The 71793-nt window shown below is 38.7% G+C and overlaps 3 protein-coding genes and 3 long non-coding RNA genes across 7 annotated transcripts; 2 read left to right on the forward strand and 4 right to left on the reverse strand.

Annotated features, from left to right (window-relative positions):
• Positions 1-13865: 13865 nt before the first annotated feature.
• LOC103515103 lies at positions 13866-17834 on the reverse strand. The gene is made up of 3 exons (XR_541678.3): positions 17662-17834; positions 16112-16183; positions 13866-15560 (listed from the first exon to the last, which is right to left on the reverse strand). It is a non-coding gene; the product is annotated as an uncharacterized LOC103515103 (long non-coding RNA).
• Positions 17835-17843: 9 nt separating this feature from the next.
• On the forward strand, positions 17844-20062 carry LOC103515104 (40S ribosomal protein S12, mitochondrial-like). 2 transcript variants are annotated; one of them, XM_008480021.2, is made up of 4 exons: positions 17844-18097; positions 18568-18602; positions 18751-18907; positions 19244-20062. In XM_008480021.2, the coding sequence occupies exons 1-4, from the start codon at positions 17959-17961 to the stop codon at positions 19417-19419; spliced, it is 507 nt and encodes a 168-aa protein (XP_008478243.1). In that variant the 5' UTR covers positions 17844-17958; the 3' UTR covers positions 19420-20062. The 2 variants fall into 2 exon arrangements, with proteins under 2 accessions (XP_008478243.1, XP_008478244.1); XM_008480022.2 differs by lacking the exon at positions 18568-18602 and having other exon boundaries at positions 17847-18097; positions 18716-18907.
• Positions 20063-20614: 552 nt separating this feature from the next.
• On the reverse strand, positions 20615-21554 carry LOC113469895. The gene is made up of 2 exons (XR_003393171.1): positions 21025-21554; positions 20615-20814 (listed from the first exon to the last, which is right to left on the reverse strand). It is a non-coding gene; the product is annotated as an uncharacterized LOC113469895 (long non-coding RNA).
• Positions 21555-28017: 6463 nt separating this feature from the next.
• On the reverse strand, positions 28018-29358 carry LOC113469896. The gene is made up of 3 exons (XR_003393172.1): positions 29280-29358; positions 28689-28942; positions 28018-28489 (listed from the first exon to the last, which is right to left on the reverse strand). It is a non-coding gene; the product is annotated as an uncharacterized LOC113469896 (long non-coding RNA).
• A 491-nt stretch (positions 29359-29849) lies between these two features.
• On the reverse strand, positions 29850-33448 carry LOC103515105 (syntenin-1-like). The gene is made up of 6 exons (XM_008480023.3): positions 33314-33448; positions 32686-32823; positions 31919-32016; positions 31090-31157; positions 30730-30925; positions 29850-29951 (listed from the first exon to the last, which is right to left on the reverse strand). Exons 1-6 carry the CDS (start codon positions 33404-33406, stop codon positions 29906-29908), a joined length of 639 nt encoding a protein of 212 aa, XP_008478245.1. The 5' UTR covers positions 33407-33448; the 3' UTR covers positions 29850-29905.
• A 4553-nt stretch (positions 33449-38001) lies between these two features.
• LOC103515106 (bifunctional purine biosynthesis protein PURH) lies at positions 38002-60300 on the forward strand. Its single transcript, XM_017446511.2, has 12 exons — positions 38002-38035; positions 39995-40057; positions 41057-41260; positions 41746-41901; positions 42202-42334; positions 43218-43393; positions 44661-44821; positions 45313-45496; positions 56117-56310; positions 56840-57006; positions 57628-57895; positions 59412-60300. The coding sequence occupies exons 1-12, from the start codon at positions 38017-38019 to the stop codon at positions 59529-59531; spliced, it is 1845 nt and encodes a 614-aa protein (XP_017302000.2). The 5' UTR covers positions 38002-38016; the 3' UTR covers positions 59532-60300.
• Positions 60301-71793: the final 11493 nt, after the last annotated feature.

Here is a 71793-nt window from a genome sequence, read left to right on the forward strand (position 1 = left end):
GGGGCTTCGCCCCCCTCCACCCCCCGGGGGCTTCGCGTGTTCGCTACGCGGGGTTGCGTATACGACTTTAAAATAAACTCTCCACAATGACTCATACATCTGAATTTGATGAAACTTATCAAAAATGTTCAACACATACCTATAGGAAATACGCCAGCCTAGTTAGCTTGGAAAGTATAGCGTCTGCCTTGTAATCACTGGGTAGTGGGTTCAATTCATGCCCGGGGCGGATTTGATCCTGAACGGATAAGGTTCGGAACGGCTTTCTCAGTTTCTAATAATCTAATAGTTTCTAATACCTGTCTTCCTTCTAATACCTCAGTTTCTAATATCCTGTCTTCCTTCTCTATTCGATTTCGGGACGATAAGACTTAGCAGTTACAGTTCCTTCTTTCAAACCTCTTTAAAATCTCTCTCTTCTCTCTCTCTCTCTCTCTCTCTCTCTCTCTCTCTCTCTCAACGTATACGACTATAATTATGCCATGTAGAAATTTGTAAAACATGCAGATATTTACATTTTCCGGCTAACATAAGCATAACTACATGAGGAATACAGAGTTACAGAGGTGGGTTAAGGTGTTTCGAGGTACGCAATACGAATTCTGCCTGAAAGATTAAGTGAAGGCTTCCATTTCAAGAAGGACCATTTTTTTCGCGGATAATTGATAGAGGGAACTGTAACTGTTTGGTCAAAGGCGTTTTCCGAAGGACCAGGCAAATAAACAAGGAAGGAAATAAGCTGGCGTCTTACCTTTAGAATTCAGAGGGTGGTTTTTCAGCGTGCACGCGATTTCGGAACTTAACTTTCTCGGCAATCTCGGCATGGTTGGCGAACGAACTGATAACTCATAACTGATGCTTTTGTACTCGACACAGCGGCAATATGATGTCGACACAGAGACAATACGTAGACGTCTCAGAGGCAATATAAATCGACGCCAGGAGGTAAAGGAAGGCAGGACAGAGGTACCTTATTTTAAAGTTAAAAAACGCGTCCCGAACTTTTTCCGGGACAAAAACGGAAATTCGGGACAAAACGCCCCAAAATGAAAAACTGAACGGGACGCCGGGACACCCCCTGAAATTCGGGACTGTCCCGGCCCATTCGGGACGTTTGGCAAGCCTAGTTATACCCCTTTTTATACCTACTCCAAATCTTTCTATTGAAAAAAAAAGTGATGGTTCTGGGGAGATATAAGATTCCTAGCTTATGGATATGGATCTCCTATAAGCCGCCAATTTGGGGGGCTATTAGCCAGTTTATAGCCATAATTCCGCCACTGCTCAGAGAGACCGTCCTATAGCCACCAATTTTCACATCCTCCTGTAATATTACCTACAATACCTACGCGCGTCGTTACGATAGACTGACCTCTGTTCAGGTAGGTACTAAGGCCAGCCACTCACTATGAGGTAAGACCTGACAGGTACACTTAATCAGGTCTACCTGATAGTATGTGTGGTCATCAGGTGTCAGGTAGACCTGACAGACGGATCTTTTCAAGCCCTACCTGTCAGGTCTAAATGACAGTGTGTGTGCTCATCAGGTGTCAGGTACAGGTACCTGCTCAGGTGTACCTGTTAGGTCTACCCGATAGTGAACGGCTGGCCTCTAAGATACCTACTAAGTACCTACCATAATAATTACCTATTATTTATTATGAATTATTCACATGGTACCAAACATACAATCTTTCCAAATTGTACAATCATGTCCAGTGTTTTTCTACTAGACCTGGAGTACGCTTGGAAGTATTTATACCTAGGTAGGTACATACCTATTAGGTCTAGGTAGGTTCATGTCGGTAACGCAAAGCCCCAAAATGTAACAAAAGCGTCGCTATTCCCACCCGGGGCGGATTTTATCCTAATGGGATTTCATCCTGGCTTTCTCCTATCCTGGCCAGCCTAGTTAGCTTAGTTTGTAATGCGTCTGCCTTGAAGGCGCTGGGCCGCGGGTTCGATTCCCGCCCGGGGCGGATTTTATCCTGATGGGATAATGTTCGTTCTCGGAACGGCTGGCTTTCTCCTGGCTTCCTTCTCTCTTCGATTTCGGGACGATAAGACCATAGCAGTTACAGTTCCCTCTGTCAAACCTCTTTAAAATGGTTCGATTCCCGCCCGGGGCGGATTTTATCCTGATGGGATAATGTTCGTTCTCGGAACGGCTGGCTTTCTCCTATCCCTCTCTTCCTTCTCTCTTCGATTTCGGGACGATAAGACCATAGCAGTTACAGTTCCCTCTGTTAAACCTCTTTAAAAAATCTTCCTTCTTGGGTTCGATTCCCGCCCGGGGCGGATTTTATCCTGATGGGATAATGTTCGTTCTCGGAACGGCTGGCTTTCTCCTATCTGGTTCGATTCCCGCCCGGGGCGGATTTTATCCTGATGGGATAATGTTCGTTCTCGGAACGGCTGGCTTTCTCCTATCCCTCTCTTCCTTCTCTCTTCGATTTCGGGACGATAAGACCATAGCAGTTACAGTTCCCTCTGTTAAACCTCTTTAAAAAAGCTTCCTTCTCTCTTCGATTTCGGGACGATAAGACCATAGCAGTTACAGTTCCCTCTGTCAAACCTCTTTAACCTGGCTTCCTTCTCTCTTCGATTTCGGGACGATAAGACCATAGCAGTTACAGTTCCCTCTGTCAAACCTCTTTAAAATGGTTCGATTCCCGCCCGGGGCGGATTTTATCCTGATGGGATAATGTTCGTTCTCGGAACGGCTGGCTTTCTCCTATCCCTCTCTTCCTTCTCTCTTCGATTTTCGGGACGATAAGACCATAGCAGTTACAGTTCTCTCTGTCAAACCTCTTTTTAAAAAAAATCTCCTATCCTGTCTTCCTTCTCTCTTAGATTTCGGGACGATACTACCTATATCGTAAGTATAGGTATATCTTATAAGATCTTAGCAGTTACAGTTCTCTCTGTCGAACCTCTTAAAAAAAAGTTATTAAAAACAGAGTGGAGTGGAAAGGAAGTCGTTTCCATCCATCATTGCTTCCGTCTACCTGCTCGATACTCTATGCTCTCCGTTCTACTCTGTTTTTAGCCTAAAGACGTTGCCAAGCTACCCGCATGTCAGGTGAACGTCCTAATAACTACGCCACCTAAGTCCGAAGTACATTATACCCATGGAAACATGATAATGTATCTAAAATATATACAGCCCCTTGTGTAACTGACTCACTCACTGACTGACTGACTGACTGACTCACTCACTCATACTAATTCTAACTCTCTGTCAAACCTCTTAAAAAAAAGTTATTAAAAACAGAGTGGAGTGGAAAGGAAGTCGTTTCGTCGTTTTCATCTATCATTGCTTCCGTCTACATGCTCGATGCTCTATGCTCTCCGTTCTACTCTGTTTTTAGCCTAAAGACGTTGCCAAGCTACCCGCATGTCAGGTGAACGTCCTAATAACTACGCCACCTAAGTCCGAAGTACATTTATACCCATGGAAACATGATAATGTATTGTTTATATGTCACCGCACAATATGAGACATACAGAGGAACAAAAGAACAAATTGTGTTCTGAATGCAAGATGACTTCAGACAGTGTGCAGCTAAAATACCTACCTAATGAATTTATTGTTATTATTATTTTAAAACGTGTCCAGTCCGTAGCATGTCCGTTATCAGATGAGCGATAAGAGACACATTCCGAATGCTGGATCCATTGACGAGCACATCAGAAATTAATCCGTTATTTGCAATTGAAAAACACATCGAAAATTTGGAGCATCCACCCTTCAACTCCCTGACCTTCTGGACTCTGGGGCCCCCCTAGACAAAATCTTGGATACGGCCCTGCTACAAGTGAAGTCGAATAACTTCAACCCCGCCGGGAATTGAACCCGGAATTCCCGCTTGGTAGATCGGTGTGCTAACCACAGGTTGTCTTACATGCCGGTTAAGGAACTTCGTAAAATATAAACATCAATCTTTTAACTCCTAACCTGGTTAGCTTGGAAGGTAGTATACTCCCAAGTACTCCCAACCTAGTTGGCTCCCTTGTAAGCGTTAGGTCCTGGTTTCGATCCCCGCCCGGGGCGAACGTTATTCTAAACGTTTAATTTTACTGTAGTTTTAAGTTAGGGACTTGCTGTACTAATGGGTAGCCCCCGTGAATTGAAATAAAATTTAAAAAAAAATAATAATAAAATAAAAAATAAACAGATAGGGTTTGTTCTCTGAACGGCTATGGCTTTCTCCTATCCTGGTGGGGGGATCTTTTAGCTACACCCTGTACTAGTAATGACTAGAACAAATTCGTACACAAATTAGCACTTGACGAATACAAAAGGAACAATGAACTTATTGAAATATCTTAGGCATGTCATCCTAGATATTCAGAGTGTATGTAGATACAGTTTTCCATAGTGTACCTACTAACTATTACTATAACTTTAATTAGTTTATGGCCGGGTTCAAAATCGGAGTTTAAACTCGGTTTAACTGGATTAAGAAATCTGGTTGGATTTTTTTTCTTTCAATTTTTGATATCAAATATTACATTGGTTAATCCGAACTTATTAGTAACAAGGTACCTATTCCCAAAATAAATACCCTAATACCTATATAGACTCTAGCCATTGATGGAATACCATGGAACCTAAATGGTAATTTTCTAATTACCTACTCGTAGGGAAATTTTTTAATGTTTGCACAAACACACTAGTATTTTCGATGTGGGTAGGTACCTAACACAGAATTCCTAAAGGATGAGGAAAGTAAAAATCGGCTTTACTCCTTAAAACATCCGATTACATTACTTTCCTTCCTAATTCCTAAAGGATGTAAAAGTCGATTTGAGTTAAGGAGTTTGACAGGGATACGTTTTAGGGTTTCAAGGATCGAAGGAGAGAAGAGACACTTGTCTTGCCGATAACAGAATGATATTGCCTGATACGAATGGGCGGCTTAAGTACAAACCTACAAACCCACCACATATGTGTAGGTTAGTACCTATAGTTACCTAGGTACACTCGTACCTCATAATACCTTTTATGTCAATAGGGGAAAATGAAAAACAGATCGCTTTTTTTGTTTTACAAAATTATAATTAGGTATACGAAAAAAACAGATCGCTTTTTTTGTTTTACAAAATTATAATTAGGTATACGAAAAAAACAGATCGCTTTTTTTGTTTTACAAAATTATAATTAGGTATACGAAAAAAACAGATCGCTTTTTTTGTTTTACAAAATTATAATTAGGTATACGAAAAAAACAGATCGCTTTTTTTGTTTTACAAAATTATAATTAGGTATACGAAAAAAACAGATCGCTTTTTTTGTTTTACAAAATTATAATTAGGTATACGAAAAAAACAGATCGCTTTTTTTGTTTTACAAAATTATAATTAGGTATACGAAAAAAACAGATCGCTTTTTTTGTTTTACAAAATTATAATTAGGTATACGAAAAAAACAGATCGCTTTTTTTGTTTTACAAAATTATAATTAGGTATACGAAAAAAACAGATCGCTTTTTTTGTTTTACAAAATTATAATTAGGTATACGAAAAAAACAGATCGCTTTTTTTGTTTTACAAAATTATAATTAGGTATACGAAAAAAACAGATCGCTTTTTTTGTTTTACAAAATTATAATTAGGTATACGAAAAAAACAGATCGCTTTTTTTGTTTTACAAAATTATAATTAGGTATACGAAAAAAACAGATCGCTTTTTTTGTTTTACAAAATTATAATTAGGTATACGAAAAAAACAAAAAAAAAACAATATTCAAGAGGTTTTGTCGTTCGCGGAAAAAAATATCGTGTCGTGTGTAGTGGGAACACTCTCTTTAACTCACATTGCCTACGGGACATTCGGAAAAAAATCGGATGAAACTCCCTTAAGGGCCGAAGGTCGCGGTTGGAAAAAAGTCGCCTGCAAAAACAAACGTATCAAAATGAAATTGGCCAGCCTAGTTAGCTTAGTTGGTAGTGCGTCTGCCTTGTAAGCGCTAGGCCGCGGGTTCGATTCCCGCCCGGGGCGGGTTTTATCCTGATGGGATAATGTTCGTTCTCGGAACGGCTGGCTTTCTCCTATCCTGTCTTCCTTCTCTCTTCGATTTCTCTAGCAGTCACAGTTCCCTCTGTCAAACCTCTTTAAAAAAAAACTTGATATTTGCATTCGCTTAAAAAAGTACAGTTACGGAGGCTGGCTTTCTCCTATCCTGTCTTCCTTCTCTCTTCGATTTCGGGACGATAAGACCATAGCAGTTACAGTTCCCATCGTAGGCTTTCTCCTATCCTGTCTTCCTTCTCTCTTCGATTTCGGGACGATAACTAGCAGTTACAGTTCCCTCTGCTTTCTTCCACCTGGCTTCCTTCTCTCTTCGATTTCGGGACGATAAGACCATAGCAGTTACAGTTCCCTCTGTCAAACCCCTTACACCTGGCTTCCTTCTCTCTTCGATTTCGGGACGATAAGACCATAGCAGTTACAGTTCCCTCTGTCAAACCTCTTTAAAATGGTTCGATTCCCGCCCGGGGCGGATTTTATCCTGATGGGATAATGTTCGTTCTCGGAACGGCTGGCTTTCTCCTATCCCTCTCTTCCTTCTCTGATTTTGGGACGATAAGACCATAGCAGTTACAGTTCCCTCTGTCAAACCTCTTAACAAAAAAATACATGTGTTTTTTTTTTTTATCCTGATGGGATAATGTTCGTTCTCGGAACGGCTGGCTTTCTCCTATCCTGTCTTCCTTCTCTCTTCGATTTCAACCCTCCTATAGCACTTACAGTTCCCTCTGTCAAACCTCTTAAAAAAAAATAATAATAATAAAGTCCAAAGAGGGACACTTGGTCTCTTATTATTTTCTTGGTTTGGTTTTGCAGTCGACTACGCGCAACTCAAAATAGCGGGCGTCCACGCTTCCAATCTGACACAAGCCTAAGCTATGTCCACACGACGGCTGTCGCGTCGATTGACTCGATCGATGTCGACTGAAACTGTACACACTGCCTCGACAACATACATCCACCTCGTCGATTGACCAACGATCGAGTCTCGATGTCGACTGAAACCGTCTACATTCCCTCGACAACATACATCCACCTCGTCGATTGACCAACGATCGAGTCTCGATGTCGACTGAAACCGTCCACAATGCCTCGACAGCATAGATTCACCTCGTCGATCGACGGTCGTCAACTAGGTGTGGACACAGCTTTGCTCCCTAAAACAACCGATTACATTACTTTCCTTCCTAATTCCTACAGGATGAGGAAAGTAAAAATCGGCTTTACTCCTTAAAACATCCGATTACATTACTTTCCTTCCTAATTCCTAAAGGATGAGGAAAGTAAAAATCGGCTTTACTCCTTAAAACACCCGATTACATTACTTTCCTTCCTAATTCCTAAAGGATGAGGAAGATAAAAATGGGCTTTACTCCTTAAAACACCCGATTACATTACTTTCCTTCCTATAGGATAAGGAAAGTAAAAGTCGATTTGAGTTAAGGAGTTTGATAGGGAGACGTTTTAGGGTTTCAAGGATCGAAGGAGAGAAGAGACACTTGTCTTGCCGATAACAGAATGATATTGCCTGATACGAATGGGCGGCTTAAGTAAAAACCCACCACATATGTGTAGGTTAGGTACCTCTAGTTACCTAGGTACACTCGTACCTCATAGTACCTTTTATGTAGGTACCTACACTCTAAAGAGTCTACAGTTAGTACGTATTTCGTAGTTATGGGTATAAGATCAGTTTAACTCCAAACACAAAAATCTGGTGTGAACATCACACGACTTTCCTTATCCTATTGAATGATATGCTTATTTTGGGTGTTCTTGTTCTTATAGCCAAACTTTTACATTATCTCTAACCGTTTAGTTGGTATAGCTGAAAACCGCCAAAAAGCGGTCAAAATACTGCCAACCGCAGCCCATCTCAACCAAACGTTTTGTGTAGCATCCTTATCACATTTGTGAACTACATACCACATTTCAAGTCTCTAGCTTATACCGTTCCAAAGATATTGTTAAATTACACCGAAAACCGCCAAAAAGCGGTAAAATGCCGCCAACCGTTGCACCGGTCTTAACCAAAAGTTTCGTGTCGCATCCTTGTCACATTTGACAGCTACATACCAAATTTCAAGTCTCTAGCTCTTACCGTTCTCGAGATATTTTGTTTACAGACAGACAGACACACGGACCAATGGCTGAAACTTTGGACTTAGGGTCTAGGGACCTTAAAACGTGTTTTGGCACTAAAAACTGACCATCGAAAATTTGACCCGATTACATTACTTTCCTTCCTATAGCATAAGGAAAGTAATAATCGAGCCACCAAAATAACCCCTCGTCTACCCTTTATCCTGTTGACAAGTATCTAGAGTGATTGAGGTGACAAAGTGTAGGTATATTATCTCCTGATAAGCTAAGCAAACAGCCCAAAATACCTATACACCGAACTAAAAAAGATAAAATAAATATCGTCAAGGGAGTATCTCAATAGATTTTTAGATTTTTTTTTTTTACAATGTATTAGGATTTAGGTTAGGCACCATTGGTGGGGGATCTCAAATCCTCCATCTCTCTCCCTCTTATGTCGGATCTTAACACAGAGAGTTTTCCGTTACAAATGAGTGACTTCAAATAAAACCCTTGACACTGTGTTTTTTTTTTTTTTTTTTTTTTTTAGGTTTGTACGAGGGGGCTTTATTTTCTTTTGATTATTATTATTTTTTTTTAAGGTTTGACAGAGGGAGCTGTAATTGCTATGGTCTTATCGTCCCGAAATCGAAGAGAGAAGGAAGACAGGATAGGAGAAAGCCAGCCGTTCCGAGAACCAACATTATCCAGCAGGATAAAATCCGCCCCGGGCGGGAATCGAACCCGCGGCCTAGCGCTTACAAGGCAGCTGGCAGACGCACTACCAACTAAGCTAACTAGGCTGGCTAATGGTTACTTGTCAACTGGTGCATTCAACGTATTTTCGCCGCTCGCCGACTAAATTTACGATTTTTCTCCAAAAGGTTTAATATAGGGAACTAGGTATTACCTACTGTTAAGGTCTTATCGTGCCGAAAGCGAAGAGAGAATGAAGACAAAATAGGTGAAAGCCAGCCACCTGCGAACGAACCTTCTTCTGTGTTTAGGATAACATCCGCCACGGGCGGAAATCGAACCCGCGCCCTAGCGCTTACAAGGCAGATGCGCTACCTTCCAAGTTAACTAGGATGAGGTGGGGGGGTAAAAGTTCTCTTTCCAAAAGAAAGAAAAAAAAATTCACTCTTGGAACTTATTTTTTTACTAACTTTTTTTTTTCGATAACTGACGAAACTGTTTTCCGGTTTAAATTCGGTTTAATGCGGCAACTGATGAAGATCGCTACAAGTATGACAGTCACAAGATGAATGTCGCGTTAGACGGTTCTGAACAGACAACAATATTCAAGAGGTTTCGCAAAACCTTAGCTTTGGTTCTCACTGCCTCTTCTGTTCCTTGGAGCTGCTTCCCATTCCTACTTGTCGTTCGCGGAAAAAAATATCGTGTCGTGTGTAGTGGGAACACTCTGTTTAACTTACATTGCCTACGGGACATTCGGAAAAAAATCGGAAGAAACTCCCTTAAGGGCCGAATCGTGTCGTGTGTAGTGGGAACACTCTCTTTAACTTACATTGCCTACGGGACATTCGGAAAAAAATCGGACGAAACTCCCTTAAGGGCCGAATCGTGTCGTGTGTAGTGGGAACCCTCTCTTTAACTTACATTGCCTACGGGACATTCGGAAAAAAATCGGAAGAAACTCCCTTAAGGGCCGAATCGTGTCGTGTGTAGTGGGAACACTCTCTTTAACATACATTGCCTACAGGACATTCGGAAAAAAATCGGACGAAACTCCCTGGCCGAAGGTCGCGGTTGGAAAAAAGTCGCCTGCAAAAAACAAACGTATCAAAATGATATACAGTCTAAAGAGGGACTCTTGGTCTCTTAGTTTCTTAGGTTTGATTTTACGCGCTACTCAAAATAGCGGGCGTCCACGCTTCCAATCTGAGATAAGCCTAAGCTATGTCCACACGACGGCTGTCGCGTCGATCGACTCGATTGATGTCGACTGAAACTGTACACACTGCCTCGACAACATACATCCACCTCGTCGATTGACCAACGATCGAGTCTCGATGTCGACTGAAACAAGTGTTTTTTTCCCTTGGAGTGGTTGATCGACTAGCAGGCTGAAACATGCGATGGTTTGACCCAAAACGTTGAATCAGGAGAGAAGTTTTTATTATTATTATTTTTAAAAAGAGGTTTGACAGAGGGAACTGTAACTGCTATGGTCTTATCGTCCCGAAATCGAAGAAAGAAGGAAGACAGGATAGGAGAAAGCCCATCGACTAAGAGTGGAGACAGCTTTACTCCCTAAAACAACCGATTACATTACTTTCCTTCCTAATTCCTAAAGGATGAGGAAAGTAAAAATCGGCTTTACTCCCTAAAACAAGGGAATCGAACCCGCGGCCTAGCGCTTACAAGGCAGACGCACTACCAACTAAGCCAACTAGGCTGGCAGGAGAGAAGTTGAATCAGTAGATGTTTCTTGGAAACTTGTGAGTTTCCTCTGGTGTTGATTGGAAAGTTGAATCATTGAGTCAGATTGAATCAAATCCAAAAATTTGATTTGAACTGACGCAAAATGTTGAATCAATTGAAGTTAAGGGCATCCGATCGCAAAATACTTGCTCCAGAACCAAATGTCAGCGTCAACGAAAATCTGTCTGGACGCTGATCTAACGAGATAGAAAAGTCCTATAATGTTATTAGGGTAACTGGAGAAATTGAAATGAAAACAAACAAGTCTGTGAATTGGAGAATAAATATTAAGGAATGAGTATAAATAAATTTTATTAGAAAATCAGAGAGAAAAAGCATCACGCGAAATGTATTAAAAATTAAAACTGAAAGAAGAAGAGTAGAAAAAAAAGAAAATTTAAAACTCACTTCTTTCCTTCAATTCCATACATCTCTCTTTCATTCTCTATTATTAATTTCATTTCTGTCTCTCCTTCATTCACAAAGGCAGAATGATATCCACACATTCCTGTGACATGATGATTACAGCATGTTTTTTTCTCCATAGGTACATGATATTTATTATAACATCTCCTATACATAGTTATACATTATGTTATGTACATATCCCTTCAGTCCTTTACATTAGGGGTATACCTAAACATAGATGTTCCCTATTATATCTTACATATTAGGAATTTTCATCTTTTGAATTCTTCAAGTTTCACAGTGGATATTCCTTGCTATCTGCGAGAAGATGAATAAAAGAGGAATGTAATACCTAACACCTTTACTTACTACAAAATAGAAACAGTTGAAAACCGGGAGAGAGAGAGAGAGGAAGAGGAAGAGAAAGAGAAAGAGAGAGAGAGAGAGAGAGAGAGAGAGAGAGGGGAGGGAGAGGGAGAGAGATGGATGGATGCTAGCTCAGCAGATGGTATAGAAATAGAAGTACATTTCAGAGACTAGCAGATTAACATTTCACAAAATGGCGCTCTCCCTGGAAATATTCTAAATTATGACATTTTAGAATAATTTTAATCTTTTTTAAATTTAGAAATGAATTCTCCTATTTCCTTTCAGAATGTTTTTGAAAAACCAGTTTCGTAGTTCCTAAAGTCTTGAATAATTTGCAAAACAGTTTTTTAATGAGCTTTTCTGAGGTTGCAATTAGGTGATTGCCCTTTTTTATCTCTCCTTTTTGAAATGATAAAGCAACTCTAAAGAAATCCGCCTGAAAAATGAAGGAAAATTCTTCGTGTTATAAAGCGAGGAATAATTATGATCTGTGATCCAAGGAGCATGATGTCTGTTTTTAAGGAGCCTGGTTTATCAGGGGTAGGTACCTACTTTTCATTTCAATACACAACCTTCCTTTTTAATGCACACTCATCTAAAGAATTTGGAGTACCTATTTGTTACAAAATGTGCTCTTTCGATTGTTTTTCCAAGGCAATTTCCCATTTGTCATCAGTCGAACCTGCACTGATTTGTTATTTTCAACGGATTTTCTCCTCTTCTGAAAATTTCAAGTGGTACGTGTTTACTAAAAGGTTGAGAACCCCTGGTATAGACTATAGAAATAGAAGTACATTTCAGAGACTAGCAGATTAACATTTCATAAAATGGCGCTCTCCCTGGAAATATTCTAAATTATGACATTTTAGAATAATTTTAATCTTTTTAAATTTAGAAATGAATTCTCCTATTTCCTTTCAGAATGTTTTTGAAAAACCAGTTGCGTAGTTCCTAAAGTCTCGAATAATTTGCAAAACAGTTTTTCTAATGAGCTTTTCTGAGGTTGCAATCAGGTGATTGCCCTTTTTGATCTCTCCTTTTTGAAATGATAATAAAGCAACTCTAAAAAAATCCGCCTGAAAAATGAAGGAAAATTCTTCGTGTTATAAAGCGAGGAATATGATCTGTGATCCAAGGAGCATGATGTCTGTTTTTAAGTAGCCTGGTTTATCAGGGGTAGGTACCTACTTTTCATTTCAATATATAACCTTCCTTTTTAATGCACACTCATCTAAAGAATTTGGAGTACCTACCTATTTGTTACAAAAGAGCGCTCTTTCGATTGTTTTTCCAAGGCAATTTCCCATTTGTCATCAGTCGAACCTGCACTGATTTGTTATTTTCAACGGATTTTCTCCTCTTTCATAATTTTTGTCTGCGTTCGGAATATTTTATCTACTTAACACTTTAGAAGCCGGTGGTTTAGGCAACATTGAGTACCCTGCCCTTAAAAACATGTTGAATAAATCATTAGGCCAGGCCAGGAAAGGTGGGTAAAAAAATAAGAACTTGAAATTTGATTTTAATTATCTATTCAAAAATAGATCCACAAAAACATGCTGTCAAAAAGAGACGTAAACTTGGACCAAAGGTTAAAATAACTACTGTCTTTGTAGTTTGCAATGCTTATAGAAGTGCCTCTAAGACTACGTTAATTATAGTAATGGGAAAGGTATTTGTGGGTAGGCTTGCCAAATATCCAAAATGTCGATTCGGGACGCGAATCCGCGAACATAATCGCCAAATCCGCGAACATAATCGCAAAATCCGCGAACAAAATCGCCAAATCCGCGACCATAATCGCCAAATCCGCGAACAAAATCGCCAAATCCGCGAACATAATCGCGAAATCCGCCAACATAATCGCGAAGTCCGCGAACATAATCGCGAAACCCGCGAACATAATCGCCAAATCCGCGAACATAATCGCCAAATCCGCGAACACTAAAACAAACGATTACATTACTTTCCTTCCTAATTCCTAAAGGATGAGGAAAGTAAAAATCGGCTTTACTCCTTAAAACAACCGATTACATTACCTTCCTTCCTAATTCCTAAAGGATGAGGAAAGTAAAAATCGGCTTTACTCCTTAAAACATCGTAGTAACAAGGTATTCCCAAAAATAAATACCCTAATACCTAATACCTAGACTCTAGAACTCTAGACATTGATGGAATACCAAGGAACCTAAATGGTACCTAATTTTCTAATTACCTACTCGTAGGGAAATTTTTTAATGTTTGCACAAACACACTAGTATTTTCGATGAGGGTACCTACCTAACATAATTAGAGTCAGAGATGTGCAAAATGCTTTTGAAAACCAATTTGAAATGCAAAATGTAAAATGCCTCTAGAAAACCAATTTGAAATGTAAAATGATCACGCGAAAAACAACTCTACTAAAATATAGAAATAAATAAAGGTACTCGAATTAAAAATTGCAAAATAAATATAAATTTAAATTAAAATCTTAAAATACATATATCATAAAGTACATTTGGAGGACCAATAAAAATGGAGGAAAGGGGAGACTCGAGGTTTTTTCGATAATTTGGGGGACTCATCTTGTAGCCTGCAGACTTTAGCGGGACTCAAAGACTTCTTCAGTCTAATCCTAGCACTATAAATGAGATATTCTATTCTATTCTATTGTTAACTAGTAAGGTGTTCTAGTTCTCAAATGAATCTCGAAGATACACTTCCATGTCTTGTCCAAGATTGAACCCGCGCCCTCCGGTTTACCAGGCGACTGCCTTGACCATTACAACACGAAGGTAGGGTTTCAAATCCTATTTCTACTTGGAGTTTCAACATTTAAAAATCATTTTACAATACTTCCCTCGACAATTTCAAGACTGGGGCGTAGTGAATGGTAAAATAAGAAATCTTATCTATCAAGAGGGGGGGTCGAGTCATTCGAGTAAAATAATATACGGATAAAAATAAAAACCAGATAAAAGAAGTAAAAATCGTCTCCTAACCTAAATCTAATCTAACACTAAAGCCTACCCTGAATAGTGTGGTCAAACTTCTAGTTAGTGAGTAGATATTTTTTATTCTACAACTTATTCGTACGAAAACCGCTAGCCTTAAGTTTGGAAAATAGGTAGACTATTAGAGCAATAAACTTATATGTCTTGAATACCTAAAAAAAAGTCATGACACTACGTAAAAAATACATCACACTACAACTACACTAACTTATGAATTAAATACACTAAAACTAGCTTTGTAAGATGCAGTGAAACTTTTAGGGCTATTTCGAATTTGACAAACTGCCTTGGACTGGATACCAAATGTTTTGTCTGACATAACTTATTGGCCCAGAGAAAGCTCCTATCTACCTTAAGTTGTAACAGCTTTGCCTTTTGAAGTAGCTTATATCTGGTCTGCGCTGACTTTTAAAGTTGTGTTTACTTTCAGCTTTGCCTTTTGAAGTAGCTTGCTTTAATCTGATCTGCACTGACTTTTAAAGTTGAAGTCTTTTTTAATTTTAAAGTACTTAGCTTGCTATAATCTGATCTGCACTGACTTTTAAAGTTGAAGTCTCGTTTAATCTTTGCCTTTTGAAGTAACTACTCTGATCTGTACTGGCTTTTGATATTGAAGTCTTGTTTAATCTTTGCCTTTTGAAGTAACTACTCTGATCTGCACTGGCTTTTAAAGTTGAATTTCAGCTTAGTCTTTGCCTTTTGAAGTAGCTTAATCTGAACTGCTCTGATTCAAAGTTGAATTTCAGCTTAGTCTTTGTCTTTTGAAGTAGCTTAATCTGAACTGCTCTGACTTTTAAAGTTGAATTTCAGCTTAGTTTTTGTCTTTTGAAGTTTTTCTGACTCACTTTTGAAGTTGTATTCACCTTCTGCTTTGTCATTTGTCTGTTACTTAACTTTGTCTTTTGAAGTAGCTCTGCTCTTGACTTTTCAAGTTAGATTTTCACTTAAAATTTCAACTGGGATCTCTAGAATAGTCTTTAGTTCGGGGAGCTTTCTCCAAAATCTGAATTCTTACTGTTCTCATTTACAACTTAAGCTTTCCTCTAAGCTTCTCAGCTTTACCACATAGGGTCAAAATTTGGTTCTCGGAGCCCTGCGCTTTCTAAACCTCAACTTTTTTGGGTTCGTACGACATCTTATGTATTTCATTTTGGCACTAGGATTTGTTTTTAGGTATTTGGAGTGTCAGGTCTTAACGTATAAGTAGGGAGCTTAAATTAGTAGACCTGGGAATGAAGACAAGACATTTGGGCGTTATTAAAGGTAGGTATATGAAATGTGTTGAGCAGGAAAGCTTGTCACAAATGGTACTCTTTACACTGTAGACTGAATTTTATGACCCGAGTTGTCTTAAAAACAAAGGTAAATTTTATGACCGAATAGTCTTAAAAACAAGGGGAAAATGAAAATGAAAGACAAAAATAACAAGTATATAAATGGCATAGAAAATAATGAAATATCACAGATTGTTTTCTAACATATCACAAGAAATCAATGAGTTCTTGGCGCTCACAACAACACTCAACACTAAATAAAATCTTACATAGAAACGCAGCTTCTCGTTTCTCCACAATTTCCATCTCTGAAGTATAAATAACACTTCCAAATTCTTGGCCAGCGCCTGAGAGCTATGTCTAACTGATGAGTTCAAATAAGAACGAAACGCGTCTTAGGCTGCTCCCAGGTGTTGGCTAAAAGTTCATCACAACCCACCCGGATTTTTTTGAACTTATTTTGGAATTAGTGGATTTTTGTTAGGTATGATTTCGTTACTTACGTGTAGAAGTCATCCACTACTGAGCTCTTCAATATCTTCTACCACCAAATCCACCACCACCACCTCCTCCTCCTGGAAAAATAACACACATCCAACATTAGAATCAAGTACATGAGTAGACAATTGTCCAGAAGCTTTCTTTCTATCTGGGAGTGGAAAGTGTTGGAGAAATTCCAACCTCAGCCAGGATTCCAACCCAGCAAGCGTACTATCAAGCAGAACAGTGAAGGCATGACAAATGTTAAAAAAAAACTAGTTTCAAGGGTTCCCACCCGGAACTTCATCCTAAAAAGATAAGGTTCGTCTTCGGAATGGCTGGCTGTCTTCTATTATAGATTCCTGCCCCCCTTTTCTTTTTGATTTTGGGATGTAAGACCTCTGTTGTTACAGTTACAGTTCCCTCTATGAAACCTTTCAAAAAATAAATATACTTAATACAAGTATATAAGTAGACTTTATTAATAAAACATTTGTGCATAAAATAATAAAAAAAAATATTATTATTAATAAAAAATATTGTTTTATTAATAAAACATTTGTGCATTTATATACTTAATACTCACTGATTCAACGAAGCAAGGCAGGAATGCTACAGGAGGATAGGAAGAGAATTGAGTCCGGATAATGTAATTGAGGAAATCTTGAAGTGTCGTGAAAATTGGGAAATATATGTGGGGATGATCAGGAAAATAATAAGGATTAAGGAGGCAGACGGTAGATTAAGAGCACAACAATAATAAAAGAGAATGAAAAGCACCGCACTTGAAGTAATGTCTTCGTTTCCGAGTGCGGTTATAGCTTAAAAAAAAAAAAAAAAAAAAAAAAAAAAAAAAGAAAGTTTGGGTAATAATAATAATAATAAAAAAATACTCACTGTGGAGGAGAGGGTATAAAGGGGGGGGGGGACAGGGTTTCTCAACAACGATAAATTCAAAGATCAGAGGGTAATAAAATTGGAAGCTTTTTCTTCTAGGGTATCGTCTCTCTTATTGAAGATAAACAAAGTAAAGTTCCACTTGGTTCAGGTGTATGCAGTATGCTCCAACTTCCAATTCTACTGACGAGGAATTAGAATCTTTCTATGTTAACTTGCAAGAAGCTTTAGATAGGAGTAAGGATTTAGGAAAGAAGTACTGCATGGGAGATTTTAATTCCAAGGTGGGAAAGCGTTACACACACTGTAGAATACACATTGTAGCAGGTTAAATATAGCAAACATCAGAATTGGATAGGATAAGTAAGGAAGTTTTATATGTAGTTCCCTTATTTACCATATATTATGTATTGTTTATTTCTTATTCTTCTAAATAAACAGGGCTCTGACCCTTGCTTTATATATATAAAAAAAGGTAGGAAAGCGTAAAAGAGAGAAGTGATTAGGAGAATACAGTTTTGGAGAAAGGACCAAAAGGGGTGAGTACTTGATTGGATTTGCTAATGTACTGATTTTGTATTATTATGTCATTTATATTTAAAAAGTTTTATATGTTCTAAACCTAAAATACAAATAAAGGCTCATTACCTACATTACATTATATTACAATACTTACTGCCTCCACGACCTCCACTATAAGGGGCACCTCCACTCCTCCCTCCTCCTCCTCCTCCCCGCATAGGTCCTCCTCCAAAGCTCTGCTGATATCCACCTCCAAAGCCACCACCTCCTTGTCCCCCCCAGGCAGAGTTACCACCCCAACCACCGCCAGAGTTACCACCCCAGCCACCGCCGATTCAAAAATAGTCAAAATAGTAAGTTATAAGTTTGGCTTTGGCAGGAAGGTTAGCCAGATCAGATCATCCTGGAGGACATTTCCGGTTCCTGGAAAATCCCTTTTTAATTTTCCAGGATGAGCTTCCTGCAGAAAGTGTTTAGCAATGTACACACCATGATAAAGTCCTCACTCAGTCCTGTGATTCAACAGTCTAGTTTCATTTCAAAACCGATACTCTTTTCTAACAGTTTCCTTGCTCCATGTCTTCAGCCGTGTAAGTAGTCAATATGTTGAATCTAGTAATAGATGCCAGCCTCAGTGACATTTTGCCTGGTAAACAGAGGAGTGCAAGTTCAATCCCATGTGAGGCTTAGAATTTAATGTGTGAGGCATGTTACTATATTGAGGTTATATTTAAAACAGAGACAAAACTAGGTCCCTATCATTTTCGACTTGAAAATGTAAGTAGTCAATATGTTGAATCTAGTAATAGATGCCAGCCTCAGTGACATTTTGCCTGGTAAACAAAGGAGTGCAAGTTCAATCCCATGTGAGGCATAGAATTTAATGTGTGAGGCATGTTACTATATTGAGGTTATATTTAAAACAGAGACAAAACTAGGTCCCTATCATTTTCGACTTGAAATTTTGACAAAAACCCTTCAGAAAAAGATGGTGTTATATTTCAACAGCTTGTTTTATCTCACAATCCAATATGTACCAATGATTTTTCACCTTTTACAGTGTGGGTCCGTGAGAAGACCAAAACCCTCTGGGACATGCACAAGTTGAAATTTTGACAAAAACCCTTCAGAAAAAGATGGTGTTATATTTCAACAGCTTGATTTATCTCACAATCCAATATGTACCAATGATTTTTCACCTTTTACAGTGTGGGTCCGTGAGAAGACCAAAACCCTCTGGGACATGCACATGAAAGGCCCACATTACAAGAAGAGACCACCTCGTCAGCCACTGCTTGGAAAACCGTTTGCCAAGGGTGTTGTTCTTAAAGTTTTAATCAAGAAACCAAAGAAACCTAACTCGGCCAACCGGAAATGTGTCCTTGTAAGACTGAGCACAGGTAAGGATTATGTTTTAGGTACCTATCTATTTCTTTTTGTTTTACTAACTACATTATATGGGGTCATGCCAACCCTATTTCAGTAGGAAAAGGCTAGGAAGAAGAAAAAGATTTGGGGTCATATGGGTTGGGAAACATCATATGCCAAACTTGTTGAGAGTACAGGTATACATTACCTTCAGATCAATCTAATTTCAAGTACCTAACATTTCAGTGTTTTTTTTTTTTTTTTTTTTTTTTTTTTTTTTTTTTTTAAAAAAAAAAATTTTGAGATTTTCAATATGAGAACAAATTTCAAATCCTTAATTTAATTTACGTTTTTCCTCTATATTTCAGGCAAAGAAATGGTCGCCTACATACCTGGTGAAGGCCATAATCTACAGGAACACAACATTGTCCTGTGCAAGGTTGGCCGAGTCAAGGATCTACCCGGAGTGAAAATCAAATGTGTACGAGGAGTGTATGATCTGCCACATGTGGTCAAGAAGACCCAATTGACCCCAGGCAAATAAACCAATAGGGTTTGCATTTAATGTGTAACCTAGGAGTGAAGGAACTTGTAGATTAAAACCCGTCTTAGAGGTATTTTATATTCACTTGGGGAAATTCTCCTCCCAAAGGCAAAAGCCCAATGGGACCAAAAAAGGAATGATCCAATTTCAATGTGTTCAACATTTTTGATAAGTAAGATAAGTTTCATAAAAATATGAATAACCATTTGAGAACATACCTAGGTACTTACATTAAAAAAATGTTGAGTGAAAATTTCACCACCATTCCATTTGGTCAAAAATACTGAACATACCTACTAAATACTGGAGTTTACCAACTCGTGATTGAGATGAAACAAGAATTTCCCTACCTTTAATACCCAGGTCAACCTCGGATTAAACTCCATCCTCAGACAATCCTGGTGGTAAAACTCAACCTTACTCATTTGAGCAGGAGGCTGTTAAAGATCATCCTTTGATTGGTTAGATTCGAATTAGCTTAACCCATTTTTTGGGGTTGTTTGCCTCTAAACCTAAGCAGAAATGAAGAAGAAGGAGGAAAATAAAGTACTTAGTACAATCATTTTGATAACTAAATATAAACATGTCGTTCCGTATAATCTCGTTGTAACATTCGTAAAATACATTTTCATTTAATAGTTTCAATATAATATACATTTCAATGAAATGAGTTCATATAATAGTTTCTTAAAAATTAATGTCTTTTCTTAAAAATAGAATATTGAGTGCTACTTTCAATTGAAAGAATATAGAGAAATAAAATAAGGTATCTAAGAGGTAAATCATTATTATCCTTGGTAATTAATGCATTGAATGAGATTCTAAAACTTTTAATTTACAATTTCGATTAAACTTGTAACATTCGTAAAATACATTTTCATTTAATAGTTTCTTAAAAATTAATGTCTTTTCTTAAAAATAGAATATTGAGTGCTACTTTCAATTGAGAGACTATAGAGAAATAAAATAAGGTAGGTATCTAAGAGGTAAATCATTATTATCCTTGGTAATTAATGCATTGAATGAGATTCTAAAACTTTTAATTTACAATTTCAATTAAATTAGTTATCTGGGATCTAGGTATTGAATTTTTATACACTTTATTGGTAACAATAAAAAATAAAATTAAAATCTAGTTTGTTATTTGAACTACATAGTTTGCTATTTGAAAATCTAACTTCGAGTTATGTGGAATTATGGAGGGAGGGATAAAGATCTTTGCGTAGCAAACATAGGAACTTTTCTAGACTGCTGCCCAATTTTACACTTTCTTGTTCTCTTAAATTTTAAAATTCAGTCTCGCAGTCAAAAATCCACCGTCACCAAAACTTTCAACAATAACAGATATAGCACCAACACAGCATTCAAAAATAGAAGAATAAACTTTAAGAAGACCTATTTGAAAATCTAACTTCGAGTTATGTGGAATTATGGAGGGAGGGATAAAGATCTTTGCATAGCAAACATAGGAACTTTTCTAGACTGCTGACCAAATTTTACACTTTCTTGTTCTCTTAAAAAATCCACCGTCACCAAAACTTTCAACAATAACAGATATAGCACCAACATAGCATTCAAAAATAGAAGAATAAACTTTAAGAAGACTTTGCTCCAAATTTGCCGCAAGCGAAAACAATTCTCTTTCTAAGGACAAGTTCGGAAGACCGTAATGTAACATTTTTGTCCCATCGGCAAACAAATCATATCAATAATGGTGCATTACAGTCGTCTGGACTCGACTTCAGAAAGAGGACATAAGTATTGTACTATCTTCATCATTTTACGAACTTCAACTTGTACTGAGCTAAAAGGACTTAGTAAACAATGGAACAGTTGCAAATGGGTAAAAATTATAAATAAATGGCCGATTCCTATGTTTGGAAAAATCCAAATCTGAGGTCAAAACTCCGAAATATAACTGGAAAAGGTCGATAATTCAAACTATCTTTTCCGTTCTAATGAAAGAGTTCAAATATGTGTGATGTCAGACTTTACGCGGTACACATTAATGCGGTACACGTATGCGCACAAACACATTAATGCGGTACACGTATGCGCACAAACACATTAATGCGTTGCCTGCGAGGGAGCTTTGCTCGGGACATTTGATGTGACGTCATCGCCTACGGGAGCGTATGCCGTGACGTCAAAGTTCACGATTTACCGGTATTTTTTAAATTCGATTTATCTCGGGATCTAGAAGTCGTAGAAGAAAAAGAAAAATTCGGTTGGTCCTCATTTTTCCTGCTCTATGACTTTAAATTAAACTTCCAATGTAAAAAAATAACTCATCGTTTTCAAATCAGTAAGCACTAAGATGTACACATTGGGTCTTGTTCGGTACCCTAAAAAATAATAATAAGAAAAACTAGCTCTTTTAAATATTATGAAGGTAATGTGGTCCTCCATAAAAATACTCGAGGCCTTACCTATTCAAACTGTGGGTGTAAATGAACTTTTTAGTCCTTCCTCTGTAGAATAAATAGGGTCTATTTTATTCTACTCTACTGTGTAACCACTGACTTGTCTCTCCGAAGAGGTCAAAACGAGAAAAGAGTTGATAGCTGTCTCTCAGCGTTCTCTCTTTGATGAAATGAACAGGAAAATGATCATTGTTAGAAAATGAATGGAAGAAAAAAAAGAAATGGAGGAAAACGTGCAGAGAAACAACAGAGAAGACGAAGAAGAAGAGGGAGAAGGAGGAGAAGAAGGAAGAACAGGAGGAGGATGAGGGGAAGAAGAAGAAGTTAGTAATATAAAAAAAGATTGAAAATTGTTTGAGGGATGTACTTGGAAAGCTAAGGTTAGAATTACACAGTGGAGAAAATAAATAATTTATATTGAGTATTGATGGTGGAGATGTTATTTCACATTCTGATTGTTCCTGAGCATGCTTTGTCGAACATTATGATTACAACACAGTTCAAGGCGTTACAAAATCCATTTGGTGTAGCAATGTCCTTTGGGTACAAAATCCATTAGATTGTTCTTAACTTTAATATTATTATCTATTGGGTACTTATGATACTTTACGAGATCCTGGGTATTACAAACTACCCAGCAACGTATGTACGTAGCGTAGAAGAAAAATGTTTGGTAAATTTGACACATCCACCATTATTCACAGTCAATATTATCCACCTAGTATACCTATATGTATTTGAAAAAGAAATCAGTGGATGGGCCCAAATTCCCAAATCTTATGCTTACACAATAATTTATTTTACTTGAGTCTGAGAGATATTCAGTTGGATAAGTGAAAATATGTTCATAAATAAAATATGAATTATGAATAAAATATGCCATGTAATAAACTGTCTCTATAAGCTAGTTTACATAAATAGAACAACCTATTACCCTCTCCATTTATTAAAACTTTACTTAGTTTAGAAAAAAATAATGAGGATGTCATTTTACTTTGACTCATTTTTGCATTATAAAAAAAGCACTTAATTTTCCTAGTCTTGTATGGTCTTTGAATTGTGAACTTACCTTGCTAAATGGAATGAAATATAAATTAAATCTAAATTAAATGAATCAAGAGAGATAGAAAAAATCCTGTGTTTTCCCTAATGGAGGAGGGGGAGGAGGGGAAGAAGAAGAAGAAGAAGAAGAAGAAGAAGAAGAAGAAGAAGAAGAAGAAGAAGAAGTTAGTAATATAGAAAAAAAGATTGAAAATCTGTTTGAGGGATGTACTTGGAAAGATAAGGTTACACAGTGGAGAAAATAAATAATTTATATTGAGTATTGGTGGAGATGTTATTTCACATTCTGATTGTTCCTGAGCATGCTCTGTCGAACATTGAGGAGCGCGGTAGCGCTGCGCCCCGCCAAGTCAAGAAAGTTTGACCGCGTTATGATTACAACACAGTTCAAGGCGTTACAAAATCCATTTGGTGTAGCAATGTCCTAATTATGTAATTAAATAATCAATATTATATTTACATAAATAAAACTTAAAGTCTCATCTTGGTACATAAGGATTTCTTTAGGTTTATGAGGGCATTTGGTAAACCCCCGAAAAATGGAGATTTTCTCTTCAATTTGGAGAAAATTGTAGCAGTAACGTATTTACCAATGTACGAGGTATAACAATGTAGGTATAACGATGAAAACTCAATAATAATTATGATGCACAAAAGTAGGTAACCTAGCTAACTTACCTCATTGCTATTATTAAATTTTAAGCTAACCCATTTCAATTCATAATAATAAAAATAAATCCAATAGGTACCTACCTATAAAATAAAAGCAAAAAGTTTCACATGGTTGTTAAGTTTACGAACTTCGCCAGTTTCAAAATCTGAACTTTGTTTCAATCAAGCTGTTTCGATCGTCAAGTTGTATACAGGGTGGTACATTAAAAAGTGTTTCACCGCCGTTTTTATTTCGCAGCAATGAAACAACTGCTACAATAGACGCTTGTGGTCTGTGTTGTAGTAAACTAAGGCATACGTTCCTCCAAAGCGCAACAAAGTTTTAGCCAGATGGGGTTCTAAAACATGTGTATTGTTAGTTCGGTTGATAAAAGCTCCTACGAAGGTTACTTCATGGCCGAATGGGTATCACACTAAGCTTGCACTCTGGAGGTTTCCGGTTCGAATACCGGTTGGAATACGAGGTGCACTCATCCTCGTGAGGAAAGGAATTGGGGATTGGGAAAATTTGGAATAATTTCAGATTCTCTCTGAGAATCTAGTTAGGTATTCAATTATTATGAGTATAGGTATTTTTACTCTGTTATATTATAAGTAGGTAGGTATACTGTTACATTTTATGACACATTTTCAAAGATTCATTACCATTACTTTGTTTCAACCCTGGTAGATACACGGTATATTCATAAATCTACAGGTACGAGTAAGAGAATCTATAGATATTCAGTTAGGTACATAATTATGTATGTAGGTATACTAAGTGACTTTGTCTACAAAACATGCAAGTTGCTAGAAATCAATTTCACATGTTAGGAAATAAATTTTATTTTTGTACTTTTACTGGAAAAGTTTGCCAGATTTATTCCCTTCTCTCTTTCCCTCCCCTCCTCGCTCCTGTATTGTCTGGAAACCAGGTCGAATTCAGGAACGTTCTTTATCTTTCCATCAGATTTCCGAATCGAATTTTGTGAATTTAGTTCTTGCCAACGAATTAAATGATCGGGAAAGGTCAGGGTTTTATGTAATAAAATTAGTTTTGCTGAACCAACATCAGTAGTGTAATGGTAGCAGAGTGGACTTCGGAGTTCGGGACCAATTTTATGAATCCCCCTCCGACTACAGCCCTGATTTCCAAAGTGCGTGGTAGGTTACCGACTTAAAACGAAAATACCCAACTTTCCTTTCAAATTTTGGAAAAAATAAAGTTTCCCATCAGATTTCCGAATAGAATTTTGTGATTTTAGTTCTTGCCAACGAATTAAATGATCGGGAAAGGTCAGGGTTTTATGTAGGTAATTAGTTTTGCTGAACCAACATCAGTGGTGTAGTGGTAGCACAGTGACTTCGGAACCAATTTTATGAATCCCCCTCCGACTTGTGACTATGGCCCTGATTTCCAAAGTGCGTGGTAGGTTACCGACTTAAAACGAAAATACCCAACTTTCCTTTCAAATTTTGGAAAAAATAAAGTTTCTAGGAATATGTATCTAATACCTACCTACATACACGTCAATAAATAAATTTATTGCGTTCTTATATTTAGCTGAAAAATCTCAGTTTGGAAATATTACAAGCACAAGTGCGTTTTGTTTACAAGTATCTAGGTATTTATAATATTATATATATATTTTTTTCCACACATGGCCGTGATGCTTAGCGTGTAAAGGTGGATTTCCACCAACGCGACTTTTGCCGCGCGACAGGGGCGCGCGGCAAAAGTATTTAGCTGAAAAATCTCAGTTTGGAAATATTACAAGCACAAGTACCTACGTATTTACAAGTATATAGGTATTTATAATTATATACCTACCTACTTATTTTGCAAATAATTACCTACATACCGACTCTCTCTCTCTCTCTCTCTCTCTCTCTCTCTCTCTCTCTTACAAAATTTTCAACAAGGTCTATATGAAGGGCCACGGTTTCCTTGAATTGGCATTTCAATTGAAATTTCAGTCTCCCATAACCTGGTCGAAAACTCGGAAATACTTTCTGGTACAGTAGTGTACTTTTTGGGGGGAACGAAGCAAAAATTTTCATTGAAAAGTGCTTGATTTATGGCGTCGGATATAGGAAAATGGAAAAAACGAGCTCTTCTTACAACGAGCACATAAATTCGTCTGGGGCCCGCCCCCAACTTTTGTCCGAAGACTTTTTTCCCAGTCGGTGCACTATAATGGAAAAACATTACGGTTTAAAAACCATTGCAAGTTGTCTTTAAGATCTCTCTTTTTTTATGTTAAACTTCAAACTAGTAAAAAGCTTTCTCTCTCCCTCCTTCTCACTCTCTCCCTCCTTCTCTCTCTCTCTCTCTCTCTCTCATTTATTTCTTCTTTATTATCCACTTGAAAGCCGTATTGAAATGCATTCTATTCTCTCCTTCTCTTCCTTTAACTCTCTCTTCCTCTCTTCTTTTTATCTTCATCTCTCTCTTCTTTCATTGTTCTCATTCGCTAGGACAGTTAAATTTGATATACTTTTGGCACATCCACTAAGTTACCTGTTTCATTTCTCTATTTAAATTTAATAGGGTTGACATTTCTAGTCAGTCCTTTCCACAGTCAGACCACGAGATATTTATCTATCTCTTGAGATATGTATATTAATTGTTCAAATATAATATGTAGGTTATTTAGACATAATTAGGTTATGCACCTACATACTACAACATAATATCTTGAAAATCTTCGTAAAAACGTTAAAATCCCCATTCTCGACCCTGTGATATCATGCTTTCGCCCAAGTGGAGCAAAAAATTTACCGTCGTGGAAACCAACAGTTTGCTGAAATTGTATTCGGTCCTCTAGGGAGCCTGGCAAGGCAAAAGCAAAATAAACAATTTCTGCTCTCGGAAACATAGGGCCTAGGTTGGTAATGTGTTGTGTTGTTTATGTTAAGCTTTTATGTTGTACTTTCTTTTCTCGTGCCTCCTTTTATAGTTGTAAAAATTCTTGTTTTGCTGGAAGAAGTAGATGGCATTATTGTTCTGTGAAATTTGACGTTTTCACATTTGTAAAATTGTAATATTTATAGGTAGATATGTACCTACTTACATAATTATTTATTCAAGGGTATAAAATTAGGCATGTACTCGTAGGTATTCAACACTCTGTCTCCAAAGGAACGAGTACCTATAGGTAGTATAGGTAGATATGAGAAACTGAGAAGAATTACTTTCAAGCTTCATTAAAACCCCATGTCTATCAAACTTATTAGAAAAGAAGAGAAGAGAAGAGAAGAGAAGAGAAGAGAAGAGAAAAGAAGAGAAGAGAGAGGTGGCAAACGAGAACGAATTAGAACACGAGGAAAATAAGTTGATAGGATTTCATCCTTCTAAGCTTTCATAAAAAAGAGGACATAACTATAAACAGTGGAACAGTTGCAAATGGGTAAAAATTATAAATAAATGGTCGATTCCTACGTAAAAAGTTGGCAAAAATCCAAATCTGAGGTCAAAACTCCGAAAAAATAACTGGAAAAGGTCGATAATTCAAATTTTCTTTTCCGTTCTAATGAAAGAGTTCAAATATGTGTGACGTCAGACTTTGCGCAGTTGTTTTTTTCGTCCGTTAGGTAGCGCCACTATGCAAGCGCGCTAGCGGAGGAGCAGAAAGAAATGCGCAGAAACGTATGCGCACAAACACATTAATGCGTTGCCTGCGAGGGAGCTTTGCTCGGGACATTTGATGTGACGTCATCGCCTACGGGAGCGTATGCCGTGACGTCAAAGTTCACGATTTACCGGCATTTTTTTAATCGATTTATCTCGGGATCTAGAAGTCGTAGAAGAAAAAGAAAAAATCCGTTGGTCCTCATGTTTCCTGCTCTATGACTTTGAAACATCACCCAAGTAAGCGCAACTGATCTATTATGTAAGCTCTATGATGCATGCATTACTGTATTACAGTCATGATACTCAGTAAGTACCTACCTACATAATATGTATGTAGGTCTAGTAATCCAGGCATGTAGGTACCTGATGTTATAGGTGCGAATATATGTAGGTATTAGATTCCTGAGCTTTTCAGGCCTTTAATATGTACTCGTATTAGGCACATAATTATGACCTACACATCATAGGCTGGCGTGAATAAAGTAGGTAGATGAAACCTATAGTTATATAAAAATGTACATATCTACCTACCTACTTACGTAGGCTAGTCAACTCTGGTGCGTAATATACGAAACGGCTGCATTAGAATCATATTAGATTTAGATCCTGCAAGATCAAAACGAGTTCTTCAACAAGAGAAAATTTGCATGAAAATAGGCATTGAACGAAAGAAAAATTTAGCGGGGTCCTGGATTCAACCTAATTATCACATTATCACCTATGCTAAGTTAACAGACTAGGTAGGTATTGATGAAGTGTCTATTTTAACGTTATCTGCAATAAATTTACTCTGCCACGGGCTGCCGTGATTGGGTGTGGTGTTGGTTTACAGTCAAAATTGATTCCATAGGATCGATCTAAAAATACAAAATGTCCACATTGTATTTCTAAATAATAATTGAAAATACTAAATTGACTACCATATTTTTTTTTAGAAAAATTTCTAATCTATGATTCAGGAATCATTAGGGATTTAGGAATGTGAATAATATTGTTTTTTACGTACGCAAATGATTGACCCTTAGGTCTACCAATGTCTACCATAAAATAATAATGAAAAAATACTAATGACTCGTGTACATTATGTAAAGATCATGCCCACAATTATTATTTAATTTCGTGCGAAAATTAAAATATGTATTCATATGGCACTTTTAAAGTAAATTTATGTTTTAACGTCATTAAAACAGAAAATAATGAAGGAAGAGAGCGGAAAATCAATATACGGTGGGAAAATACGGAATTGAGATTTCTTTCTCCAAAACCAACGAAAAGTAGATCCATACTTTTAATTGAGGACCTTGTAAAGCCTAATTTCGTGCGAAAATTAAAATATGTATTCATATGGCACTTTTAAAGTAAATTTATGTTTTAACGTCATTAAAACAGAAAATAATGAAGAGAGCGGAAAATCAATATACCTACGGTGGGAAAATACGGAATTGAGATTTCTTTCTCCAAAACCAACGAAAAGTAGATCCATACTTTTAATTGAGGACCTTGTAAAGCCCAGTCAGGCTTAAAATCTAATCGGTCTGTGTTGGAAAGTAGTTTCCAAATTTCGTAAAAATTGGACCATCCGTTCGAGAGTTATAGCATAACGGACGAACTACCTAAATGCAAAATTTGTAAAGGTAACTCATATTTATAAAATTCTTGCTCTCGGAAAAGGAGTGACTTGATCAAGGAGTGATCAGGTAGGTAACTAGGAGTGGTGGGTAATTAGGAGTGACCACAGCAACATACATCATACCTCAATGAGATAAAACTTATGACCATCCGTTCGAGAGTTATAGCATAACAGACGAACTACCTAAATGCAAAATTTGTAGGTAAAGGTAAAACTTACACTCATATTTATAAAGTTCTTGCTCTCGGAAAAAGAGTGACTTGATCAAGGAGTGATCAGGTAGGTAACTAGGAGTGGTGGGTATTTAGGAGTGACCACAGCAACATACATCATACCTCAATGAGATAAAACTTAGACCTTCGCTTCGTTCGAAAAGGGAGTGACTTGATCAAAGGAGTGATCAGGTAGGTAACTAGGAGTGGTGGGTAATTAGGAGTGACCACAGCAACATACATCATACCTCAATGAGATAAAACTTAGACCTTCGCTTCGTTCGAAAAGGGAGTGACTTAATCAAGGAGTGATAAGGAATAGGTAACTAGAAGTGGTGGCTATTTAGGAGTGACCACAGCAACATAAATACCTTAACGAGATAAAACTTGGACTTCACTTTCTTCGAAAAAGGAGTGACTTGATCAAAGGAGTGATCAGGAGTAGGTAACTAGGAGTGGTGGATATTTAGGAGTGACCACAGCAACACACGATACGCACTACATCACACCTCAATGAGATAAAACTTAGACCTTCGCTTCGTTCGAAAAGGGAGTGACTTGATCAAAGGAGTGATCAGGAGTAGGTAACTAGGAGTGGTGGATATTTAGGAGTGACCACAGCAACACACGATACGCACTGTATCCAGTAAGTTTCAAATGGAGTGATCCATCGTGTTCCGAACTAAATTGAAATTCATCCTGAAACACAAACAGAACCAAGGTTTAAACTAAGTTCTTTTTGTATGCTACCTAACCCTAGAACAGGGATTCCAGCACGAGAAACAGCCTTTACTTGACGAATTATTAAAGTTGTATGTGTGGCTATTTAGGAGTGACCACAGCAACACACGATACGCACTGTATCCAGTAAGTTTCAAATGGAGTGATCCATCGTGTTCCGAACTAAATTGAAGTTCATCCTGAAACAAAAACAGAACCAAGGTTTAAACAAAGTTCTTTTTGTATGCTACCTAACCCTAGAACAGGGATTCCAGCACGAGAAACAGCCTTTACTTGACGAATTATTAAAGTTGTATGTTATTCATGTACCTACTGGAAAAAGAAAATCTCAAGAAGCTTAAAGGGTCGCTCTAAAAGTGCTCGTGAGATTGGTTTGTCGTAGAGAGATGAAATTTGGTATGCTATCCCACTAGAGTCCAAGGACGCGACTGTAATAATTTGGTAAAAATCGACTGTCCAGATATCAACCAAAGTCATTGTTGCTTCGGACTTCAAAAAATAATCCAATTTTTTTTTCAATTTTTTTTTATTTATATGATTCTTGATTACACGGAGAGTATTTTAAGACAGAAAATTTTTGGCGCGTCTGCCTTTGGCGCGTTAGTTGGTAGCGCGTCTGCCTTGTAAGCGCTAGGCCGCGGGTTCGATTCCCGCCCAGGGCGGATTTTATCCTGATGGGATAATGTTTGTTCTCGGAACGGCTGGCTTTCTCCTATCCTGTCTTCCTTCTCTCTTCGATTTCGGGACGATAAGACCATAGCAGTTACAGTTCCCTCTGTCAAACCTCTTAAAAAAAAAAAAAAAAGATAAGACCATAGCAGTTAAAGTTCCCTCTGTCAAACCTCTTAAAAAAAAAAACAAAGGTTACAGAAAGTCGTGTGATGTTCACACCAGGTTTTTTTTTTTTACTTCTTTATTTAAATCCGGGCCTAATAAGATAAAATTAATCTCACTCACTTGTTCATCATGTGATGATACACGTAGCTCGGCATAATCGTCAAATTGATAACGCACGGCGCTTTCTCAACAATCTCCCTTATCTCCTTGTCTTTAAGCCCGACCACATTCTGGCCATTGACTTCCAGTATGTGATGATCAGTAAGGAGGCCGTTCCGCGAGGCCGAAGACTCCTTGACGAGGCGAATAATTTGGCCTCGTTTGAATTGGAAGCCGACGTGTCCGGCCGAGTCCTTGTGTAGGGTCACGTTACGTTCTTAAGGCCGACCACATTCTGGCCATTGACCTCCAGTATGTGATGATCCGTAAGGAGGCCGTTCCGCGAGGCCGAGGACTCCTTGACGAGGCGAATAATTTGGCCTCGTTTGAATTGGAAGCCGACGTGTCCGGCCGAGTCCTTGTGTAGGGTCACGTTACGTTCAAACGGCCTGGAAATTGGTAGAGGTGTGGTGTGAAAATTGGACTATAAATTCATATTAGGCACGTGTGTAAAAGTGAGTTCTTAGCATACTGCGGTTTTTATACATAACCTATTGAATAACAAAATAGCATGCCCAGGGCTCATAGATAAAATTCAAATCAGAGTGCCGAACACCCTCTCCCTAAAGTGGTGTGAAAATTGGACTATAAATTCATACTAGGCACGTATGTAAAAGTGAGTTCTTAGCATACTGCGGTAGAACATGTCAGATACAGTTCCGCGACAGTCTTGGGCCGTGTTTATAAAGGCAACTTTCACAACTTTGCACTCTAACATTTCTCAAAATTTTAACGTCATGTCACAAGAACAATTACAATGGCAGCACAAGGATAACACTTCTTGAATGAAGGAATGATTAATTGAAGACTCGGTAAGTCGGTGACTTTGAGAAGGTCTATTCCAACTATTAGGCCAGCCACTTATTATCAGGTAGATCTGATCAGGTGTTAGGTATACCTGATTACCTGATAGTGTCCTCATCAGGTATCAGGTAGACCTTGACATTCGGACCTTTTCAGCCGTACCTGTCAAGTCTACTTGATAGTGTGTGTGCTTATCAGGTGTCAGGTCTACTTGATAGTGTGTGTGCTCATCAGGTGTCAGGTCTATCTGATAGTGAATGGCTGGCTTTAGACGCTATGGAAACGATTACGACTTCAACTTTGTACCAGTTTTCCAGGGAAGACGACTAATGAAGTAATAACTCACCTGTCCCGTACCACAATGGATATATTATTGACAGGACAATTCCTCAATAACGCATGAACCTGATGCATGTTAGATCCAGCTACAGTCTTCCCGTTCACCTGCAGAAAATCATTCGGAAAATGTTTAACTATCACCACGCTAATTCAAACCTTTTTTAAATATAAATAAGTAAGTCAATGCAATTTGGTGTAGTAGGTATTTTAGGTTTTTCCAAATGTCTCATTTCACGCACATTTAAATTACAAAGTCACTCGATTTCCTCTCCAGTCAACCAGTCACGGAATCGATCATTTCCCTGGTAAAAAAATTTCAATCCCTCCAGGAATCGAAAACTACAAGGATGACTACACCACGGGAGCTCAATTTGAAACAAAATTAGATAAAGTTAAAGAAGTCTTCTGACGTTTGAATCTTAATTCAATTGGGGGAACGACTTGGCGGGGCTTTTTTTTATGCAGGTATTTTTTGGGGAGTCCTAACTACAAATTTAGTCAAGATTCAAACTCCGTAGTATTAAAAAAAAAAAAAAAAAAACTCGTTTAACTACTTCAATTTGAAACAAAATTAGATAAAGTTAAAGTCTTCTGACGTTTGAATCTTAATTCAATTGTGGGAACGACTTGGCGGGGCTTTTTTTTATGCGGGGCTTTTTTTTATGCTATTTTTTGGGGAGTCCTAACTACAAATTAAGTCGAGATTCAAACTCCGTAGTATTAAAAAAAAAAGAAAAAAAAAAAAACTCGTTTAACTACAGGTTATAAAATTACCTGCAGTATCTGATCACCAAACCTTAACCCCACAAGGGCCGCGGGTGATCCTTCTTGCACCAAACAGACAAACACACCCTCGTGTATAGCTGCCACTCGAAGTCCTATCTTACCATGGATGTCTTTGCAGAGGAATAGCTGTGGAGGTAAAGGAGGCAATAGAATATAATATGTAGAATAGAATAGAATATACTTTGTTTATCCTGCTTGGATGAGACACAAAGTACCTTTACCAAAGCAGTCTAAAGAAGGTCTCGTATACATATTTTATGGCAAGATACCATCAATGGGATCTTTTTTTTTCTACGAAGAAATAAATCTGTAAAGTGGCTTCAAAAGAGACAGTTTGCTGTAAGATTTTTTTTTTTCCAAGCACCAGCTTTAATTTAGCTTGGTTGCTAGCGCGTCTGCCTTGTAAGCGCTAGGCTGCGGGTTCGATTCCCGCCCGGGGCGGATTTTATCCTGAACAGATAAGGTTTGTTCTCGGAACGGCTGGCTTTCTCCTATCCTGTCTTCCTTCTCTCTTCGATTTCGGGACAATAAGACCTTAGCAGTTACAGTTCCCTCTATCAAACCTTAAAAAAAAAAAATCTTTTAATTCTTCTGCCTTCTTATCTATGTGTCTCACCTCCCGAATGCCATGATGGACCTGGGCCTTCTGCATCCCATGTCGGAAGAACGGTGCTATCATCGCCACCCCATTGGGTCCCGTAGGCCCCATTGACTCCCCATTTGTCCCTCCACTATACGGGGTCACCGAATGAATCGGTCCTGTCTTCCTTCTCTCTTAATCCTTCACGTTATTCATGTACCTACTGGAAAAAGAAAATCTCAGGAAGCTTAAAGGGTCGCTCTAAAAGTGCTTGTGAGATTGGTTTGTCGTAGAGAGATGAAATTTGGTATGCTATCCCACTATGGTCCAAGGACGCGACTGTAATAATTTGGTAAAAATCGGATAGTCACTCCAGATATCAACCAAAGTCAATGTTGCTTCGGACTTAAAAAAAAATCCAATTTTTTTCATATTTTATTATTTATATGATTCTTGATTACACGGAGAGTATTTTAAGACAGAAAATTTTTGGCGCGTCTGCCTTTGGCGCGTTAGTTGGTAGCGCGGAAGATTCAAACTACTCTTAAAATCACTTCTCAACTTGGACAATAGAGCAGTTGCGTTTACTTGGGTGAGGTTTCCAATAATATTAAAGATCAGATAATTTTTCTTCTTCTTTCTTTTTTTGATCTTGCTGAATCCGGTACTAAGTAAACATGTCAAATAACATTGAAAATACATAGTAGGAATTTTTTTAACTAACGGACAAATACTCAATGCGTTCTGATGTGGAGCGACTGAGATATTAGCAAAAAAGAGAGAAGGGTTTGATGTCACTTTAGTGTACACCTTGACTCTCATGGGTTGACTTATGGAAAAAAAAGAGCTTACTTTAGTCATCTGGTGATATTTCATATCCTCCAGGGAGGGGTAGATGTTAGACATGATGGTTGTAGATTTGAATATCACTCTGAAAATAAAGAAAAAGTTGCAGAATAACCATGTAAGAAAATAACAGAAAGTATAGGTACATGATCTACCACATCTCTTCAACTGTATGGCAAATCCTACTACCCTTGATCCGTCTTCACTCTGGACAAATCCTGTGGCAGCAGCAGAATTCCTTAACTTGGAGACAGCATAAATGGAATGAGATGTTAACAACAACAACAAGTAGGTGTATTTTCCTTATGTAAACTGAACACAGACCAGAGTAAACACTGGAAAATACACCAAAGCTAGGTATATCTCACAGAGATATGTAAGAGCTTCTTGTCAATTCTGACTCATCAGTAAATCTGTCTAAAATAATAATAATAAACTAGATATTACCTGAGCCTCTCTAATCTCTCCATACTTCCCTTCCTGGGTCTGTTCTTCATGACACCAAACCTATCTACAACACACTTGATCCTTTCTTCATATTCCCAACAAACTTCCACACTGTCTCTCTGTCCGACTGTAATCTAAACCCACTCTAATTAGAACCATAATCTAAACCTACTCCAATTAAAAAAGAGGCATGTCAGTCCCTTCTAACATCTGTCTGTTACAATTAGCACAAATTAGCATCAATTCTAGCAAAAAAGGAACAGTACATACTTTTAGGGTCAAGGTAAAGGCAGGATCTCAGGATACCCAGGGATCCTTTTTCTCGGAAACTCCTACGGAAAGAAATCTCAAATCTCAACTTACCCTATTTTCAAATTCAAAATTCACACATATTGCGTGCTACTTTCAGAGTGCATTTCTTAGATTAATGAAAATCTAATGCACCTAGAATTATTTTATTTAAATTGAATTAATTTAAAAACACAAATTAATAAAAATCCAGGTTCTGTTTCTGTTCCACTTCTGTTAAGTTTTGTTTACATTTTTTTCCCTTATCAGTTTGTTTACAAAAGTCAGCTGATGATAAAATCTTTAGCGTATTGCATAGTCAAGTGATGAATTTTACGGCGCAAGTTGAGTATACGTTTCACTTTTCGTATCTACGGACTCCCCTACGGCCTACAGGTTTCAAGTTTGGATTTGTGGGTCCAGTTTCCCAGGGGATCACTAATGTTAAGTAACATTGTGTGTGGTGTGTATTTAGATGGGTGACCATCTGGAAAAATGAGACCGTGCAGCTGACTGCTTTTCACACGAAAAATAATAATAATAATAATAATAATAATACCTAATAATAATAAAATAAGAAGAATTATTTTGTTGTAGTTATATAGGTACCTGAATTGTACAAGCACAAGGTAGGTAAGTTTACTTTTTTTTTAATCAATAGGTAGATATTTTATACCTACCTACGTATCTATTGGATTTGTTTTCCACGTGTTTCGTCTTATAGGCTATCAAAATTGGGTAGGTAATCAAAACAACAAACAATAATCTCGAACAAACAAAATTGTTTACTCCCCTTGTTTGAATGTTGTTTAGTGTTTGGTGCGTTGGAAGCTACGTAGGTATTTTTAGCCTACGTTAGCCTTTGGTGCGTAGGCAGTTTATCAATGGAGGATGTTTACTCGGCTGTTTATCTTCCCCGTATAGGTAGTTAGGTACCTCGCTTCAATGGTGTTGCTTCTCCTAACAAGTGCAGAATTTGGTCAGATTATAAAGAAATTTAATATACCCGTTGGGAGCTACGTAGGTATTTTTAGCCTACGCTAGCCTTTGGTGCGTAGACAGTTTATCAATGAAGGATGTTTATTGTTTACTCGGCTGTTTATCTTCCCCATATAGGTAGTTAGGTACCTCGCTTCAATGGTGTTGCTTCTCCTAACAAGTGCAGAATTTGGTCAGATTATAAAGAAATTTAATATACCTATACCCGACTCAAACCCGCAAATAAACGTTATTTGCTGGTTCGAGTCTCACCCGGGGTAGATTTTATCCTTAAACAGCTGTTTAGGATAAAATATACCCCGGGTGAGATATAAGGGTCGTTCTAGGAACGGCAGGCTTTCTCCTAGTCTGTCCTCCTTCTCCGCTTTCGAGACGATATGACCTTAGCACTTAGGTACAGTACCTTCTATTAAACCTAAAAAAAAAAAAACTCACTCAACCTTTGCTATTTCCTTAGCGAGAGGAATTTTATTTCAGGCTGATATCTTCAATGTTTATACCTCAGCAGTTGCTGAATTGGGGTCTTGGCCTTGAGCTTTGGCATATAGGTATTTCAAATGGGAAGAACTTAAAAATACTTCATGGAAATTGTTCTCCTGTGTACCTGGAGTCACCGTTAATCTCCTCCCTTATCTGCTTCAATAGACACTCTGTAAACTTAGATTTAAATATACATGTAATCAAATTTAGGGACAGGTGCAGGGAGATTCTGGATATAGGCTAATGGCCTGCATACGGAGTCCCCCTGAACCTTAAGCCTGTCTACGTAATTGCAATTGCCATAATTGCGTGTAGACAGTGAATAAAAAAAAAAAAGAAAAAAAATTATGCATAATTATCTACTTTAATCTTAACTTTCTACAATAGCATAAAAAAAAAAAATCTGGTGTGAACATCACACGACTTTCTATTACATTTGCAGAATACGTAGGTATTTGAAAAGAAATAGAAAATAAAGGCAACTTTCACAACTTTGCACTCTAACATTTCTCAAAATTTTAACGTCATGTCACAAGAACAATTACAATGGTAGCACAAGGATAACACTTCTTGAATGAAGGAATGATGAATTGAAGACTCGGTAAGTCGGTGACTTTGAGAAGGTCTATTCCAAACTATTAGGCCAGCCACTTATTTTATTAGGTAGATTGATCAGGTGTTAGCTATACCTGATTACCTGATAGTGTGTGTCCTCATCAGGTATCAGGCAGACCCTGACATTCGGACCTTTTCAGCCGTACCTGTCAAGTCTACTTGATAGTGTGTGTGATCATCAGGTGTCAGGTCTATCTGATAGTGTGTGTGATCATCGGGTGTCAGGTCTATCTGATAGTGAATGGCTGGCTTTAGACGCTATGGAAACGATTACGACTTCAACTTTGTACCAGTTTTCCAGGGATGTCAGGTTTACCTGATAGTGTGTGTGATCATCAGGTGTCAGGTCTATCTGATAGTGAATGGCTGGCTTTAGACGCTATGGAAACGATTACGACTTCAACTTTGTACCAGTTTTCCAGGGATGACGACTAATGAAGTAATAACTCACCTATCCCGTACCACAATGGATATATTATTGACAGGACAATTCCTCAGTAACGCATGAACCTGATGCATGTTGGATCCAGCTACAGTCTTCCCGTTCACCTGCAGGAAATCATTCGGAAAATGTTTAACTATCACCACGCTAATTCAAACCTTTTTTTTTAATATAAATAAGTAAGTCAATGCAATTTGGTGTAGTAGGTATTGTAGGTTTTTCCAGATGTCTCATTTCACGCACATTCAAATTACAAAGTCACTCGATTTCCTCTCCCGTCAACCAGTCACGGAATCGATCATTTCCCTGGTAAAAAAATTTCAATCCCTCCAGGAATCGAAAACTACAAGGATGACTACACCACGCCTAGGTATGTATTGTATTGTGCCTTTAAATGACCACCAAATAAAGGTTTGTTTATTTATTTATTATCTTCAATGTTAGCATCTGAGCCAGACTAAGCAGGTCTACTCCCTGTGTAAGGACCCCAGTAAGACCGAACGTCCGAGCCTGACTTGCTGATAACTATTTTTGTTATGTACCTGCCTGCCCACGTAAATAATTTATCGTATTTTATTTCATCGAATCAGTTCCAATTGTGCCTCAGAACTACTCTTGACTGATGGAGAATAATTTCGTAGGTAGATTTTTGTTAACTTATTGAGAGTTAAATTAATTTGTTATTTATTGATAAGATATCTTACCCAGTTAAACTTATTGATAGTACCTACGCTATTGCAATTCCGTGAACGTTCTCCTAATTATTGGTAAGAGAATCTGTTTTGTAGTTTCATTATCGTTATTGCTTATAAATTGACCATATCCACGTGGTCTGTGTGCTCCTCAATCTTGACATTTTCCAGGAGGCATTTGGTAGATAGGTACTTCCAAGAGGTCTTGGGTAGTAATGTAAATTTGGTAGGTTATACCTAGGTAGGTACCCATTTTAGGCCCAATACTTCATTCTCACGCTAAATCTTTTATCGATTCCTAGGAGGAATTTCAAATAACCTGTAAATCCTGGCCTCAAGTATTTATCTCTACCGATTTGTGTTATCAGGTTTGATAATTTTTGTGAAGTTCAGGTTCATCGCTAAATATTATGTAATGGGTCAGATAAATAGGTATTATAGGTACCTAGCTAACTATTACATAAACCTAATGTTATGTCATTAAATGCTATGTTATACAACTACTAGGTAGGTAATTTAAGTAAGATGACCATAATATTTTATTGTATACTAGGTGTTGTGGTCCTGGAGATAGAGCGATCAGTGTGTAATTTTTTTTTCTTTTTTTTTTTAAAGAGGTTTGACAGAGGGAACTGTAACTGCTATGGTCTCATCGTCCCGAAATCGAAGAGAGAAGGAAGATAGGATAGGAAAAAGCCAGCCGTTCCGAGAACGAACATTATCCCATCAGGATAAAATCCGCCCCGGGCGGGAATCGAACCCGCGGCCTGGCGCTTACAAGGCAGACGCACTACCAACTAAGCTAACTAGGCTGGCGAAAAAAACTATTTAATTACCTACCTACTTTTCTTTTACTCATTCTTAGAATATTTCGATAAGTTTTCATGTTACAATGTTTTAGGTACATACATACGTCTCTTCTCATTATTAACTGTTTACATAATTAACAGCTTCACTGATAACGAATTATCATTTAGGTATACTAATTAAATGTAGGTACCTATAATCTATAACTACCTACCTAATCTTTTGATAAGATTATTCCCCATCTAATTTCCACCTTTGACTTGACATGTGTCTGCTAAATTAGAAGCATTTCTCGAATTCTCAGAGAGGAAAACTAATAAAATTTGTGACTTCGTAAGCATTGAAAATCTAAAATTTAAAATCGGCGTTTGTTATTTTCTCAATTATCTTCTTTACCTTCGTATAAAAGTAAGTATAGGCATTTCTGTTTTCATACCCTGGTAAGTTTTTTTATTTACTGTCTCCAGTAGGTAAGTTGGTAGGTAGCTTTATATATCGTTGGTAGGTGAGATTTTTGTTGTAGGTCAGCCATTTCCAACTAGCGGCCCGCGGGCCTCATGTGGCCCGCCAGACCATTTTTGTAGCCCTCTATTAACTTTAGATTTTGCGATAGTCCTAGTCAGATCTTGAATTTGCCATTTGCGATCGGTGTTTCAGAGTAATCGGACTAACGAAGTAGGAAGTCAGGTAGGTAGTCCATTTCAGCAAATAACCGTCTTAATAGTTCAAGCACGTTAGATTTCGTCTGCTGATAACAGGTTGAGACCTTTCACACTGTCTCTCCTCTCATTCATCCAAGTCTTATAAACCAGAACCACAGAAATTAGCCATGCGAGGGTACAACCCTCACAACTAGGTCTTTTTCTTCGACGAGTTTTGGTAATTTGTTACATTTTTCGGGATTGTAACCCTCACAGTTGGGTCTTTTTGCTCCGTGTCTGACGAATTTTGAAAGTTTTGATAATTTGTTACATTTTTCGGGACTTTGCTTAGAAGATCTTGAAGCAGCGAGTGTTCGGCTCTTGTCGTGTCATCTCGTTTGACTTGGTTCCATGAGTAGATATTCGGTACAATGCGTGTTGTGTTTGGTTACTGTTGCAGTTTTCATTGTGACGGACCTTCCCGGCTGTTTTGCCAACATGGAGAAGAACAACGGAAAATTAGGTGAGTAAAAGCTTCTTTGTCGGAGAGGTTTACCAGGTATACCTGCACAGGTAAACCGTAATGTAGATGATTGAATTTTTAGATGAGATTAAGCTGCATTTGCCTCCGGTCTAAGATAAGAATCACTTTTTGTTGCTCTACAGTAGTCTATAACAGTCTCATGTTGAAAGGTACTTTTAAAAATCCAACTTAGGGGCTGTGTCGGGCAATTGAGTTTTTAGATGAGATAAGCTGCATTTGTCTCCGGTCAAAGATAACAATCACTTTTTGTTGCTCTACAGTAGTCTATAACAGTCTCATGTTGAAAGGTACTTTTAAAAATCCAACTTAGGGGCTGTGTCGGGCATGTAACCTTATACCTAATCATCAAATTTTGACTTTATGTCTTTAAATGACCAAATGACTTTAAATGTCTCACTAGATGACATTTAAAGTCAAAATGAGACTTCAGACCTGATGATCCGACCTTAGAGCTATCCACAAAATAAATAATTAATTGATTATTAATCTATTTTCAACTTCGGATAATTAATCAATCTATTTTTCACTTCCGCAGTTATTCTCAGTGTATCCGATAAGACCGGTCTCCTCCCGTTCGCCAAGCAGTTGTAAAGAGGTTTGACAGAGGGAACTGTAACTGCTATGGTCTCATCGTCCCGAAATCGAAGAGAGAAGGAATTTTGACTTGGCGGAGTGGAGCGCTACCGTGCTATTAATAAAATTTTATCTCATTCACCTATGTACGTAAGTATAAAAAAAGTACCTAATTATTATAATATTAGGTTAGAAAATATTATGATCTTGTGATTTTTTTTATTAGCGTCTGTAGATTTACACCTTAAATGACTTTAAATGTCTCAATAGATGACATTTAAACTCAAAATGAGACTTCAGACGTGATGATCCGAACTTAGAGCTATCCAAAAAATAATTAATTAATTGATTATTAATCTATTTTCAACTACGGATAATTAATCAATCTATTTTTCACTTCCGCAGTTATTCTCAGTGTATCCGATAAGACCGGTCTCCTCCCGTTCGCCAAGCAGTTGTCAGGCCTAGGCTACACTCTGGTGGCGTCCGGCGGAACTGCCAAGGCTCTGAGAGATGAGAACATACCGGTACGAGATGTGGCCGACATTACCGGAGCTCCGGAAATGCTGGGCGGACGCGTCAAGACTCTCCATCCGGCAGTCCACGCAGGTTTGTATACAGCGTCTATCACAAAATTATGTTAAACCAAGCCATAGATTTGTGATACAACCTGGTATAGAGATTTTTCAAGTTTTTTTTCAGGGGCACCCAACGGGTTGATCACCGAAACGTTTGGAATTCAATGTTTATTATTTCATGTCACTCTATACTCTCTGCAGAGTTACATGAAGATCAACTTGTCAAAGTTTGGACACGCCTACAAATTTGAATTTCTAGGAGACTGTTACCAGTTATATACCTGGGGCTCATTTCTGAAATAGTGGGAAAATTAGATGAAATTTGAATGAAAATGATGTCATTCGTTTGCAATGGACAGCCCTATTCCTTTTAGGTTTATGGTTTGGGTGCCTACAGTATTATTTTCTGATTGGAGGGAGGAGTTATTGCATCCCTCGCAATAAAGTCCCTACATTGTAGAAATTGGGAATAATGGAGTTTTTAGAATCTCTAATCTCTATCATTTCTCTTTGCAGGAATCCTATCTCGAAACACGGACAGTGACCAAAGTGACATGAAGAAGATGAACTATGACATGGTGTCCATAGTGGTGTGCAACCTCTATCCCTTCTCACAGACCGTGGCCAAGCCCGACTGCAACATACCCACAGCTGTCGAAAACATCGACATTGGTAAGTTTCGGCCTTCCCAGGAGCGATAGCACGTTGAATTACACCAGTCCTCAGTTATTCGGTATTTTATGTGACTTTTTTTTTAGTCATCAAATTTCTCTTGGATTAATTTGCACGTAATGGCGCCACTACACCCGCTAACAGTCCAAACTTTTTCTCATCCTGGTCTTGATTCACACAATCTTTTCACCTTTTCTTTGGTCGACCTCGCCCTTTTCTCCCCCTCACTTCCATTCATTGGCTAAATTACCCTCTAAATATTCATCATATTTCTACTGTTATTTTTCCTTTGCCTTCCAGGTGGAGTGACACTTCTGAGGGCAGCCGCTAAGAATCACGAGAGAGTGACTGTCATCTGTGATCCTAGTGATTATGCTAAGGTTATCAAAGACATAGAAGCGTCGCCCACCAAGGAGACTAGTGAAGAGATCAGGTAAGTGGGAAAAATAGTTAGGGCCAAAATACTGTCGTTATTAAGGCCAGCCACTCACTATCAGGTAGACCTGACAGGTACACCTGATTAGGTCTACCTTTTACCTGATGAGCACACACACTATCAGGTAGACCCAACAGGTACGGCTGAAAAGGTCCGTCTGCCAGGTCTACCTGATACCTGATGATAACACACACTATCAAGTAGACATGATCAGGTGTACCTGTCGTCAGGTCTACCTGATAATAATAATAGTGCTTATTTATACTGCTCGCATAGGACTGAAAAGTCCCTTTACTCCAGCAGGAGGCTACTACTATTATTGTGGTCTAGGTGAGTGAGAACAAGGACTGAACACTTTCGTTCCTTAGGTCAGATAGGTCAGCCACTCACTATCAGGTAGACCTGATCATAGGGTGTGTGCTCATCAGGCATCATCAGGTAGATCTGATGACGAGCGAACCTATTCAGCCGTAGGTACCTGTCAGGTCTACCTGATAGTGAGTAGCTGGCCTAATATTGATAAAGATTTAACGTCACTGTACAACAGCTAAAGTCTTTAGTGCTGGGTATTTTACTCTCCTTTCGGTGACAAGCTACCCGCCTTCTTACATTAACCTCATCCAACCTGAGTGAGGCAGCAAAGAATCATCAGCACGCGATTACCCAGATATAGTCACCAATCCGTACACCAACCATGCGCAACGTTAAGGTGTGTCCATACATAGTTGACGGGCCGTCGCTTCGGCGTCGGTCAACATCGATTCAAAATAAATTCACATCAATCGACGGCCGTCCACTATGTGTGGATGCACCTTCAGGGCTGAGATAATCAATTTCTGACGAAGTTCGGGGTCTCTTCATACCCTTTTCAATCTTTCAGAAAGAAGTTGGCTCTCAAAGCGTTCACCCACACTTCGGATTACGACACGAACATTGTCGACTACTTCCGAAAGCAGTACTCACCCAACGAAGCTCAGATCTCACTACGTTACGGCATGAACCCTCACCAGTCACCTGCGCAGATCTTCACCACACTGGACAAACTGCCCATCAAAGGTAAGAAAAGGCTGTCCGAGACAATAACGTTGTCTTTCCAGCCACAAACTCGTGTTGTGAAGGTTGTGGTTGCCATGAACCGATGTTTACATCAGTGAAATGAGTCGAATCCGTCAATTCTAGAAAGTTTGTTTAATAAAAGCTGATGGCTTGCTATTTTGTAACGGCCAAAACTTTTCTCCCGAAATTCGGACAAGTCTTAAAAATTAGGTGGTACCTGAAGCTTGGTACACATGCTAAAATTTGTCTGCAGACTAATCTTCCAACTTCTCCCATTGTAATGTGATGCATCTTCCAACTTGGTCTCACAACATTGCCTTTAGACAAGTCAAAAGGAACACATCATTTATAAGATTAAATTCAACATTGATGGTAGTGGAAGGGATCGTAACTTTAGATTAAATTCAAACAAATCATCACTCTTAACGTATAAACACACTCCCATCATATGACGTGACGTAACGTGATGGTAGTGTGGCTGTCCTGAACGAAATTACCTACAATATTATGGAAAACTTTGAACCTCTCTGATTCTTCATGAATTCAAGTGCAAGTGACGTGATGGTAGTGAGTTTCAAGTTTCTACCTTTCAAACCCTCAACAAATAACTCCATTCCATGAATTCCCTCCCCCCCCCCCGAGACAATACCGTTGTCTTTCCAGCCACAAACTCTTGTTGTGAAGGTTGTGGTTGCCATGAACCGATGTTTACATCAGTCGAATCTGTCAACTCTAGAAAGTTTGTTTAATAAAAGCTGATGGCTTGCTATTTTGTAACGGCCAAAACTTTTCTCCCGAAATTACAAGTCTTAAAAATTAAGTGGTACCTGAAGCTTGGTACACATGCTAAAATTTGTCTGCAGACTAATCTTCCAACTTCTCCCATTGTAATGCATCTTCCAAGTTGGTCTCACAACCTTGCCTTTAGACAAGTCAAAAGGAACACATCATTTATAAGATTAAATTCAACATTGATGGTAGTGGATTCAACATTGATCGTAACTTTAGATTAAATTCAAACAAATCATAACTCTTAAGGTATAGGTAAACACACTCCTATCACATGACGTGACGTAACGTGATGGTAGTGTGGCTGTCCTGAACGAAATTACCTACAATATTATGGAAAACTACAATATTATGGAAAACTCTCTGATTCCTCATGAATTCAAGTGCAAGTGACGTGATGGTAGTGTGTTTCAAGTTTCTACCTTTCAAACCCTCAACAAATAACTATAACTCCATTCCATGAATTCCCCCTCCCCAGTTCTGAACGGACAGCCAGGCTTCATCAATCTCCTAGACGCCCTGAACGGTTGGCAACTGGTGAAGGAGTTGAAGACCGCTCTGAATCTGCCGGCTGCGGCGTCCTTCAAACATTGCAGTCCTGCTGGGGCGGCCGTTTTCCGCCGCTTGACTGATCCTGAGGTGAGACATGGTTCAGGAGAGAGAGAGAGAGAGAGAGGGGGGAATTGTAACAACTGAGGTATTATCGTCCCAAAAATCAAAGAGAGAGGAGAAAAGTCAGCCGTTTCTAGAACGTTTTGGATAAAGTTCCGGAGAGCGAATCTTAGAGGACAGGATAGAAGAAAGGCAGCCGTTCCGAGAACGAATCTTAGCTGTCTATTAAAATTCACTCCGGGCGAGAATCAAACCCACGAACTAGTACTGACGAGGTAAGTGCGCTACCCTCCAAGCTCACTAGGTCAGCTAAAGGAGTCAACCTCGTGAATAGGCGTCTCCTATTCTGAAGGTTGCTGTATTTCTTCTACTTTGCGTTTCTGCTCCTTTCGATTCTCTGCCATCCTCTTCACTTCTTCAAATGTCACCAACCCTGTCCATTCCTTCACGTCATCCATCAACGTTCTTCTTTGTATTCCTCTTGCAAAATATTACAATTAAACTTCTTATCCTTCCAGATCAAAGCTGCTATGGTTGAAGACCTAGAAGATGGGATGTCGGAACTGGCCGTAGCCTATGCCCGTGCTCGGGGGGCAGATCGTATGTCGTCCTTTGGAGATTTCATCGCCCTCTCCGATGAATGCGACACGAGTACAGCCGAAGTTATCGGTCGTGAAGTGTCGGACGGCATTATTTGTCCAGGTAAAGGATTTTTTTTTTTTTAAGACTTTTGATAGAGGGAACTGTAAAACGTACATTTGTACCTATCTGTGGACTAGAAGTTATGGAAACATCTGTTTATTTACCTACAAGACAGTATAAGATATTACAGGTAATAAAATTCATCTCTTTATAATCTAAAGTCTAGGAGCACTGGAAAGTTATGAATCTGAATCCAATATAAAAATCTTTACGAGATTAACTTACGTCTTACGTCCTCTTCTGTGCCCAAGTCTTCATTATACATATGTTGGACGAACCAAGTGAGTTCAGTTTGAATTCGACGATCTTGCATACCTAACTAGTTTTTCTGTGTGTTCTGGGATAACTGACAAATCTGGAACATTCAGTCTGATTTCTGGTAAATTTGGTTTTAATATATAGGTACCCATTCAGTACACGAAAAAAGTTTGTACCTATTGATAGAGGTTTCACTGTAGGTATTCAACTACTAGGTAGGTATAATAACATCTGTTGACAACAGGGTTAAGAGGGAACTCTAACTGCGAATGTCTTATCGTCCCGAAATCGAAGAGAGAGAAAAGACAGGATAGGAGAAAGCCAGCCGTTCCGAGAACGAACATTACCCGTTCAGGATAAAATCCGCCATGAATAAAATAACTAGGCTGTCTGTGTAAATCAAATGGGTAAGTTACCTGCGTGGTGAGGTCAAAGAAAACCCTTGACACTGTGTGAATTCTCAGTGGTAAGATCGGCCATATTATGTTAAGGCGGTCTCTTTCTGATCCCTTGTGTGCCGCGCAGCCGCGCCCATTTTCGTTATTGCACTGATCCTATTTAATTTTGTACCTACCTATTTTTTTATTAACTTCTTCAGGAATTACTCTCGGGGCTCGCGAAATCCTCGAGAAGAAGAAAGGAGGCAAGTACGTGATTCTAGAGGTAAGACTTTTGATAGAGGGAACTGTAAAACGTACATTTGTACCTATCTGTGGACTAGAAGTTATGGAAACATCTGTTGGTGGACGAACCAAGTGAGTCCAGTTTGAATTCGACGATCTTGCATACCTACCTAGTTTTTCTGTGTGTTCTGGGATAACTGACAAATTTAATCTGGAACATTCAGTCTGATTTCTGGTAAATTTGGTTTTAATATAGGTACCCATTCAGTACACGAAAAAAGTTTGTACCTATTGATAGAGGTTTCACTGTATTAGGTATTCAACTACTAGGTAGGTATAATGTCTTTTGTGATTGGGGATTCACCCTCCATTCTACGATAAGCTCCACTCCTCACATTAATGTCACCCAGCCTGAGTGTGGCCGGGAAAAGCCAGCGGCAGTCGATTGCCCAGTAGATCACTAAATAAACCGATTATACCTATTCGTTTCAGCTGGTGGCCGTATAAACGATTTCTACTGTATCTTTACTTTGTAGTCCACGGTACTATGCTCTTTACATTTGTTCTATTTTAAACTTAAAATCTTTACTTTACATCTTTACAATACCCTCCTTTAGTCTCACTTATTCTAAACAAAAGTTTGTTATTGTCGACCATTAAAACAGTATCAAAGTTGAATTAAACTTTCTTTATCCCTATTTATTCTCTTGTTCCCTTTTCCCTCTCTTCCTGCCTTTATTCTCTTTCTTTATCCCCTCTATCCCTACCATTTCTCCCTTCCTTTGTCCCTTCTTCCCCTCTATCCCTTTCTTCCACGTTTCCTTACCTTCTACTCCAATTTCTTCGTTATCTTTTACACTCTCTCCTTTGCATTCACTTTTGTTCGTTAATTTCTTCTTGAAAGTTGATTCCAACAGATTTCTTTTTCTTTTCAAGTTTTGTTTCAAACTCAATAAGTACTTACCTACTATTGCTATGACTTTTTTGTATTCTCGTCCTTGAGTAAAGAAAATGGGATCAATTTTTCTATTTTTAGCTATTCAGGGCATGTCAGTATCCCTTGAGTATAGAAAATAGGATCTATTTTTAGTTATTCAGGACATGTCAGTATCTTTTTATTGCACTCCAACACCCTTGATATTTAGCTGCTCTTGGAGAAATGTTTTTTCTAGATTTTCCAGGACAATAATCCAGCTGAGTGCCCGTTTTGTCTACTCGTTACTTCAGTAATGTCAATGTGAATTTTCTTCTTCTTCTTCTTCTTCTTCTTCTTCTTCTTCTTCTTCTTCTTCTGAAAAGTACTGTTTTGATGGTCGACCAGGCTTTATTATGTTAAGGCGGCCTCTTCTTGATCCCTTGTGTGCTGCGTCAATTTTTTAGGACTATTGCACTGCAATTTACCAATGCCCGGGTCAGTTTCATGTTGTCTATGAGAATGCTTGGGGACTGTTCGGGTGTCCCAGCATACTTCAATGGTTGACAACTATCTGAGTTATCAGACCCTTGTGGAAGTATTCTTTAGGTACTATTCATCTTTTCTTTCCATATCTTCGTTCACATTTTTATATCTTTCCATAATATCCTTACCTATTCGTTCATTCGTTTTGTCGTATCCTAGTAATTGTTCATCTCCACTAATCCTTCCACATCTCTTTCCATATCTTCGGTCATACTGTTAATCTTTTCTTTCCATATCTTCGTTCACATTTTTATATCTTTCCATAATATCCTTATTCGTTCATTCGTTTTGTCGTATCCTAGTAATTGTTCATCTCCACTAATCCTACCACATCTCTTTCCATATCTTCGGTCATATACTGTTATATCTTTCCATCATATGCTCGTTTTGTCGCATCCCAAGTCCCAACAGGTGTTCCTAATCTCGTATGATAGCTTCGAAGAGTCTTCAATATTGGCTGAACATTAATAGCTCTTCTTTCTGCGTAATCCAGGTAGAAGGTAGAAGTACAACTTTTTATTTATTTTTCAAAAGAAAGTGAAATTATCTCAGCCCAACAGGTGTTCCTAATCTTGTATGATAGCTTCGAAGAGTCTTCAATATTGGCTGAACTTTAATAGCTCTTCTTTCTGCGTAATACAGGTAGAAGGTAGAAGTACAACTTTTTATTTATTTTTCAAAAGAAAGTGAAATTATCTCAGAGGCGATGACGGAGGAATATTATTTTATTTTTTGTTACGTATATATAAAAGTTTTCAACTTGAAACCAGGTGGTTTATAGAACGAACATACCGGGTGATTTTGTAATTTACATTTTTTCTTTCGATTCATAAAACACTTTGTCAGGTACCTACTTTTATCTTTTTTGTAAAGTACCTTGTAACATGTAGGTAACTTGTAGGATTACATAATTTGAAGTATGTGCCCATTGTACCCAGGTAATTCGTCAAAATCCTACTTTTCCATGTGGGCTACCTTTTCGGATCGGAACCCTACAAGATACTTTTCCAATTTTCCAAACTTTGGTTGAACATAGCACTGGTGGTGTAAAAACCTCGACTGGTTCACCACAATCGTCACCCATGCACCTAGTATGGGCAGAATTTTGAAAAATGGAATTCATGTCCGGGTTATACTAGGTTTATTTACCAAATCTTGTTTTCAGTAGAGAAACTTGACCTATGGTTTTTCTTGAGAAAGTTGCATAATCTTTGAGTCTACCTACCTAAGTAACCTATGTCTCTCTAAATACGGTCCACCACTCTGGTATTCGTATAGCTACAGGGGCACTTCGCACCAGTCCTATCCCTAGTTTATATGTCGAGTCCGGAACATTTTTCAATGCCCTTCTTTATCCAAACTAACATCAACTTGATCTGCCCGTTCCGCGCAGGTACATGCGTCATCATCCAAACATCACCAGCTGGAAGTTCCGCAAGGGCGTCAAGAGGGCGGAAAAGTCCAACGCCATCGACAAATTGGTTTAACATAGCACTGGTGGTATAAAATCCTCGACTGGTTCACCACAATCGTCACCCATGCACCTAGTATGGGCAGAATTTTGAAAAAAGGAATTCATGTCCGGGTTAAAGGTTTAATTTACCAAATCTCGTTTTCAGTAGAGAAACTTGACCTATGGTTTTTCTTGAGAAAGTTGCATAATCTATGAGTCTACCTATCTAAGTAACCTATGTCTCTAATATTCTTCATCTTCTTAGAAACATGTTATGTAGTAGTAATACCTGAAAACGGCTACTTTCTCTGTCGCGTATAATATCTCTAGTAGTGCGGTCAAACTTTCTTGACTTGGCGGGGCGGAGCGCTACCGCGCTCCTTAATAGTGTAGGCAGAAAGTTTATTTGTAATGTTAAACATTTGGCACTACAACTGGCATTACACTAAAAATTAACCAATTATAAATTTGTTATATTGGTCGCGTGTGCCCTGCAGGGAATCCACTTGAAGGAGAGAGATCTAATGTCACTACGAAATGTCATGTCACATGTACATGTATGTTGTAAACTGTTAACTGTAAAACATTAAAATCGTTCAAAGAAGACTTGCTCCTTGTCAAAATACCAGAAATACAAGAGTCACTTATGTTATAAGAAGACTAAACTTGTTCCTTTTTTATGATGAAGACTGATAGATGACTAAGTATAGTAATTGATAGCTATCGTAAATCTCATCACCGTAACTTTATCATGGTAAAGTAATTGTAAATGCATAACCGTAGAATATAGGTGCCCTATTATCTAGTATGTCTCGAGACAAGAACATTGATTTGATCCCCATAGTAAACCATTAGAGCCATCCTATTCAGCTTGGAAGGTAGCGCGCCTGCTTTTTAAATGCTAGGCCGTGGTTTTGATTCCCTTCGGGGACAAAGATTATTCTAATCTAAACCAGATAAGCTTCATTCTGGCTTTCTTAATCCTACCTGTCTTTCTTCTCTCTTCGATTTCCGGAACGATGAGACATCCGTTGTTACAGTTCCCTGTATCAAATCTCTGCTGACCAAATCCATTCACCTTAGCTACAAGTACCTACCTAATCTGATCAAACTCTGGATACCAAGCTGATTTAAAGGAAATTATTTTCTAGGTAGGGAACGGTTCAACAAGGGCCTTTTTCTAAAAGCTCACATGGCGTACCTACATCTGCAGCTATGTACATATATTATGCTCAACTGCAACTGAGTTCATGTCTGATCACACCTTTTGTTTCAGCTCCCAGAGTTCGCTATCCGAGACCTGACAGTTGCCACTATTGCGTTGAAGTACACGCAGAGTAACTCGGTCGTCTACGCTAAAAACGGACAAGTGATCGGCATAGGCGCTGGTCAGCAGAGTAGAATACACTGTACTAGACTGGCCGGAGACAAGGTCGATAACTGGTGAGTTAAAGGAACGCGGGCAGCTCTCCGCCGAGGAAGTCCAGAAAGTTTGACAGCGCTACTAGAGATATAATGAATTCGTATCTCCGTAACCGACTGGATATCGTGACTTGCACACCAAATTTCTCGAGTTTTTTTTTTTGGCTTTGTGCTTGGAATACCTGTGTAGTGGTGGCATTACCAGAGTAAAAAAAGTTATACATACCTAGAAATGACTAAAATTGTGTAAAAGCTCTCAGCTTCAATGTCCTTCTTTATCCACCCTACAATGCCCTTTTATTCTTATTTTTCAATGCCCTTCTTTATCCAAACTAACACCAACTTGATCCGCCCCTTCCGCGCAGGTACATGCGTCATCATCCGAACATCACCAGCTGGAAGTTCCGCAAGGGCGTCAAGAGGGCGGAAAAGTCCAACGCCATCGACAACTACATCCTGGGCACCATCGGGAAAGACATGGACACCAAAACCTGGGAGAGCTTCTTTGACGGGCCGCCTCCGGAGCCTATGACGGAAAAGGAGAAGGCGGACTTCATCTATACGCTGCATGGCGTGTCGGTGGCTTCGGATGCGTTCTCACGCAGGTTTGTATACAGCGTCTCTCACAAAACTATGTCAAACCAAGCCATAGATTTGTGATACAACCTGTATAGAGATTTAGATTTGTGATACAACCTGTATAGAGATTTTTCAAGTTTTTTTTCAGGGGCACCCAATGGGTTGATCACCGAAACGTTTGGAATTCAATGTATATTATTTCATGTCACTCTATACTCTCTGCAGAGTTAGATGAAGATCAACTTGTCAAAGTTTGGACACGCGTCGTCTACAAATTTGAATTTCTAGGAGACTGTTACCAGTTGCCTACCTGGGGCTCATTCCTGAAATGGTGGGAAAATTAAATGAAATTTGAATGAAAATGATGTCATTCGTTTGTAATGGACAGCCCTATTCCTTTTAGGTTTATGGTTTGGGTGCCTACAGTATTACTTTCTGATTGGGGGGAGGAGTTATTGCATCCTATTGGGAATTAATGGAGTTTTTAGAATCTCTAATCACTATCATTTCTCTTTGCAGGAATCCTATCTCGAAACACGGACAGTGACCAAAGTGACATGAAGAAGATGAACTATGACATGGTGTCCAATGATAGTGAGTGGCTGGCCTAAGATTTATAGAGGTTTAGCGTCACTGTAGACTGCTAAAGTCTTTAGTGATGGGGGTTTTACCCTCCTTTCGTTGACTAGCCACCCACCTCCTCACATTAACCTCATCGAGCCTGAGTGAGGCAGCAAAGAACCATCAGCACGCGATTACCCACTACCCAGATATAGTCACCAATCCGTACACCAACCATGCGCAACGTTAAGGTGTGTCCACACATAGTTGACGGGCCGTCGCGTGGGCGTCGGTCAACATCGATTCAAAATAAATTCACACCAATCGACGGATGCACCTTCAGGGCTGAGATAATCAATTTCTGACGAAGTTCGGAGTCTCTTCATACCCTTTTCAATCTTTCAGAAAGAAGTTGGCTCTCAAAGCGTTCACCCACACTTCGGATTACGACACGAACATTGTCGCGATGCGTTCTTCCCGTTCCGAGATAATATCGATCGCGCTGTGCTGGTAAGTTGACGGGCGGGAAGGTTCCGCACGGGGCGAATTTTATCCTCAGCGGACTTTAAGGTAAGTTGAGTGCTTGACGGGCGGTAAGGCTGGTTCCCGCCCGGGGCGAGTATTACACTGCATGGGGTGTCGGTGGCTTCAGATGCGTTCTTCCCGTTCCGAGACAACATCGACCGCGCTGTACTGGCAAGTGCTTGACGGGCGGGAAGACTGGTTCCCGCCTGGGGCGATTTTCATCCTATGCTAGTTCGTTCACGGAACTGATGGCTCTTCTTTTGAAACTTCTGTTGTGTGCCCCTTCTCTTGTCGATTTCGGTCGGTTGACTATGTGTGAACACAGGAGTTTCCTCTATCAAACCTCTTCAATAACTATCAACTTCTTCCCGTTCCGCGACAACATCGACCGCGCTGTGCCGGTAAAAAATGTCAGACTTCTTTCGAAAACCGTGTCGCATGGAGTACAAAATATGTGAATAAAAGACAAAACTGTAAAGTACATTTTGCAGTAGGTAAAATGTATACCTGGTACATATGCTATATTTTGCAGTCTAGATGTGAAATGGCCCAAACACTACACCACTGAGATTCCGCATTACCCACTTCGCCACTAGGACTGTTAGAGGTCAAATTTTGCATTTTATCAATTGCAAAAAAATAATAACAATCAAACACGGCTGAACGACTAATGAATATTTGAGTGGTGATTTCCCCCCACCTCCTATTTCCCACTTCTTCTTCTCCCTCCCTTATTTTCCTCCCTCTTCCTCGGTCCTTCCTCTTCTGGGTTATAGCTTTCCTTTTCTCCTCCCTTTCCCTTTTCTGTCTCTCTCTTCTGTTTTCCTCTCTCTCCTTTTTCTGTTTTTATCTCCTCCTCTCTTAATCTTCTGGTAGATAGCCCCCTCTCTTCCTCTCATTCTTTTTCTGTTCTACCCTCTCCTCTTCTCTTCCTCTCTTTTCCTCCCCCAGTCCTTCGTCTCCTGGGGTTTAGCCCCTCTCTCCCTCCCTCATTTTCTCTTCCTTTCCTCTCTCTCCCTGTATCTCGAATCTATGCCTCTTTGGGGACTTTTCAAACCGTCAGTCCGGGAACCCTAGCCCCTTTCTCTCTCTCTCTCTCTCTCTCTCTCTCTCCATATTTAAGCCTCTATGGGGACTTTTCCCACCGTCCACCCAGTAATCCTAGCCCCTTTACCTCTCTCTCTTTTTCTCTCTCCCCCCCTTCTTTTTAATTTTTGGTGCTCCCAGAGGTTAGCCAAAACAATGTCACCACAAATTGTTTTCTCTCATCGGGAAGCCAGAGGGAGAGATTATGGGAGAAGAGAAAGAGGGGAAGTGGAAAACGGGAGGAGGGGAGGGAGAGGGGAGATGAGAGGGCCGAATTTTTGCACAATCTTTCGCATATTTTTGGTTGCACGGAAAATGTCGATAAACCTTTTTTTTATATAAATAAAATACCTAGTTCAGTTAGGTATTTAAGGTTCATATAAAATGGGAGTAGTAGGGAAAGGCAGGCATTTTTTATTGATTTTTCGGACATTTTTGAACATTTCCTGCCATTAAAGCTAAAAAAATGGTTTTGTGAGGAATGTAGGTATTTTTGGGTCTCTTTACATCTTGCATTCCTAGCCCCGAGATAATCCGAATAATTTTCTTCCGTTTTCAGAGCGGGGCCAAATTCGTTTCCGCTCCGGGGGGCTCGAACAACGACCAGTCTGTCATAGACGCCGCCAACTACCACAAGCTCACACTCATCCATCACAACACTCGGCTCTTCCACCATTAACCATCGGGACCCACAAGATGGTTTGTTCTTTCCATCTCAAGATACATTACTTCCCTTCCAATGTTGTGGTAGCGGCTTTGGCTATAGCCAAAAGGTGATGACAAAATAGAGAAAATATCTCTTTTATCAGTCATACACCAGGGTGATGGTATCTAGCCATGTTTAATTACCTCGTCCTGAACGGCAGTCAACCATCGTGAGGACTTGTGCTTGTTCTTTTCAAGCATCCTTGCTTTATAACTATCAGAACCCTTTGAAACTATCAGCTAGCTAGACTGGTTGGGATTAGCTGTTCTTCTCCCTTCCTATAGGATAAGGAAAGTAAAAATGAATACTCGTAGCTTATCTCTAAAGGGAAATTAGCTAAAACTTCAACTCTTCGGGAAATTGAACCCGAATCCTCCAGAGTAGTGCAGAGTACAAAATGAGATTCCCACTTAGCCATGGAAGATACTGTCTTAGAATCTCTTCTTCAGTTTATACCTAAGAGGACATTTGTAGAAGCTTACCCGCCCTTTGGGGCTTTTGCCCCTACACCTAAACCCCAGAGTGGGCTTTTTGTGTGTGGGATAAGTGGACTTTACGTATGAACTGGCTGAAAAAAGTGCCAATATGGATCTTCGCATTAAACTTGAACCTCACATTCCACCTTGTATATTCGCTGCTCACCATTAGGATTATTTAGTCATATTAACTGAAAACCTCATCATAATCATAATCAACATAGGTAATCATAAAATAATCAACATAATCATTAATCATAATCAACCTCAAGATTCACCAGTACATCGTGTCAACTCCAATTTTGGAAACGAGCACTTTCAAAACCCAACCCGATGCCACCACAAGCCTCTCTGCCACAATCAGTCAGTACCAAAAATCAAAGAGAGAGGAGAAAAGTCAGCCGTTTCTAGAACGTTTAGGATAAAGTTCCGGAGAGCGAATCTTAGAGGACAGGATAGAAGAGAGGCAGCCGTTCCGAGAACGAATCTTAGCTGTCTATTAAAATTCGCTCCGGGCGAGAATCAAACCCACGAACTAGTACTGACGAGGTAAGTGCGCTAACCTCCATGCTCACTAGGTCAGCTAAAGGAGTCAACCTAGTGAATAGGCATCTCCTATTCAGAGGGTTGCTGTATTTCTTCTACTTTGCGTTTCTACTCCTTTCGATTCTCTGCCATCCTCTTCACTTCTTCAAATGTCACCAACCGTGTCCATTCTTTCACGTCATCCATCAACGTTCTTCTTTGTATTCCTCGTGCAAAATATTATGATTAAACTTCTTATCCTTCCAGATCAAAGCTGCTATGGTTGAAGACCTAGAAGATGGGATGTCGGAACTGGCCGTAGCCTATGCCCGTGCTCGGGGGGCAGATCGTATGTCGTCCTTTGGAGATTTCATCGCCCTCTCCGATGAGTGTGACACGAGTACAGCCGAAGTTATTGGTCGTGAAGTGTCGGACGGCATTATTTGTCCAGGTAAAGGATTTTTTTTTTAAAAAGACGTTTGATAGAGGGAACTGTAAAACGTACATTTGTACCTATCTGTTGACTAGAAGTTATGGAAACATCTGTTGACAACAGGGTTAAGAGGTTTGATAGAGGGAACTCTAACTGCGAAGGTCTTATCGCCCCGAAATCGAAGAGAGAGGAAAGACAGGATAGGAGAAAGCCAGCCGTTCCGAGAACGAACATTATCCGTTCAGGATAAAATCCGCCCTGGATAAAATAACTAGTCTGTCTGGGTAAATATAGGGTAAAATAACTAGGCTGTCTGTGTGAATCAAATGGGTAAGGTAACTGCGTGGTGAGGTCAAAGAAAACCCTTGACACTGTGTGAATTCTCAGTGGTAAGATCGGCCATATTATGTTAAGGCGGTCTCTTTCTGATCCCTTGTGTGCCGCGCCCATTTTCGTCATTGCACTGATCCTATTTAATTTAGTACCTACCTATTTTTTTTATTAACTTCTTCAGGAATTACTCTCGGGGCTCGCGAAATCCTCGAGAAGAAGAAAGGAGGCAAGTACGTGATTCTAGAGGTGGATCCAAATTACACTCCTTCCCCTATTGAGAGGCGACAAGTGTTTGGTCTGACTTTGGAGCAGAAGAGGAATAATTTCAATGTGACACCGGAGCTGTTCACAAATATCGTGTCCGAGGAGAAATGGGTGAGTAGAAGAACTTGGTTGATATTACCAAAGTCAAATTTATGATTGCCGTTTGACCGTTGACGCCCTATTATCTAGTATGTCTCGAGACAAGAACATTGATTTGATCCCCATAGTAAACCATTAGAGCCATCTTATTCAGCTTGGAAGGTAGCGCGCCTGCTTTTTAAATGCTAGGCCGTGGTTTTGATTCCCTTCCGGGACAAAGATTATTCTAATCTAAACCAGATGAGCTTCATTCTGGCTTTCTTAATCCTGCCTGTCTTTCTTCTCTCTTCGATTTCCGGAACGATGAGACATCCGTTGTTACAGTTACCTGTATCAAATCTCTGCTGACCAAATCCATACACCTTAGCTACCTAATCTGATCAAACTCTGAGTACCGAGCTGATTTAAAGGAAATTATTTTCTAGGTAGGGAACGGTTCAACAAGGGCCTTTTTCTAAACGCTCACATAGCGTACCTACATCTGCAGCCACGTACGCTCAACTGCGACTGAGTTCATGTCTGATCACAACTTTTGTTTCAGCTCCCAGAGTTCGCTATCCGAGACCTGACAGTTGCCACCATTGCGTTGAAGTACACGCAGAGTAACTCGGTCGTCTACGCTAAAAACGGACAAGTGATCGGCATAGGCGCTGGTCAGCAGAGTAGAATACACTGTACTAGACTGGCCGGAGACAAGGTCGATAACTGGTGAGTTAAAGGAACGCGGCAGCTCTCCGCCGCACATAGCGTACCTACATCTGCAGCCACGTACGCTCAACTGCGACTGAGTTCATGTCTGATCACAACTTTTGTTTCAGCTCCCAGAGTTCGCTATCCGAGACCTGACAGTTGCCACTATTGCGTTGAAGTACACGCAGAGTAACTCGGTCGTCTACGCTAAAAACGGACAAGTGATCGGCATAGGCGCTGGTCAGCAGAGTAGAATACACTGTACTAGACTGGCCGGAGACAAGGTCGATAACTGGTGAGTTAAAGGAACGCGGGCAGCTCTCCGCCGAGGAAGTCCAGAAAGTTTGACAGCGCTACTAGAGATATAATGAATTCGTATCTCCGTAACCGACTGGATATCGTGACTTGCACACCAAATTTCTCGAGTTTTTTTTTTTGGCTTTGTGCTTGGAATACCTGTGTAGTGGTGGCATTACCAGAGTAAAAAAAGTTATACATACCTAGAAATGACTAAAATTGTGTAAAAGCTCTCAGCTTCAATGTCCTTCTTTATCCACCCTACAATGCCCTTTTATTCTTATTTTTCAATGCCCTTCTTTATCCAAACTAACACCAACTTGATCCGCCCCTTCCGCGCAGGTACATGCGTCATCATCCGAACATCACCAGCTGGAAGTTCCGCAAGGGCGTCAAGAGGGCGGAAAAGTCCAACGCCATCGACAACTACATCCTGGGCACCATCGGGAAAGACATGGACACCAAAACCTGGGAGAGCTTCTTTGACGGGCCGCCTCCGGAGCCTATGACGGAAAAGGAGAAGGCGGACTTCATCTATACGCTGCATGGCGTGTCGGTGGCTTCGGATGCGTTCTTCCCGTTCCGAGCTAATATCGATCGCGCTGTGCTGGTAAGTTGACGGGTGGGAAGGTTCCGCACGGGGCGAATTTTATCCTAAGCGGACTTTCAGATAAGTTGAGTGCTTGACGGGCGGTAAGGCTGGTTCCCGCCCGGGGCGAGTATTACGCTGCATGGCGTGTCGGTGGCTTCGGATGCGTTCTTCCCGTTCCGAGATAATATCGATCGCGCTGTGCTGGTAAGTTGACGGGCGGGAAGGTTCCGCACGGGGCGAATTTTATCCTAAGCGGACTTCAAGGTGCCGGTAAAAAAATGTCAGGTTTCTTTCGAAAACCGTGTCGCATCATCGTATGGAGTACAAAATATGTGAATAAAAGACAAAACTGTAAACTACATTTTGCAGTAGGTAAAATGTATACCTGGTACATATGCTATATTTTGCAGTCTAGATGTGAAATGGCCAAACACTACACCACTCAGATTCCGCATTACCCACTTCGCCACTAGGACTGCTAGAGGTCAAATTTTGCATTTTAACAATTGCAAAAAAAATAATAACAATCAAACACGGCTGAACGACAAATGAATATTTGAGTGGTGATTTCCCTCTACCTCCTATTTCCCACTTCTTCTTCTCCCTCCCTTATTTTCCTCCCTCTTCCTCGGTCCTTCCTCTTCTGGGTTATAGCTTTCCTTTTCTCCTCCCTTTCCCTTTTCGCCTCTCTCTTCTGTTTTCCTCTCTCTCCTTTTTCTGTTTTTATCTCCTCCTCCCTCTTCTGGTAGATAGCCCCCTCTTTTCCTCTCATTCTTTTTCTGTTCTACCCTCTCCTCTTCTCTTCCTCTCTTTTCCTCCCCCAGTCCTTCGTCTCCTGGGGTTTAGCCCCTCTCTCCCTCCCCCATTTTCTCTTCCTTTCCTCTCTCTCCCTGTATCTCGAATCCATGCCTCTTTGGGGACTTTTCAAACCGTCAGTCCGGGAACCCTAGCCCCTTTCTCTCTCTCTCTCTCTCTCTCTCTCTCTCCATATTTAAGCCTCTATGGGGACTTTTCCCACCGTCCACCCAGTAATCCTAGCCCCTTTACCTCTCTCTCTTTTTCTCTCTCCCCCCCTTCTTTTTAATTTTTGGTGCTCCCAGAGGTTAGCCGCGAAACAATGTCACTACAAATTGTTTTCTCTCATCAGGAAGCCAGAGGGAGAGATTATGGGAGAAGAGAAAGAGGGGAAGTGGAAAACGGGAGGAGGGGAGGGAGAGGAGGGAGAGGAGAGGGCAGATTTTTTTCCCCAATATTTCGCATATTTTTGGTTGCACGGAAAATGTCGATAAACCTTTTTTTTATATAAATAAAATACCTAGTTCAGTCAGGTATTTAGGTTCCTATAAAATGGGAGTAGTAGGGAAAGGCAGGCAATTTTTTATTGATTTTTCGGACATTTTTGAACATTTCCTGCCATTGAAGCCTAAAAAAAATTGGTTTTGTGAGGAATTTATTTTGTCAAGTACCTACTGCGAGGTCTCTTTACATCTTGCCTTCCTAGCCCCGAGATAATCCGAATAACTTCCGTTTTCAGAGCGGGGCCAAATTCGTTTCCGCTCCGGGGGGCTCGAACAACGATCAGTCTGTCATAGACGCCGCCAACTACCACAAGCTCACACTCATCCATCACAACACTCGTCTCTTCCACCATTAACCATCGGGACCCACAAGATGTTTTGTTCTTTCCATCTCGAGATGAATACATTACTTCCCTTCCAATGTTGTTTTGGTAGCGGCTTTGGCTATAGCCGAAAGGTGATGACAAAATAGAGAAAATATCTCTTTTATCAGCCATACACCACGGTGATGGTATCTAGCCATGTTTAATTGGCTCGTCCTGAACGGCAGTCAACCATCGTGAGGACTTGTGCTTGTTCTTTTCAAGCATCTTTGCTTTGTAACTATCAGCTTTGCTTTATAACTAGCAGAACCCTTCGAAACTATCAGCTAGCTAGGCTGATTAGGGTTAGCTGTTCTTCTCCCTTCCTATGGGATAAGGAAAGTAAAAATGAATACTCGTAGCTTATCTATAAAGGGAAATTAGCTAAAACTTCAATTCTTCGGGAAATTGAACCCGAATCCTCCAGAGTAGTGCAGAGTACAAAATGAGATACCCGCTTAGCCATGGAAGATACTGTCTTGGAATCTCTTTTTCAGTTTATCCCTAAGAGGACATTTGTAGAAGCTTACCCGCCCTTTGGGGCTTTTGCCCCTACCCCTGAACCCCAGAGTGGGCTTTTTGTGTGTGGGATAAGTGGACTTTACGTATGAACTGGCTGAAAAAAGTGCCAATATGGATCTTCGCATTAGGTATATCGTAACTATGTAATTATTATTTAGGTACGTACCTATGTATTAGGAAAAAAAGTGATATTGGAAATTAAAACAAATCTATACATTTTTGGTAGGTACAGTATTTCAAATAATGTGTTTTCTTTTTACTGTTTACACAACAACAAGATAACAAACTATTGTTGAACAATAAATACCTACATAAAGTACGCACTCTTATAAATCATAATAATAATCTTATTTCTTTTAAATAAAAAATAATAATATCTACATACCTACCTAGAACGGCGGGGCGGTCTTCGGCGGTCTTACAAACCTAGGTCACATAAGACCAAACCAAAATCTTCCATTCGTTCCACCAAACTTGAACCTCATATTCCACCTTGTATATTTGCTGCTCACCATTAGGATTATTTGGTCATATTAACTGAAAACCTCATCATAACCATAATCAACATAGGTAATCATAAAATAATCAACATAATCATTAATCATAATCAACCTCAAGATTCACCAGAACATCGTGTCAACTCCAATTTTGGAAACGAGCACTTTCAAAACCCAACCCGATGCCACCACAAGCCTCTCTGCCACAATCAGTCAGTAAATTGATCAATGAGACAACTTTAGGCCAGCCACTCACTATCAGGTAGACCTGACAGGTACACCTGATCAGGTCTACCTGACACCTGATGAGCACGCACACTATCAGGTAGACCTGACAGGTACGGCTGAAAAGGTCCCTCTGTTAGGTCTAACTGTTACTTGATGAGCGCACACACGTCACACACACTATTAGGTGTACCTGTCGTCATGTCTACCTGATCAGGTATAACTGACACCTGATGAGCACACACACTATCAGGTGTACCTGATCAGGTATACCTGTAGTCAGGTCTACCTGATGGTGAGTGGCTGGCCTTAGAGTACAAAGAGAAGATACAGTCATCATATCTATCAATCTGAAGAGATCTCAAGAGCAATTTGCCGTGATTGGGATCGAATTAAATCGTTATTCATTCTGGTAATAAAATTGTTCCTTTCTTCACGACATAATGATTTATGATGAAGACTGATAGATGACTAAGTACGTAATTACGTATAGTAATTGATAGCTATCGTAAATCTCATCACCGTAACTTTATCATGGTAAAGTAATTGTAAATGCATAACCGTAGAATATAGGTAAGTACCGTCAGTATCAACTGAAGATAACTTAAGGCCTTAGTTTTCTTCTAGAGTGGCTGTTGCGGGGCCCAATCAGCCTAGTGAGGAAAATGAGTAGATCTGTAATATTAATGCGCATAGCGACCGATGCCAGCATGGTAGGTAGGTCTGGCCAAATCCTGCAATGCTGAAGTGAACAAAGAAAATTTGACATAGAAATTGCATTTATTTATTCAGGAATAACGCGCTTTCCATGCCGATTATTTTCGAACGCTTTGCGTCAAGTTACATTGATTCAATATCCAATATTTTACTTGTATCTAAAATTATAAATTTCTAATAAATATACTAACTTAGTATCTACCCTTAAATATGAACCTGCAATAATTATCTGTTAACCCGATTCAAAAGACCTGATACTTGAAGTCAAGAACTAGCTTTTGACTCTATTGAAGAACTCCGAAATGTTCTTTGACAGTTCTTTCCCGAGAGTTCTTTCCCGATCGGTGTTATTTGCCGAAACATCGTTGTTCTTTGATTTAAGGACATATTTTGTTACTGTAGAATTTAGAATGTATCAAAGGCTTTGTACTTGATTGTTGAATATTGTGGCCGCGGTTCCTGAGGAGTGGTTACAAAGTTGTTCACCTGGCTCGACCAATCCGAAGACTTCTTGTTTGTCTGACCATAGTCCTCTGTGTTGTAATAACTACTGTCTTGTCTCTTCTTATTCTTATGGTGGTTAACACGAACTCTTGGACTTTCCGTTGTGGATGAATAGAAGCTGTCATCACTGTCATCCGGAGCATTCCAGCCTGTATCCTGTCCATGAGAGGGTCTCTCCTGTTCGCGATTTGTTTCCCAATGAGGGTGGAAGTTTGCCTCTGTGGGCGCCCATTCACCGTTCTGATTAAACAAATTGTTCACTTCGGATATCATTTTCGGTGTCACTTCTTCTCGATTCCGTTCGAACCACTCATTCTTCTGTATTTTAGACAGATAGTTGTTGATCTTACTATTGCTGTAATGTTTAACGTGTAGTTTTTCGGTGGTTGGTACAATGGTTCCGTTGTCATAACTCTTCTTTGGTAGGATGTCGCCGTAGATTCGAAGAATTTTCGACTGATCCATCGTGAACAATTGACACTGGATGGTTGCTAAGTTCACCAAGATCACTAGACAGACACATTTCCTGAGATGAGTTATTGAGAACATTCTGTTCTTTGTAATTCTGGCGGACATTTTGAGACTTGTAATAAACTGTTTGATTTAAATAATTTAACACAATTCAATAATAATTATACCTATTTATGGGAAGTTTTGGTCGATTTTAGTTCCAAATAATTCACCGATTCCAAAGTTCAAGACGTCTACATTCCTTCAACAACTAGAAATCCAATATGGTGTAAATTCCCAGACCATGATCTTCATCTAATCATGGGTGTTATGGTCTCACGGTTTACTCATCTTCCAATAAAGTTATCAAGATTCTTTTTACCTGAAACAGAATCAAATATGGTCACAGTTACAAAACCAGTCACGATGATTACGAGTGGAATGCTATGAGTGATGAGAGTGAAAACAACTTGTCCAATGCGAATTGGACTTGACCATAAAGTTTCTAAGATGATCTTGTTAATGTTACGTACAAGAACTTACATAACATTATACCTACTCCCGGAGTCTAAACAAGAAAACAGGTTTGAATTTCGAATTCGTATTCTATATTTTTAAGTGGGTTAAGAGTGTTCTTAGACGGTTTTTATTTAATTGAGGTGTTTGTTTGTTTCTGTGAGTGTTTATTTGTTTGTTCCTTCGTTTGTAGCTACTTATGTATGGGGCAAATCTTGTAACTAACATTTGGACCACTTTCACTGGGTGGTTTGGATTGAAACTTGGTTATGCCTACAAGTAAGTATCTTGGATGACAAGATAGGTAGGTACCATGTTTTTAAGCTTTTGAAATTTTCACTTGTCCTGTTTAGGTTTTTAATTTGTTTTAGATAATTTAGATAGGTAGTTACTTCGGACCTAAACCCGTTGCGTTGTAAGCACATAGACACGAAGTTAACTGTAGGTAGGTACTTTTTTTTGACATATAGCATACCGTAATAGCAAGATTGAATTTAATATTGCTGCACCCTGCACCTTACTTAATTAGCCACGGTATACAATCTCACAACACCAAAAGCTATTTCAAAAGCCAACTCACCCTTTTGCTTGGTGGTGGAGGATGGGCTTTTCTTGAACTAGTGGGGGGCATTACACAATTGTCGCTACAGATGGATTCCACAACAGGTTCAAAGGAGACACAACGCTTGTCGGTGATGTAACGTTTGGATTTTAAACGGCACCAGTTGATGTGAGGCTTTTTCTTTTCTGTAATGGGAAGAGAATCGTAAATTTTAGAAGACGAAATGATGAAATAAGGAGACCCAGACGAGTTGATTTCCGTTACCCTTACCCCAACAGATTTTTTTAAAAAAAAGAGGTTTGACAGAGGGAACTGTAACTGCTATGGTGTTATCGTCCCGAAATCGAAGAGAGAAGGAAGACAGGATAGGAGAAACCCAGATTGCAGGGAACTAGAAAAGCTCGAGAAAAACGTTGTTCCTATTCCCTACTTATCCCACTTTTCATCAATTCTTTTGTTGGAAAGAAACTTATTAACATTTCTGAGAGGGTGATCTTTGAATAAATATAGAACCTATCTGAGCGCATGACAGTGCGCCAGGCCAAGTTCCAGTAAGCACGCCCGTGTATTTTTACACGAACCAATTCGACAGGATTTAGTCAGAGGATTAGCAATAGAACGTTTCAATTTCAATCTTGCGGACCCCATAAATGGACGAGATCCCAATGAATACAAATAATAATAAACGAGCTTTTACTTTTCAAAATGAGGTTAGCTAAATGTAGTCTCAGACTGTTGCAAATTAGACTTCAGTGCAAAATCTTTCTGATGGATTACGGGTTGAGAATGATTATTTCGTGTTAACTTCCGCCTCAATAAAACACTTCTTTTAACAAGTGCTCCAATAAAATCAATTAAAGAAATAGGTATCTTGGAGTTCATCATAAAGAGACTTGTTAGCATATCGAGAAGTTGTAAATCAATACTTTTCAAGTGTGACATCAAATTGTGAAAGTATTTCTGAGAGGAAGATCTTTGAATAAATAGAGAACCTATCTGAGCGCATGACAGTGCGCCAGGCCAAGTTCCAGTAAGCACGCCCGTGTATTTTTACACGAACCGATTCGACAGGTTCTTCTCACTTTGATAGATCGGCTTCCTCTAGAGATAAATAGATATACTCGTACTGTTCAAATTACCAACCTACCATATCAGGCAGTATAGGTGCTATAACCAAAAGTTATTTCAAGATCTCCCCTGATTTCAACTTTCGACTCGAATTGCACATAGTCCATAAACAATCACAAAGAACTATTTAAATAATTTTCATTGTTAAAGTTGTGCAATGTATACCTAACTATATTATTGTGAGAATTACCAGGTACATTTACTATCATAAATAGCATAATAAGAGTAAAAGTAATGTACCTAAATATTATGTACCTATTGTAATGTTTGTAATGTCAGCTATGTTAATGGGTAATGAATAAGTTTCGTCAAAGACTTCATGACTGTAACTTTAATCAGCAGTGGTGTGGTATTTATGGAAGCTATAGGGTTCTAGGGAAACATCGCTAACATTCTTTTCTAACACCCGTATTTATGAACGAAAATTCTCGGTCTCAGATCAGTCTTAATCAAATTTTGGTCAATCAGATGTTTGGAATTGATGCTTGAGAAAATCACAAGAATCATAAGAACTTTAACTCTAATACTACGACTAAGCACCAAAGCACCTGTAGATATTATGATTATAGATTATTATGAACTTTTACAAGATAAAATACCGACTATCAGATGGTGATAGTAAAAAATTCGATAGTAGCAAAATAGTAGAAACTAATGGTAGTCAAATAGATGCTAGTCAAATGGTAATAGGAAGCTAGTAGATAGTGCACCTAACAGCGACCTTGAGGTACTGAACAGAGAAGTTGCTGAAGAACTGCCGCATCTCCTGAGAGCACCTGGTGAAAGAAGAAATGGACATTCTAATTCATTTACAGGGTGGCACATAAGTCCAAGATCTTCAATACGTGTTCGTGTTATAGGTAATGTTATTCCAACGCGTAGCTCATTGTTAAAAATATATTATGAAATTTGTTCAGTTCAGTTCAGTTCTTCTTCTTCCTCTTCTTCTTCTCCTTCTTCTTCTTCTTCACCACCACAATCATCATCATCATCATCATCATCATCATCATCATCATCATCTTCTTCTTCTTCTTCTTCTTCTTCTTCTTCTTCCTCTTCCTCTTCTTCTTCTTCTTCTCCTTCTCCTCCTCCACCTTCTCTTCTTCTTCTTACAACTCACTCTCTGTACATCTCATCTTGCAAGGCCTTGGACCTGAACACATACGGGTTAAACTAATCCCCACTCAACTGAACGGGTTGATATTTAAATTTCTCCCTGCTAAGTTCAGAATAAGTTTCGTCAAAAAATCTCAACTATATGTAAGATTTTTTTCTCGAAACCCCCTTTTTACCACTTACCAAACTTAAATAGTAATTATAATTAGTGATTTACCTAATGGTTGTTGAACCTGGGACTCCAAGACTATCAGAGGTTTATTTTCATTTTCCTTTCGGGGAAATGAGCAGTCTGACCATCGACCAATATAAACTAACCGCTCGCTGGTCCAATAATTACTGAACACCAGACCTTCCATTGTCAGGAATGCGCCATATTGGATTTCCAGTGGTTTAGCACAGGCGGTACCACGCCACCTGTTGGTTGAACTAATTCCCGTATTTTCCTTTAGAAGAGGGGAAATGAGCCTCAGATGGCTTATTTGGGGAGATTATCTCAGTTTCCGAAAGGAAAATGCACCTTAGCTAATCGACATACTGTATATGGGTTTATTAGCTTCCCCTTATGAAAATCTCACTAACCGCCACTGCTCTAATGGCTTATTTGTACATGGTTTACAATATGGTATAATCACACAAATAACAATACATATACCTAATCAAATCATGAATCATTTAGATCACTTTGAAACTTTCATTCATTCTTGTAGAGGAAGGTATTAGTTAGATACTTTATAATAACATAGCTGAATTCCGTCGCTTCGCTCCGGAATCCCGCTAGTTCATCCCGAGGCATGGCCAACCTTGTGGAAAAGGCATGGCCGAACTTGTTGCTATAAAAAGGAGTTGTCACAAAATATGAGCAGTGACCAATGTTATTATAGGGTTAGGTGGAGCTTTCACAAATGAGCAGTGACCAGTGTTATTAAAGGGTTAGGTTAAACGTAGAAAGAAGCTTTCAACAAATGAGCAGTGAAAAGTACAGTGTTACCATCAAGTAAGAAAAGATATCTAATAATAAATTATGAACCAACTTACCAACTGGATATGAATCTCCTTTATCGTTCACATAAAACAATCCTCTATCTGAATCAGATACTCAGATAGATCACAAAAAGTAATTACCTACCTAGTCAATAAAAACACTGTTCCTCACCAAACTGTCAATAGAACACAAAACAAGACGAACGTTCAACAAATTAACAAGCGGAAAATAGTTAACTACAAATTGATGGAATATGTGAGATAGGTTACAATCTAACAAGACACATACAAAACAATATTACCGAAAAAATAGCTCCAAACTGTTACACATTCACTGAACGAAAACTCAATTAACAAATAGTATACTCGCGAATAAATAAATAAAATAAAACAAATAATTAAATAAATAAATATTAAATTTATAAATAATTAGATAGCGGTTGAACTACTAGAAAAAAAAAAAAAACAAACAACGAAAAAGTACTTTCGTATCAACTTCACACAATCTCTGGTACCACAAAAATCACAAGAATCATAAGAACTTTAGCTCTAATACTACGACTAAGCACCAAAGCACCTGTAGATATTATGATTATTATGAACTTTTACAAGATAAAATACCGACTATCAGATGGTGATAGTAAAAAATTAGATAGTAGCAAAATAGTAGAAACTAATGGTAGTCAAATAGATGCTAGTCAAATGGTAATAGGAAACTGGTAGATAGTGCACCTAATAGCGACCTTGATGGACTGAACAGAGAAGTTGCTGAAGAACTGCCGCATCTCCCACTGACGGTACGCATAATCTTACTACCGGTATCAGATAATGTCAGATATGACTGTAATATGAGTTGATAATGCATAAATATTACAATTATTACACTTTATACGTATATTTAGGTATTTAATGTCAGTTTGATTTTTAAAAAGATTTTCAAACTTTAAACGCGTTTTCTCAAAACTTAAAAAGTCGATTTTCGTCCTTTTTCCGAATCGCCCCTCAATTGAACTTGGAACGAACAAGAAAAACAACGGAAGGAACAGAAACTAACAGACAACTAGAAACCAAGATCAACTTTACTGTATGCTGTTAAGAAAGGAAGTGGACAGGAAGACATTAAGGAACTTATGGGCGAGATAGAAACAAGGAATATCATTTTAATCCAATGGACAAGATAGAAACAAACCTAATGATAAAAACAATCCTAATAGAAAACGATAATGACATGGATTTCAGAATGATCGGAACACAAGAGCTGAGAGATAGATAAAGAAGGAAGAAGAAGAAGGAGGAGGAGTAGGAGAAGAAGAAGAAGAAGAAGACGACGAAGAAATCATTTCTTCAAAAATATTATGAGGTTATAGGTACCTACCTATTCTACTGTAGATTTTTGAAGGGTGGCTTTCCTTCAAAAACATGGGCCTATACTCTATTATTATTATTATTATTATTACACAATTGGATCAAACTTTATTTACAGATACAGATGGTAACAATAAAAACAAAATATAAATACAAAATAAAGTTTGATCAAGGGTGGGGTTAATGCCTAAGGCATTCTCTACCATCCTATACTTTACATTAAAATGGGTTATCTGGTAAATTTCTAAAAAAAAAAATCCTATGTATGTACCTAGGTACATATATTAGGATCAAACTCTCGTGATTTTCCTGTAAACATAGATGATCAATGTAACTTGAGATCTCATCAGCGGTCTCAATATTGAGGTGAAACAGTGGAACTTAAAATGTGTTTTTTTTGGTACCTAGTAAATAGGTAAATGTACCTAGCTAAATAATTGTCTTGGAAATTCAGAGATACTATTATGTCAAAGAGTTTATTTACCCACTGTATCTAAATTCCCTTAAATGTACCATACCTTCCTACTAGCTACGGGTCCTTAGTAACAATAGGTGTATATATATATATAGCTATACTATAGGCACTTATGTCTTAGGAATGAAAACCTCTGTGACAGTATTAAGAGCATCGGTTCTATCTGTATCGGTAGATTGGTACAATGGTACATACCTAGGTGTTATTTAATGACAATAGTACAAGTGACAAACATCATGTAATAGGTGCATGTAAGGTACTTATTGTCGATTGTAAGATAATGAGGGGATTTATTCAAGAAGAGCTTTTAATGGCCGATCTTACCATCGACAGTTCACACAGTGTCAATAGGTGCATGTAGGTACTTATTGTCGATTGTAAGATAATGAGGGGATTTATTCAAGAAGAGCTTTTAATGGCCGATCTTACCATCGATAGTTAGCACAGTGTCAATAGGTGCATGTAGGTACTTATTGTCGTTTGTAAGATAATGAGGGGATTCCTTCTCTCTTCGATTTCGGAAAAATAAGACCATAGCAGTTACAGTTCCCTCTGTCAAACCTCTTTAAAAAAAAAAAAAAAAAAAAAAAAACGGGAAAGACTTTCTTTCTCAATTAACTTGATGTAACTTCAGATTCCAGGTGTCAGTCTATAATATCCATCTGATTGATCATTTGACCACTATAATTACGGTTCTTCTTCCGTACTTACCTTCCTATAACTTAATATAAATACCGACACCTAATTACTTGCTTTCAGTGAGGTCTGATTGCCGATTGAAATCGATATCATCAATCAAATCATTAGTGGTGGTCACATTACTTGTGGTTTGCCGCCCGGGAGACCCACAGGTTCGAATTCAGACGGAGACAACTTTTTTCTCGGTAATTGGAGTTTTTGAAATCGTTTTAGGTAGGATTTTTAAGAATTTATTAGGGGCAGATTCCTACTGAAAGCTTGCTCTCCCACCCAACCAATATGACCGAACCTACGGTCATTTTCAAGATAGGATCAAGCTTTCAAAATAGGGTACTCGTTCAGAAGACATGACAATGAAAGAATGCTACAAAAAGGAGCTGTCACAAATGAGCAGTGACCAATGTTATTATAGGGTTAGGTGGAGCTTTCACAAATGAGCAGTGACCAGTGTTATTAGGTTAGGTGGGGCTTTCACAAATTTAATGAGCAATGACCAGTGTTATTATAGGGTTAGGTTAAATGAAGAAAGAAGCTTTCAACAAATGAGCAGTGAAAAGTACAGTGTTACCATCAAGTAAGAAAAGATATCTAATAATAAATTATGAACCAACTTACCAACTGGATATGAATCTCCTTTATCGTTCACATAAAACAATCCTCTATCTGAATCAGATACTCAGATAGATCACAAAAAGTAATTACCTACCTAGTCAATAAAAACACTGTTCCTCACCAAACTGTCAATAGAACACAAAACAAGACGAACGTTCAACAAATTAACAAGCGGAAAATAGTTAACTACAAATTGATGGAATATGTGAGATAGGTTACAATCTAACAAGACACATACAAAACAATATTACCGAAAAAATAGCTCCAAACTGTTACACATTCACTGAACGAAAACTCAATTAACAAATAGTATACTCGCGAATAAATAAATAAAATAAAACAAATAATTAAATAAATAAATATTAAATTTATAAATAATTAGATAGCGGTTGAACTACTAGAAAAAAAAAAAAAACAAACAACGAAAAAGTACTTTCGTATCAACTTCACACAATCTCTGGTACCACAAAAATCACAAGAATCATAAGAACTTTAGCTCTAATACTACGACTAAGCACCAAAGCACCTGTAGATATTATGATTATTATGAACTTTTACAAGATAAAATACCGACTATCAGATGGTGATAGTAAAAAATTAGATAGTAGCAAAATAGTAGAAACTAATGGTAGTCAAATAGATGCTAGTCAAATGGTAATAGGAAACTGGTAGATAGTGCACCTAATAGCGACCTTGATGGACTGAACAGAGAAGTTGCTGAAGAACTGCCGCATCTCCAGGGAGAAGAAAATCGAGGATAGAAAGGTAGGTACATAATTACGTAGGAGTAGGCGAACGAGGAGAAAGAGGTAGGAGGACAAAAAAAGGAAAAGAAGAAGAGGGAAAGAGAGAACTAAGAGGATAAAGAGTTGATGAAAGTAAAAGAAGAAGAAGAAAGAGGAGGAGAGGAAGTAAAATTTGAAGCCACGGGAAGAGTTATGTTTTCTCTCTCATTTTTCGGGAAATTTTGAGATGATTTAAAGAGTCAAAAAAAAACTCCAACCCCCCCTCCACCTCCTCCTCCTCACCTCTTACTTTCCAAAAAATGGGCGGCCTTCCTTTTTCAAAAAATCAGAGTCAAAATTATAGCCTTAAGGAACTTTTTCTTATTTCTTCTATCTCTCTCTCCCTCCCTCTCTCTCTCTTTCTCTCATCATCATCATCATCATCATCATCATCATCATCTTCTTCTTCTTCTTCTTCTTCTTCTTCTTCTTCCTCTTCCTCTTCTTCTTCTTCTTCTCCTTCTCCTCCTCCACCTTCTCTTCTTCTTCTTACAACTCACTCTCTGTACATCTCATCTTGCAAGGCCTTGGACCTGAACACATACGGGTTAAATTAATCCCCACTCAACTCAACGGGTTAATATTTAAATTTCTCCCTGCTAAGTTCAATGTAACACATGGAAGGAAATCTCAACAGTCAAGTTTAAAAAAAAAAAAAAAAAAAAAACTTCGATGACAATATTTACTTACCTACTTTACGGATGTAGGTAGGTATAGATATGTAAATATAAGAAGTTTGTGTTAGGTTCAATTTAGTTTATTCCGTTATTCATATAGGTAGGTAGGTATGTTCAGAGTAAAATCGGGGTGGGTACAAGATGTAAATCTTATATTATAAGAACGAGATCCATTCACAGTTCACAGTTCACATTTCATAGTTCACACACTGATCGCTCTGTCTTCATATTATGTTGGACGAACCAAGAGAGTCCAGTTTGAATTCGACGATCTTGCATACCTACCTAGTTTTTCTGTATGTTCTGGGATAACTGACAAATCTGGAACATTCAGTCTGATTTCTGGTAAACTTGGTTTTATTATAGGTACCTACCTATTCAGTACACGAAAAAAGTTTGTACCTATTGATAGAGGTTTCACT

Source organism: Diaphorina citri, unplaced genomic scaffold (assembly GCF_000475195.1).
Source record: "Diaphorina citri unplaced genomic scaffold, Diaci psyllid genome assembly version 1.1 scaffold1277, whole genome shotgun sequence".
NCBI classification, from domain to species: domain Eukaryota; kingdom Metazoa; phylum Arthropoda; class Insecta; order Hemiptera; family Psyllidae; genus Diaphorina; species Diaphorina citri.

Coding starts and splice junctions, on each gene's coding strand:
- LOC103515104 (XM_008480021.2), top strand. CDS start 17,959: ATGAGCTTCCTGCAGAAAGTGTTTAGCAATGTACACACCATGATAAAG. Junction 18,098..18,567: donor TGCTCCATGTCTTCAGCCGT/GTAAGTAGTCAA, acceptor CACCTTTTACAG/TGTGGGTCCGTGAGAAGACC. Junction 18,908..19,243: donor CCTTGTAAGACTGAGCACAG/GTAAGGATTATG, acceptor TCTATATTTCAG/GCAAAGAAATGGTCGCCTAC.
- LOC103515105 (XM_008480023.3), bottom strand. CDS start 33,406: ATGGGGCCTACGGGACCCAATGGGGTGGCGATGATAGCACCGTTCTTC. Junction 32,017..32,685: donor TTGGTGATCAGATACTGCAG/GTAATTTTATAA, acceptor GATTTTCTGCAG/GTGAACGGGAAGACTGTAGC. Junction 30,926..31,089: donor CGGCTTCCAATTCAAACGAG/GCCAAATTATTC, acceptor AATTCAAACGAG/GCCAAATTATTCGCCTCGTC.
- LOC103515106 (XM_017446511.2), top strand. Junction 56,311..56,839: donor TCGTGTCCGAGGAGAAATGG/GTGAGTAGAAGA, acceptor CTTTTGTTTCAG/CTCCCAGAGTTCGCTATCCG. Junction 57,007..57,627: donor GGAGACAAGGTCGATAACTG/GTGAGTTAAAGG, acceptor CCTTCCGCGCAG/GTACATGCGTCATCATCCGA.